We start from the raw sequence: 62,571 nt of genomic DNA on the forward strand, positions 1-62,571 counted from the left end.
CATCCCCTGCACCACGGGCTTGGAGGGGTGGATTAGAGCTACCACCCGAACATTCCCTCCGCTGGCTGGTTAAGTGGGGTTTAGGCAGCTTTGTGCCGCTGGAGTGGTGTACAGCAGCCACAGACTAGACCAGGATCTGGCCCTTTGACCTCAGTGGAATTACACTCATAGAACCATAGTGTTAGAAGGGTTATCTGGTCTAACTCCCAAGTTATCACTGATTTACTCTTGGGAGAGCTCAGAATAGGGCCCTGGAGTTTCCACTTGTCTGTGAAGCACCTGGCCCACTTTCGGTGGTATATAAGGTCTGTGTGTAGCGGGGAGGGAGGTGGGTGTGTGCATTTGAGGGTGTGGGTTTGTGTTGGCTCCATGCTGCCAACAGTAATGCAACATTCCTGTACAAGAGGTCAGTTTGATTTTTGCATCCTCTGTGCTAACGGAAGCAGAACTCCGCTCTGGGACAAATGAGACAGCTGGCAGGGCCAACAGGTTGAAACAACACCCGGTGTGCCTGAGAAGAAGTCAAGACAGTGCAGTTAGACCAAGAGGAGAGCAGCAGAGACCTTCTTGCAATGCCACTGTCATAAAGAGAAGCAACAGCAAGCCATCCCGGTGACCTAGCAGGAAACTGCACCCTCCTCAGAGCATACGCAGGGAGCCTACAATAATAGGTTGGAAAGGGGATGCAGCCGCAGCAGCAATGTTCTTTGACAACAACAGGCACAAACTGTTCCAGGCAAGGGAGACTCCAGTTCCTTTATATTTACCAGTGTGTGAGTAACAGCACGATTTCAGAGCATGCTTGGTGCTGTTCACCAACACACGGCTAATACCACTATAGAATTCACACTGCATCAGTCACCATACACGTGTACCCACGTCATCAGAGAGTTCCTATTGTAACCAATCCCTGGCCAACGAGGAACTTCAAAGCCATCACTATGGTGCTCTCCATGACTCTTTACAACAGCAACAGAGATAGAAATTCAGATCCTCCTGCTACAAAACCCAGGCCCATCCCAAGCCTTACCAAGTGGGGGGTCAGTGCTAATGAAGCCAATTCAATTAAGGTGGAAGTGGCCTATTCTCCACAGTTAACAAGAAGGGGTGAATATCAACAAAGGGAAAATTACTTTTTGTAGTGCTAATGAGGCCAATTCAATCAAGGTGGACGTCGCCCATTCCCAGCAGTTGACAAGAAGGTGTGAGTATCGACAGATGGAAAATTACTTTTTGTAGTGACCCATCCACTCCTAGTCTTTATTCAGGCCTAATTTGATGGTGTCCAGTTTGTAAATTAATTCCAGTTCTGCAGTTTCTCATTGAAATCTGTTTTTGAAGTTTTTAAATTGAATTTTGATTGAATTGGCCTCGTTAGCACTGACCCCCTACTTGATAAGGCAACTCTGTCTTTTCATATGCTGTAATATATACACTGCTTACTGTATTTTTCACTCCATGCATCTGATGAAGTGGGTTTTAGCCCATGAAAGCTTATGCCCAAATACATTTGTTAGTCTCTAAGGTGCCACAAGGACTCCTCGTTGTTTTTGCTGATACAGATTAACATGGCTACCACTCTGAAACCTGTATTTACAGTGTTGCTCAAAGTGATCAACTTTGGCTGGTACTGGGTTAGAAATCACTTTAGTGCTGAATGCAGGGGAGTGAAATGCTGTTATCAGTGTTGTTGTCTTTATTGTATGAATAAAGGAGAGCAGAACTGTGCTTAACCTGTCCCAAATGAGGGGGTCACCCTCAGCTGAAAGGAACTTGCTAAGCCAGGGGCTCGAATGCTAGACGCCTGTAAGAGGGGTGGGGACAGGTTTCTCAGCCAGGAGGTGTGGAGTCTCTCTAAGGGTCCCTGGTCCTATAACCTGTTCCTCCCTACAGTTTAAAGACAGAGCTAAATAGGCTCCATTAGGAACCTGTTGTTATGTTAAGTACTCAGTGAGAGCTGAAATCACTTGCGGTCGGGCAGTGTTCTTGCCCAGCCTGCTGAGAGCTAAAAATCACTAAGAGACTGACCTACAGAGGTCACAGCAGAGAGGCAGGTGGCAGCACGAGGTGACTGATGGGCAGCCAGTGAAAGTGGTGAGCAGGGCGGCCAGGCAGCGAGGAGCAGTGGCTGGCAAGGTGGCCAGGTGATGAGGTCTTCTTCTAGGTGTCTTTTTCCTGAGGTGGGAGGTGAACTCACCCATGTGCACCTCTGAACCCTGGGTCCTCACTGCCCAAGGACAGCCACTGCGAGTGGGGTGTGGTGAGGGAGTAGAGGGGGGCACGTTGGTTCTAGCACTGAAGAACATGAGGCAGAAGACACCGCCGCACACACTCTGGGGTGGGTGTCCTGCTCACAGTTTTATGATTATAAATCCTACTTGTGGCATTTCCCCTAATTAATGTCAGTGGACTTCCTTCCTTTCATTAAGTTTCTTTTCTACACTCAGACTCTGCTTGCGAGTGGGGAAGTATTGCCTCTCAGGCACCCAGGATTGGTGTGTAATTTCCCAGGTTACTGGGTGGGGGCACGAGCCAGTTCGTGTTGAAAAGGACCCCCTAGCCATTGAACCCGGCCCTGGTTGCTGCCAGCTCCACCCGGCAGAAGGATTACACTCTGATTACTCCAGATCTCTCCAGGGCCAAATTCAGCATCAGGGCAGTCCTGCCCTCTTACACCAGAACTGGATTCGGTCCCTTCACCCAGAGTGCCCCCCCTACCCAAACTGCTTCTCTCTCACTTCCACTAGGTGCCTCCCTGCCAGATGCACAGCTGGCCTATAGAACCTGCTGCCATAAGGTGCTGTTAGTGCCAAGGGCTTTGCAATTTCAGAGACAGGATCAGGCATTTATAGGGACAATAACCATATCGGCCTCTATATTAGATGAGACCACTGGCCTGCTGGCTGACCTTGGGCAAGTCACTTCGCCGCTCTGTGCCTCAGTTTCCCCATCTGTCAAATGAGGATAATGATGCTTCTCTCCTTCCTTGCTTTGAGATCCATGGCTGAAAAGTTCTGTAGAAGAGCTAGGTGGTATTATTATTTAGAGTTCAGTTAATGTTGCTCATGATCAGCAGGCAGATATTTCTCTAGCAGGTCATGACAGTAACCCGGCCACCGGGAAGTTGATCACGCTTCCACCTCCCAGCCCTTCTGGTCCCACTGGGTTGGAGAGCAAGAGACCAGAGAGTCCGGGCCTCACAACAGCAGACAGTGATATTTCCCAAGGCATGCTCAGTCTGATCTGTTACAGCAAGATCCTTGTGTGAGGGTGGGCCAGGAACGAAGATACATCCCTCGCTCTGGCCTAGCCTGCTCAGTGTGGATCACATCTGTCTAGTGCTATTGAGCGCCACTGTCTCTGATCCTGTAGGGGAGCCCTCGGAATGTCATTTGTTATCCAGCACAGCAGCTGGGCCAGATTGAGTCTCTCTTTTAATTGTCAATGGCCAGTGCCTGTGTAAGGCTCTGGACTGACAGCCTCAGAGACCCACCTCCCCTCCCCAGTGAACAGGCCCATCGGGGAAGAGGCAGCAGCAGTCCCCCAGTGATCCCACCAGGAGCTGGACCCGCGCTCTAGAAGGGCTGCTTTGTAAGGAAGGCCACTAATAAGGCCTGTTGCAGTTGCCAGCCTGTGACTCCACGAAGATACATCTCCACCACTTCAGCCCAAACGGATTCTTTGTTGGGTGAGCAGGGCTAGAACTCTTATCCTCTCTGAGCTGCCTGCTTGTGGTCTTTAGATGCTGCGTGTGATTATTAGAACTGGGAGCACTGGCTGTTGGGAGTCTGAAAGGACAGGAAACAGGAAGGAGGGGAGAGGAGTTGAGGAGGCTGGGAGAGTTACCGAATGTGCAGCTACAGCTTGGAAAAGGGACTTCCACTGTAAATAAAGTTCTGTTGAAGTTGTTAATACTTTGCTTGATTGATACAACACTGCTACGGAGTAGCACAGCCACATACCCGGGGGAAGGACTGGCTGGAGAGCTGGGGGGGCAGCATTCCAGATCACTGCAGCCTCTGAGGGTAAGAGGGGACTTCAGTCTCCCTGGCCTTCCCAGGCCTTGGTTTCTCTGCTGAGACTGACAATAAAGAGGCCAACGAGTACCAGTTTGGGGTGGTGGAGCTGGCCGGAGACCTTCCAGCCCAATTCACAGTGACCACCAGATAACTATTTCTCCTTACTACACAGCTGGACCAAGCCAGAACAGCACTGAATTCTCTTACCCAGGTCCTGTCCCAGGGCTTGGGTGCCACAACCCAGGGGAGTCTTGAAAGTCTTTGAGCTCAGCCCACTTTGCTCTGGACTCCGTTACAATGGGTCCAACTGGTCTGTCTCACCCCAGAGCCCAGCAAGCCGGCCAGTTCACTCTGGAGCACACAGAGCCACTTTCAGTAGGGAGGGTACCATGCTAGGGCTGGTGACCTCTCAGCAGATCAATGACACCAATTCCAGAGAGCTGGATCTTTTTAACTAGATCGGTTGGCTCCTGTACATAGAAACCCCCGGAAGTTAGCGAAATCCTGGAAACTCAGATCCTCCCTTCAGCGCCTCACCCCCTTATGCTCCACACACCTCCCAGTCTCTACCCATTTCTCTCTTGCATTCCCTTCCTTTTTCTGGCTAGATCTTAGGTTCTCAGAGACTGTGCGCCCTCTAGTGGCTGCCAGGGCCCTGTGCAAGCTCCGGAGGGTTTATATAAAGGCAGAGCAGAGAGAGGCTGGAGATATTGGTGGCGAGATCACTGGAGCTGAGAGAGGAGACAGAGAGCAGCACTGAGGGTTGCCCTGGCAGCTGACCATGGCGGTGAAGCAGCAAACCCCTTACCTGCACTTGGCTGAGCTCACAGCATCCCAGTTCCTGGACATCTGGAAACATTACGATTCTGATGGTCAGTAAGAACCTCACCCCCAAAACTTCTTTTAAATCTCAGATACTTTTAGGAGGATTTTTAAAACAACCCTTAAATATTTGATAAAAATCCATCCCTGTGTGCTAGTGCTAGAGTCAGATCTGTGTGCATTCGGGCTTTGAAATGTATATTTTTCTATTGGGACAGCTGTAAAACAAAACTTTTCCTAACTGCACGTTTTAAGGGGCTTTTTATTGTTATATGGCTCCAGCTAGGAGAGCCGGGCACCGGGTATTGCACCTAGGAGTCTCCCGGCCCATCTGCTCTGTTTGGTGTGACATTGCCACCAGCATCCTAAGTGACACAGGACGAACTCCTACTGTAATGTGCTGGGTCTGGCTTTGCTTGTGACAAGGCTGTGCCCTTGTGGGAACTTTGCAGCTGCCTTTTAAAATATGAGGCTGGCTGGTGTTTTGCTTTGTTACCCCAATAGTTCTTGCATGCTGGACTCCCCCAATCTTAACCCCAATCTCTTGTGGTACTGTTCTGTGTTCTAGGTCAGGCCGCCCAATAATCCTCCTTCTGCTGGTTCTGTTTGATGTTCAGCAAGGTCCAGATCTGATGGGGAATAAAAGTGACACTTGGACTAAAATTAAACCCTGGGGTAACCCAGCATAATTTAGCTGAAGTCAGTGGCGTTGTACCTGTTTGCACCTGGGTTGAATTTGACCCCAGTCTTAAATCTCTGTGTGAAGAGTCCAGATCTTTGGTCAGTTCTGTAGCTTTTGTCCTCTGTGCAGTAGCAGGGGGGATGGAATATGGATGGTTATGCTGGTAACAAGCTACGCTAAGCGGGTAGAGGTATGCTAGGATGGGGTGAGCTGTCTGCAGGCATGACAGCCAGCACCATCTCCTAGGTGAATGTTTAGAGGTGTCTGTTGTGTCCTTTCAGTCAGCTGTTGGCTTCAAAACCAGATGGCAAGTGAAGTTTTCGCAGTTTTGACCCATCTGAGCCCAGAGATGTCAATGCAACCTGAAAATGAAAATTGGCTTTAAATCTGTCCTAATAGTGGAGCAGAAAGAAACCCCTTGTGCACGTCCGATCCCCTAACTTCCTCTCCATGTCCCTCTTGAAGCAGGGAGTGAGCTTGGCTGTGCAGAAGGGTCAAAATGCCCAGCTTCTCCATACGGACAACTGCTATCAAGGGTTAGTTAGCCAGGTAAGCCAGCGCTGAATCATAGCCACTTGCAGACCCTTGTAATCCATCCATTTACCTGGTCCTGAAACCTTGACATCCCACCCATCCTGCACAAAAGGAATGTCCTTCGTGGGAATTCCATTCTATAAGGTATTGAATGGAATTCCCCAGACAGAGCAAGAGGAAGCCAGTCTCCAGGATCTTCATTCACAGGGGAGCGGGAGCGCTGATGTACAGGCTGCCTGAGTGTTTACAATAAATAAACAACTTCTTATTAGTTTCAAGCGCCCCCTTCTTCCCCCAGGCTAAAGGTGCTGAAGGGCTTTCCTGGGACACGGATCTGTAGCTTCCATCAGAAGGAAACGGCAGCCGTGAAGCGGGAGAAAGACTCGGATTCCCGCAGGAATAAGCCAGAACACTAGCAAAAGGCAGGGAGTTCCATGCACAGCATCAGGGTGATGGGTGTGCAGGTCATCAAGATGCAATGACCTGGTGCTCAGCTACTTAAACTCTCCTCGGAAATCTCCTTGTAGAGCTTTCATCTCTAGAAGTATTTGCTAATTGGAACAGACTGGTGGGGAGCCTTGTATTTGTGGAGGGGTTAAAACATCAGTCCTGATACATCTGGAACATCTAATAAACACACACAGTCTGAGTAAACAGGGTGTTGATGTGTAAACTGCAATTTATGGGTGAATCAGTACATCTGGATGGGGCAGGAGAGAAGAGGACTTCCCAGGAGACCGGGGGCCACTTATTTGGCATGGCTGCCAATTGTTATTGTCATGCTAGCTTATCATTAGCCATGTCCTTGCCATTGCATCACACTTTGACAGCAATTAGAGCAGAAGGCGAGAAACAGACGTTCGCCTGAAGCAAAGCTCCAAATTGAAACACCCCTGAATCTGGAGGGACTCCAGATGATCCCAGCTTAGCCCTTCTCTAGCAGAAACTCCGCAGCATGGTAAAGCTGGGGTGAGAAGGTGAAGTTGAGTCTAGGGGGGAAGAGGCACTAGGGAATGATCATGGAGTGGTCTTCGCTTGTAAGTCCAGGGAGCCTCCAGGCACTTGGGGTCATAAACTGGGGAAGGGAAAATACAAAACGATTTAAAATCCTGTAGCAAGAACCAAGGTGAACAGCAAGGCTCAGGAACAAGGGAGAGGAGTCAGTGGCAGCAGTGAAGTAGGAATTAAGTAAGATCCAAGGATAGAATAAAGATTCCACGGGAGTGTCCCATCCACCTTTATCTCCATTTCTTTCCATCTGTGGCTCAAGGTTTGTTCATCCAAATCATCATTTTTTGTTTTCAGCCTTGTCCTTGGGGCCCTTCTCTTCCCCCTCCCTTCTCCACCCTTCATCTCGCCAACACCTGTGAAGGAAACCTCTCCTGATTATCATCTCTCCCTTCAGGGCATTGCAGAGACCAATTAAACAAAGCCACCTGCTTAAGAAAGACTTGCCTCTCACTCCACAACCCAACAAGTCTCAGTAAACAAACAGCAAAAGTGATCCTGGGAAGCATTTACAGAAGGCAGTGGCTTGGGTTCATTTGCTTTCAAAATCTGCCCACATTAGTTTCTATCTCCGTTTGAAAGCACTTGTGATTATTTTAAATCAGACAGTCAGGAAAAATATGCTGGATGTTGAGCGCAAAGCAATTCAAAGAATTATTGCTGGTTGAGCTAAAATAACCCCAGAGCTCTTTGCACGGGCAGAGTCACTGCAGCTAGGGGAGAGCTACCTGGGTTCTCGTTAACATCGAACAGTACCAACTCGATTCTGTTCCAAAACTGTGAGCTGAGTTCTGGCTGCAGAAACTTTATTACCAGCAACGATGGAAGAGGCAGAGAGAACCCAGCTGGAGGTTTCCGTGCTGCCGGGTATGAGAAAAATCATGGCAAATTCTGCTCCTCGTTACATCGGTGTAAATTTGGAGTAACGTCACTGAAATTAGTGGTTTGATTTGGATTTACACCACTGCCAACAAGAACAGGATTTATCCTCCTCTGCCTTCTTTTGACTTATAAACTGAGCAGATGTGATCAGCATTCGCTGAGAGATTCAATGTGGAATGTCACAAAGTCATTTCTGCTCAATCACTTTTCCAACCAGTGCCCTGAATGCTGCAAAAGGCTGGGCTTTAACAACTCCAGTTCCCACTGCAGCAGCATCCCCTCACCCACTTTCTTCCCCAACATTGGAAGCAAGGAGTACAGCTGGGACTGAAACTGTCTTAATTTACATTAGTAAGAATCTTTCCCACTAAAGTCTCAGAGACCTGAAGGGACTGTTGTGCTAGTCTAGCCTGTCCTCCTGCAGCACGCAGGCCAGAGATTTCACCCAGTGATTTCAGGGTGGTCCTGTATGGCAGGGTCTGGGGGTTCTACTGAGGGATTTGGGGAAATGTGATGCCTCTGCCGTCTGCCACACAGTAGGCCCAAGGGAAGCATGCTCAGTGCACCATTGGAGTGCAGAGCTGCGGTATTTGGGTCATTTCTCTCCTTGACAGTGGCTGCACATACAAATGAAAATATTAACCCATCTCTTGGGCCCTGGGAGGGGGCTGTACTTGCAAATGAAAATGGCAGAGGTTACCCGACCGGTCAGCACACAGCACGGGTGTCTGGCGGGTCGATGCGCCTTGTTTACTCTTGCGCCCAGTTAAAATGATTTCTCAGCCCCAGCGGAGTTGAAGATTTTCAGACTAGAGGCAGCCAAGGGATTGAGTCTAATGGCTAGGGAAATGCAATTAAAACAGGAGGCGCATTAGTGCCAAGCAAAATCCAGCTCGCTAGTCTTCTTTGAGTTTTCTTTCTCTTTGTCATTTCATCCTCTGCCCCTCATTCACTCCTTACCTCTTACAGAGGTGTCCATTTCTAGTTGGCTTTTCTCTCTCCCACGCTTTCTTCCTCTGCCTGTGTCTCTTGCCTCTTTTACTCAGTCCCCATCTCTCTCTCTCGTTCTGATTTCCCAGGTCTCAACATCAGCTACGAACTCCTCTGCTCCTAGGGCTCCTGTTCTCTTTTGGAAGAGACAAGTTTTACCCCCACGAAAGCTTAGGCCCAAATACATTTATTAGTCTCTAAGGTGCCACAAGGACTCCTTGTTGGTTTTGCTGATACAGACTAACACGGCTACCCCTGAAACCTGACTTCAGTTCGTTACTCATGCATGGACTGCGCCAAATCCCAGTGAAGTCAATAGGATTCTTTCCAATGGGTCCCGTGGGCTTTGGAACAGGCCCGCACTGCCCTGGGGCCGAACTAGGCTCCCATTCGCCTTTCACAGTGTTGGAAGATTGCTGCAGAAGAGCTATCTGTACATAGCTAGTTAATATGGTAATAGGCCAGGATCCAGCATTGCTCGTAGGTTTTCTTGGACCAATAAAGGTTGAGCACTGCAAATGGCTCCTGCTCGGCAGCTCTTTATTCATGGAGCTCTTGTCTTGCGCAGTTTGTTTGAGCTATGCAATGGAATGCTGCTAAACGGTGTTGTAGTGTTCAGACACTAGGTGGCGCCGTGTGTAACACACCTTGCTTAGGCTCACAACTGTGATTCCGGGCAAGGCGTTAAAGGGGAGACGCATCTCTGGTGTCGCTCTCTGAGGAGCAGCCTTGGTAGCCTGCCCAAATCTGGTACAAGAGCCCAATCTGTTAGGAGCAGCTCTGCAGCCTCCCGGGTACAAAGCTAGTGCCCTGGGTTCTCACCCATCTGAAATACTGGCCTAGTCAGGCAGCACACTGGCATGGAAAGGCCAGGGCACCTCTGGGCAACTGGCAGATTCCTTGCCCCTGGGAGACTGTCCTATTTCCTCTTACCTTGAAAAGCAGCTTGTGTGTGTTTTTACCTAAATCAAGTTCCCTCACACTGGAACCCCCCAGCCTCGTCTGGGGCTGCCTGGACGTGCTAGTGTCAAGAGAGGGCAGAGGGCGGGGTGCTGGCCCCATTGCAGAACAGGAGTCTCACCCAGTACTCAAGAAAGTGCTCGGCGGCCCAGTGCCAGGCAGTTCACCATGGAGGTGTGGCCTGCCGGCTATCGGGTGTAGCCAGTTGCCCTGCTGCTTGTCCCATATGCTGCGGTGTGCACTAGATGGGGCGGGAGGGCGCGATGCTCCGTTACAAAGGGCTACAACCCGTGCCCAGTGCGCCTGCCCTAGAGTCCTACTCTGGCTGCAGACTCCAAGGGCAAAGGACACATCATGTAGCATCCCTGCTTCCTCTCAGTGATAGCCAGCCGCGGCGTTGACAGCACTAGCCAAAATGTCATTTCCTGGGCCTTGGTGAGCAAAGGGTTAAGTTGAGCTCAGCGTGGGCAGGTGCTCGAGGAAGAGTCTGAGCAGTGCCGGGGTATGGTCACGCTCAGGGCTCCCCGGGCTGGGTTGAACCCCACACTGGGGAATTTTAGGTTAGAAGAGCTAAGCCTTGAGATACGACCTTGCTAATGGTGACAGTTTTTTCCCCTGCTGGCTTTCTCCACCAGTTCTAGCCGCCGCACCCTCTGCTTTCCTTTCCCCGTTCGGAGTCAGTGGTGCCTGGGTCCCTTCATGGACTTGAAGGCCAGAATGGACCCTAACTCGCAGCGTAACTGGTGGGAGAACCTTGCCCAGCGAGTCCTGCATCATGCCCAGTAACGTGAAAGCTCCTGTCTGATAAGGCACTGTCCAGTTTGGCGTTACTGCCCCCCTCTCTCGTAAGACAGTCGAGCCAACGATTATTTGGTGACAGACAAAAATTCTGTTTAAAATGTAGATGCCTCAGAGCGTCTAGCAGTGAAAGCTGGATCTGTTGTCTCCATGTTGGAAGACTGGGGCTAACGCTACATGGATTCTACGCGGAACTGGTGGGAGCTACTTTTCCTTCTGGGTGTGAAGCCCTGTGGTGTGTAAAGGAAAACGGATGTGTCCATTGGCATGTTGCTGGACACAGCTGTCCTGTTCGGTTAAACCCCCTCTGCCGGACAGACTGATTCAAAGTCGACAGGAGCTTGCAAGAAAAGGGAGAGAGAGCTAAGTGGGGGCCTTGCCTGGTGTGTTGGACTTCAGCAATGCCCCTTCCCTTTGGGTGCACGCCCTGCTCCTGGTGGAGTGTAGTTGAATTTACAGGAAAGAAAAAACACAAACAAGATTCAAATCTGGGGGAATTTTTAGCCAGGGCACTCCTCACTTGAGCCCTGGCACCGCCAAGATTGGTGATGCTTGTGCTTTGCACGGTGTTGAGCCTGGGTTAAGCTGCTGTCCCACTCAAGCAGTGTCTCCCTGGTGGCCAGAGGAACACAGGAAGAGGGAAAAGTCGTAAGGAGTTGCAACTTGCTCTGATCTGCTGATGAGCTTATTTAGCTTATGTTGGTTTTAGTCTAGGAGCTGAAGCTGCCTTGGGCTCCTAGAGGGAGACATTGGCCACTGTGCCAAAGACCGAGGTACTATCTAAATCCCACATAAGCACGGTTTAAGTGATGTCTACCTGCGGTGCTAGCTGCTTGCTCAGGGATGAATTGCACCCTGGAAGAGCAGTTGTGGGAGGCTGGTAATAGAGGCTGGTTAGGGATCGTGTCTGAGCTAAGCATTCCCTACGGCTTTGGCAGACAACATGAAGAATTTCATGATTTTTTGAAACTGCTCATTCGTTTTCGTTACTCTCCCAGTGCCAGTCGCTAATCTGGCAATATTGAATTTCACTCTCCATTTCAAACCAATATTTGCAGATAATAGCTTGACGCCATTTGCCCAGCTGTACTTGGGACCTTCCTGCTATATTTGGGACCCTACGATACACATCTCTGCAGTGCAGGAGAATAGAAATTCACCCCTACTTAGCAGGTAGTGAATGAGATTCATGGGAGCCACACAGTTGGATTAACCCAGCCAGCTGTAGGATCGCTGACTCCTGCAGCCCTGGAAGGACTGAGGCCACACCCCAAAGTCTGGCTCAGGTTGTCTCCTTCACGGACAAACACAGCTCACAAAGTAATGCAAAGGAGAGTTTTCCCCCAGTCCTCCTAGGCCATATGCTGGGGGGTTCCCTGCTCCATAGGCTTCCCCAGGAGCCAACCTGCTTCTTATACCTGTCCCCCTTAAGCCAGGGGCTTTCTGCCAGAGCCTCCGGAGTCCTGGCAGTTCTCTCCCAGCTGGGCTGTATGCTGGCTTTTATAATCACCCATCGGTCTCAGCTGGGAGGTTGCTGATCAGTCATAGGTAAGGCTGGCCCCAACTCCCTTAAAGGGGCAGTCGCCCTGTGACATACACCTTTGGGCAGCATGGTTCAGTGGATAGAGCATTGAACTAACAGATGGAGCCATGGGTTCTAGCCACTGATTTGGGGTAAATCAAAAACAAACTTTAAAACATGCCTCTGGCTTTGGGTGGAGCCCCCTCCCCCCCGATGTATCGAGCACCCACAACTCCGGCTGACGTCAATGGGAGGCGTGGGCGCTCAGCACCTTTGCAAAGAACATAAGAACGGGTCAGACCAAAGGTCCATCCAGCCCAGTATCCTGTCTTCCGACAGTGGCCAATGCCAGGTGCCCCAGAGGGAGTGAACCTAACAGGTAATGATCAAGTGATCTCTCTCCTGCCATTCATCTCCACCCTCTGACAAACATAGGCTAGGGACACCATTCCTTACCCATCCTGGCTAATAGCCATTAATGGACTTAACCTCCATGAATTTATCTAGTTCTCTTTTAAACCCCGTTATAGTCCTAGCCTTCACAACCTCCTCAGGCAAGGAGTTCCACAAGTTGACTGTGCGCTGTGTGAAGAAGAACTTCCTTTTATTTGTTTTAAACCTGCTGCCCATTAATTTCATTTGGTGACCCCTAGTTCTTGTATTATGGGAATAAGTAAATAACTTTTCCTATCTACTTTCTCCACATCACTCATAATTTTATAGACCTCTATCATATCCCCCCTTAGTCTCCTCTTTTCCAAGCTGAAAAGTCCTAGCCTCTTTAATCTCTCCTCATAGAGGACCCGTTCCAAACCCCTAATCATTTTAGTTGCCCTTCTCTGAACCTTTTCTAGTGCCAGTATATCTTTTTTGAGATGAGGAGACCACATCTGTACGCAGTATTCGAGATGTGGGCGTACCATCAATTAATATAAGGGCAATAATATATTCTCCGTCTTACTCTATATCTCCTTTTTAATGATTCCTAACATCCTGTTTCTTTTTTTGACTGCCTCTGCACACTACGTGGACGTCTTCAGAGAACTATCCACGATGACTCCAAGATCTTTTTCCTGATTTATTGTAGCTAAATTAGCTCCCATCATATTATATGTATAGTTGGGGTTATTTTTTCCAATGTGCATTACTTTACATTTATCCACATTAACTTTCATTTGCCATTTTGTTGCCCAATCACTTAGTTTTGTGAGATCTTTTTGAAGTTCTTCACAGTCTGCTTTGGTCTTAACTATCTTGAGCAGTTTAGTATCATCTGCAAACTTTGCCACCTCACTTTTTACCCCTTTCTCCAGATCACTTATGAATAAGTTCAATAGGATTGGTCCTAGGACTGACCCTTGGGGAACACCACTAGTTACCCTTCTCCATTCTGAGAATTTACCATTAATTCCTACCCTTTGTTCCCTGTCTTTTAACCAGTTCTCAATCCATGAAAGGACCTTCCCTTTTATCCCATAACAGCTTAATTTACGTAAGAGCCTTTGGTGAGGGACCTTGTCAAAGGCTTTCTGGAAATCTAAGTGCACTACGTGTCTGTGTGTACCCAAGATCAGTAGCTGCTTTTGAAAAATTTAGCCTTAAACTTCTCTGCCTCAGTTACCCCAATGTAAAACGGGGATAATACTTAACCACCCTTGTAAAGTGCCTTGATGAGAAGGGCTATGAAAGCCATCAAGCTCAGATATCATGATGATGGGCAGACTACAAGAACATAGATACATTGTGGGGAATCACAGGGCTCAGTGCCCATTGCTGGGGGGGGGGCGGGAGGGAGCGCCCACCAACACCATCAGGGTGTGACGGGTCTAGCTAGCCCTGCGTGGGGCTCTTTGGGCTCAAACTGCCCAGCGCCGCATGCCACAGGGCTCTGCAGAGAACCCCCGCCCCCCCCCAGAGGCATCCCTGGGCCCTTGCCTGGCTAGGTGGCTCTATGGCACAGATGTTGTGGGTGGGATTGTGTGCTCTGGGCCCCACCTGCAGTGCCCTGGTCCAGCATGGAGCCGCTGAGCCAGGCCTGGCTGCTGAGTTTCCTCCACAGCTGAGTCCGCAGCGCAGAGCTGCTGGAGGGACTCAGGCTGCTGATCAAGCACGGGAACCCATAGCTCTGAGGTGGGGACCAGGATCGAGAGAGGTGGGAGCAGCCAATGGGGGCTCAAGGAGATGACGGTCCCTAGAAGGGGAATCCCCCAGACCGCTGTGCAATGCGGGGAGCTTCCATCTGTGCCCCATGTGCCACCGAGTCCATGCCCAGCACAGAGACGACCTGCCACTGCCTCAGAGACACGGGGCACAAGTTCCATTTCTGAATGAGAATTTCAAGTGGATCTGACAACTCCAGGGAAACTCACACACACTCTGCCCCACCAAGTGCTCGGCCTCAGGGCCCACCCACCATGTGCTCCCCCCTGGCCCCCATGCTCTCCACCCTGGTACCACGGCTTCCGTCTCCTGTCCTTCTCTGATTACGTTTCCCCATTCCCCGTCCCTGCACTGGAGGGTGCTGCTGCCTCCAGGAGAACAAGCAGTGCCCCGGCCCCTCTGCCCCCGGCCATCCCTTTCCCTCCAGCGAAGGAAGGAATAGCATCCTGGGGGGCCTGCCCCGGATTTTCACAGGGTGTCCATTGGCTGCAGAGCTCTTGTGAAAATCTGGTCCTCGGTTCCCTGGGCCTGAGGAGCCAGGGAGCAGAGAAAACTGAGCCAGCCATGGTTTGCTCGGAGAGGTTAGGGGAGACTCCTCTGCCTGCCAATAGCTCTGGGATATTAGCCAGGACGTGAAAAGCCGGACACCGTCCACCCAACTCAGTGCTGTTGACAGGTACAAAACACGATTAGGCAGCGCATGAGGTCCGGCCACCCAAACACAGCTCCCCTACAGCTGAGAGGCAGGACAGCAGCAGCACGGAGACGGGTCTGACATGCTGGCCGAAAGTGGGGCAGAGGAGCAGTACAAGCTGCTGCCAGAACCATGGCTGTGGAGACAGACAGTGAAGTCAGAGGTGCTGCACCTGGCCCACTGAGCTGAGGATAAATTGATCCAGCCATTAATTCATGTACAGGCCATGTCTACACTAGAGCCTTCGCATTTCCCACCGCTGCTAACACTGCAAACAGTGAGTCTGTTGCAACAGAGGGCAGCTAGTGTAGATGGCCTCTGGCATTTTACCCACCATGCCCTCTCTACTTGCTCTGCGCAGGATTAGCCAGCACGGTGGTTAACACCCCAGCAGCTTGCCTGTACGAAGGCTCCCATCGTGGCTAGCATGCTGGGCTTCCCCAGTGACTGCAATGGTGGGCCACTGGAAGGGTAAACGTCCCTAGTGCAGACAGCTGCAGCGAGACCCAACAGAAAAGCCGCAGCTAAACCCTTTATCTTTGCAAAGAGGCTGTTTAACAAGAACTGTTCAGACCATTACTATCGCATCAAAGAGCACAGCCAGAGCTGGAAAGAGCCACGTTCGCTTCTTGCCAACAAAGGGAAAAATTGTATAAAAATCATCAGTTTAAAAAGAAGTGAGCCAGGCTTGGCTGGAACTCCCTGCAGCTCAGACACAAAAGGGGAAAGCAAGCCATTGACACAGCCATTTTCCTTTTCACCCCTCGATTCCCAAGCAGCCATCGCTCAAAAACTATTGAAATGATCAACTTAGAAACGGCCATCACTCACTGGCCCATAGGGTTCTGCCACAGCACCGGAAGCGTTAGAGAAAGAAGCTTCAGGTATTTCAGGGACTCACATGGCCCTGTTGCTCTAGTATCTGAGTACCTCACAGTGTATTTCTCCTCACAGCACCCCAGTCCCACAGGGAAGTACTAGTCACCCTATTTTATGGATGGGAAACTGAGGCACAGGAGACTAAGTGACTTGACCAAGGTCACACAAGAAGTCTATGGCAGAGCAAGGCATTGGATCAGGCTCTGTGGAGCCCCAGGCTAGCGCCATGAGCACTGGTCCATCCTACATTTCTCATAAAACTATTGTAATGAACTGGTTTATATATGCATGACTGCCCTCTACTGGCAGCAATCAGAACTGCTCGATTGTGTGCCATCAACCCTATATTACTCATGCTTAGAGGAGATTTTCATTGAGCTCTAATGGCAGGTGCCTGTGCTTTCTGGGCTAGGAGGATCGGAGTTCCATCCTGCTGTAATCGGGAAGTTCCGAGAGGGTGTGCTCAACAGGCTTTGTCCCTGGCTGCTGCTCAGCTGTAGAGATTTTTTTCATGCAGGGAATTTCCTAGCTGGGAAATGTATTTTCCCCCAACTTCCACCCCATTCCCCTTGGTGTGCACAATCACTTACTAAATACATTGCAACATGTTTATTTAGCTCAGCCTGTAGCCCCGGACCTTTGCCTGGTGAGGACATTCACCAATAAACCACTGACCACTGTACTCCCAAGTGCAGCAGGGTTGATTACGGAGGCTGTGTCTATCCTTGTGAATGGCACTGCAGCTCCTATGTCTAGTCATTCATTCACTTTTATTTTGTGCTCACTGGCTTGAAGGCTGCCTCAGCTGATATGGAAAAGAACGGCCGCACTGAAGCACCGGGCTTCTTGGGACCCAGCTGAGAGTCAGTCACTGCAGATAAATCTGCTGCCCCTCTGGCTATGCCCACTCAGACCTCAGAACACTGTGGGACAGTGTCAATAACCATCTACCTCTCCTCTGTCTGGGCTCCTAAGCAGAGGCCAGGGCAGTGGGACAGCAGCAGAGCCCTTCAGGGCAGCAGCTCACTGCTGAAGCTCAAACATCTCATTTACTTTGGTCTCATTTCCAGGGCTGGGTTTAGTGTGCGGGTGTTGAAGGTCTGTGATCTACAGATGGTCAGGCTAGATGAAATGGTGGTTCCTACTGGTCTTAAGCTCTATGACTCATTGAGGCTGCTGGGAGGTTGGGTCTAGAGCACGCTGGAAACGGAGGATCTTGTCTGTTCATGAGCCACTGAGGTAGTGGCGGGGTTCTTGGCTGGGGTGGGGTTGTCATGATCAGACTCCCCTTCTTTATGGCTTGATGGGAGGGGTGATTCTGAAACTTCTTCCGTGGTGGCATGACGTCACTGTAGGGAAAAGGCTCAGACGCTCTGCTGGTGGAGTCAACTCCAGGCTGCTGCCAGTGGCTTTGGGGAATGTTAGTGTGTGAGACTGATTGGACTGGCCTGGTGTGGGCAAGTTCCCCCAGCAGCTCTGCCAAGGCACCTCAGGCCTGACTGGCACCAACCCCTGCGTTTCCAGTGCTTGGCCTCCCCTAAGCAGAGATTAAAAACCCATCTGTATGATAGCACTGAACTCATTGCACCCATGACTTGGGCTAGGCATGGTCCCCTCACGGCCATCGGTGGTGAAAGGATAGTGCATTCTCGGCGTGCTGTGCTCCCACACGAGGACTCGAACCCTAACACCATCAAATTCATCTGATGTCAGAACAGGGTGGACTCAAAGTGATGGCTCTGAAATAAATAGCCACAGCTATCTCCACCAAGCTGTCCGGCCTCTCTTCTCATTGGGCACAGATACCAGGGCAAGGTTCTTCTCACTCCAAATGAATAGACCGCAAAGCTCTCTGCCCGGCCGCCGCCAGCATGAGGTCCACTTGTCAGCCACTCTCACCTCTGACAGTCACTGGGGATAGCTGAATCCTGCAGGAATGTGTACTAGCTGCATACAGAACTCACAGGGCAAAATGTAGTCACTGACCGAAGTGGCTAAAAACCAAACCGACTCCCCAGGCTTGCAGTGCTCTTGGCTCTGTGGTGACACAGACGGAGGGATGCACAGATGGAGGATGGTCCATGGGTTATGGAAGTAGCTAGAGAGCAGAGTTCAATTGTCTGCTCTGCCACAGACTCCTTGTGTGACCGTAGGAAATTCATCTAGCGTCTCTGTGCCTCAGTTTCCTCTCTGTAAAATGCAGATAATAGCAGAGCCCTACCTCACATGAGGGACTGTGAAGGTAAATACATTAACGATTGGGAGGGGCTCAGATGCTGTAATGGGGGCCAAATACGTACCCTAGCAAGGAGACCAAAATTGTGGACTAGGCCACTTAGTTGAGCAGGAGCCATGGTTTAAAAAAAAAAGGTCCGTGAAGAGCAGAATCTGAACTGCCAAGTCTGTCCATGGAACGACTAAATAACCCGATGGGTGAAACTTCTGAAGCGATCTGACACTGGGCACAGTGCAGTAGTGGGAGGGTGAGATCCACCTGCTTTGCTGAGAGCTCTGACGTGGCCCTGGCAAAAGAGAATCCAGCGACTTGGAGCTTTTCTTGTTTTTCTTTTCAATTTGCTGAACGAATTGCTGCTCTTTAACTGAATTGAAAGGTGCTTGGGGCTCCTCTGCATTTTTTATTGATAAAGAGGAGGACGAATGGTGTCCTGGTTAAAGCACTGGCCCGGGGCTCAGGTTATCTTCCTAGTGGTGCCACACATTTCCCGTGTGATCTTTGGGAGGTCACGGCATCGCTCCGTGCCTCAGTTTCCCATCTGTAAAATGGGAACATGGGGCGGGGGGTGTTGTGAGGCTCAATCCAGAAACAGAGATGCTGTGGTCCATAGAAGTACCTAGACAGATTTTACATAATGATGACAAATCCACCAGCTTCCTGTAAGTGGGGGAATGATCCCACTATTGTGGGGAACTTTTCTGGCTTACACACTATCCCGGTGAAATGGGGTGGCGAAAGGATCCAAGTCCTCGCTCCCACTCCCTTTACCCAGAGGCCTGCCTGACCTCGAGGGCTCCCCTTCCACTCTCCTGTGTGGCAGAGTCCTTGTAACCTCAACAAGGCTGGGCCCAGAGTTCCTGGGGGGCTCGACTGCAAGGCCTCTTGGCTGATGGGGTCTCCCTGTGCTTGGCCCTCTGCCCAGGGTCCCCCCTCACTTTCCCCAGCTGCTCACCGAACCTGGCTCCAGACTGCTGCAGCTCCAGCACTGCCTCTGCTCTGCCTCCAGCTCCCTGGGCTGCGTCTCTGGCCCCTCTGGCTCTGGTTGCTGCAGCTCTGCTCCCAGCACAGGTCTGCTCTCCGGGCTGCTTCTGTGGCCCTGCTCCCAGCACTGACCTGCTCCCTGGGCTGCTTCTCTGGTTCTCTCTGGCCGGTGCAGCTCTGCTCCCCAGCTCAGCCTGGTCTCTCCTTAGCTCGGCCCCACTCTGGCCCAGGCAATTCCAGCTCACATGGAGGACGGGACCCCCCTGGCCTCCTGACTCCCTCATTAGCTGCCTGCCCTGTCAATCAGGCTGACCTGCAGCATTGGCCTCTCCCCATCACCCCTGGAGACTGTCAGTCTCAGGTCCTGATTTCCCATTGACCCTTCCCCTTTCTTTTGGTACTGGGAGCCAGCAACCAAAACACCTCCACTGAGTGTTAGCAAGGGGCCAACAGTCCCTTTACATTCTGTTGTCTACCTGCTAAACCCTTCCAGTTCCCTTAGGTGGAATGGAAACCTTATAATTGTTCGCCAGCCTCATGCTCTATGGCCATACTGCTTACCCCAGCGAAGGATCCTGCCAATGAGAGGCAGAATTCCAGTTGCCATAGACACTGGGCACAGTTGGGCGGAGGAGACCATCTGTTTGCCACACATAGCACTTAAGACAGGCCATTGTCAGGTGGGCCTGAATTTGTAAGGTCTTCAGAAACTGGGGATCAGCCTTTGGCAGCAAAGGAGCATTTAAGAGAGGCCTTGGCCATTCAGTTTCTTCTATCTATAATGCTCTGGAGAACATCAATGGAGTTATACCAAGGATATATTTGGACCATTTTGTTCACCTTTAGTAATGATATGTTCTCGCTATCAACTTGGTCACTTTATAATGCAGACCTTTCGTGGGGGCTGATCACCTGGCACCATGTCATGTGTACCCGGCTCCAGGGGTCATGCTGCAATTTGGGAGATGAGCAGGAGGGTGGACAACTCATCTATCTTCCATTAGTGCTGGAGACTCCATGAAGCCCACTAGGGATTTGGCTGTTGATACTGATTTTACTGGGTGGTGATAGATGGTACCATAGAACCCTGCGCTAAGAGGCAGACAGTGCTAATGGGAGTTGTAACTGTTACTCCTTTGGACGTGCAGAGGAGAATACACTGTCTGTGGGCATTTCTCAGTACAGTTCTGCTCTCTGTCAGCCTTACCTGAGCAGACTTGGCAAGAGAGAGATTGAGGGGTGTGTATTAACCATTTACGTTCTAACTGCTAGTATTCCTCTTGGACACTGGCAGAAATGACCTTCTAGGTTCTGAGCATACAGTATTGAAGGAAACGGCCAATGTAGGCTCTCTGGATAAAGTAGTGATTGTCTACAGCCATATCACTTTAGCCTCTGGTCTCCTTATATTTCATAAGGTAGGTAGGGTCAGGCTGGGTGGCTACTTAGCTAGTAGGTTCCTGATGATTTTTGGATGGGTTGGTGTCTGACAATAGAGGGTAGAGAAGATGAAGCTGTAAGTTGACCTTTCCTGTTCCTAGGACGATAAGAATCCAGAGCCCATGGAAGCAGGAGCTCAATGAGTGGAACATTAACTTCCAGTATGAATAGTGGCAAGGACAAATAGGATCTGTTTCCAATTCATTCTCTCTCAGCAGCTTTCAAGACAACTCTTTGAGGAGATGGCCTCACAGTAGCGCCACCAGTCTCGTTATCAATCCTCCCAGGAGGCTTCACCTGATAAACAACTGCTGTTCTGTGAATCCCTTAGCCTGGATAACGTACTGGGCTGCAGCTCTGGTTCCCCAAGAACAGCCAGTAAAGAGAGCCCAAGAGAGCCAGGGAAATGAAGGTGTAGATCAGAAGAAGGCTGACATGGCATGCATGGACCTTCAGAGATAAAGATGGAGATTTGTGAAGCCTTCAACAGTCTTGTAACCAAATACACTGGCTGAGTAGACATGTGGCTAATTGTTAGAACGGACAGTAATTTCCCTCCTCCGAGAGACACTGCGTCTGAACACACCAGCAGCAAAACTAGATAGGGCTCACAGAATCCCTGGTGCTGCTTGGAACTCCTGATATCTTTGTATCTCCCTCATCGCTCTCTGTGGGCATGAGCTGCCCCAGTGCACAGACCAGCTTCATGGGGCAGGATGTACCTCCAGCGCTGCCCTGGTGGAAGGCTGGGGCCCTTTGAGAATGCCACCATGACCCGCAGCAGCAAAGCCATGCTGCCGATCTTCTTGGGAGAACAATCAGTTAAGCTTGTAATATGACCCCTCAGCATGGAGGTGTGGTTGGCGGCTGTCAGTGGGTTGGGTGGACATAGACGCTGTGGACACCAAAACCAAAAAGGCGTCTCACAGTTCCAGAAAGGTGAAGTGCCCTGAACAGATTCCAGTTGGACACAGAAAGCAGCCCCTGCTCGTGGCCACAGGCTGGTGGGCAGGCTGGATTTCTCATGGGGTAGGTGCCAGCTCGGTTGCATTCCCCCAACCAACTAGCATTGCCTCCATCTTATCAGGATTTCACCTCCATCTGGATTGCAGCTCACCCTTCTGCCGGCCCACTGGGAAAGTCCACACACTGTGTCCACTCAACGAGGGAGAGAGCCAGATGTCATCGGCACAGTGATGGTGCCTCGGCCCCAAAAGCTTGCGCTACTTGTCCTAGTGACTGTACAGACCCACCTTCAGTCAAGGGTGGGTGACAATGGAAACCCCACATACAGGAACCAGCAGACTGGGTGAGCAATTGCCTACCCCAGGGCCTGGGGTCTCTGAGAGGCAGAAATGGTACTAAGCTGGTACTTTAGCATGCATGAAAGATGACCTTTCCAGTAATACACGGCACGACCTTCAAGCCCTAATAGTGTTAGGGTCTGTCTACACTGCAACTAGACCCCCGCGGCTGGCCCATGCCAGCTGGCTTGGGCTCGGGATCAGGGGCTGTTTGATTGCCATGTAGGTGCCATTGCAGAGTCCTCGAGCCGGGGCTGCAATCCAGCCTGAACGTCTACATCACCATTAAACAGCCCCTTAACCCGAGCCGGAGCCTGAGTAGAATTGCAGTATAGACATACCCGAAGGAGTTCGTCATTCCCAAACAATTCAGGAAGGGGGGGCGGGGTCGGGGGGAGATAAGCAGGCGTCTCTCTAGCTCCTGCCTCTGGGTGTTTTGTTCTCCAGGGCTTCCCATTGGTGCAGCTGAGAGAAAATATGGTCACAGCTTCCTCTTCTGTCTTCTGGCAGGGCATGGGTAGAGACGCGTTCCTTCCAGGCCCAGCATAGCCCTGTGCAATGCAAACCAGGCCTGGCCCGTGTGTGTCATTCCGGGCACGGCTGCAGGACAAGCCTCATTAGTCACCGTGCTGGGAAAGCGCAGACACAATCCGACTGCTCGCTGTTTCTAGGGGCCCGCTGCACTCACACGCCCAACGGCTGGCTGGGGGAGGGGCGCGGAGGGGGTGTCAGCGGCACAGCTATTTGTGTAGCCGACTTGGATAGGAAGGGGGCAGGCGCTGCAGGCGATAGTGATCGCTGCTCCCTGGATTCCTGGCTGAGTGCCGCAGCCCCACGGTCGCTTTATTAAATCTTTGATGAAGCCTCACCCCGCTTGCTCTGCTCCACACGAGAACAGCCGAGCACAGGAGCCTTTCAGATGGCCATTAGAAAGCGATGGCAGAGAGATGAACTGGAGTTAGAGAGAGAAAGGAAGGGAGACCGATCGGAAACTAATTGGGGATGGATTCATTAAGGGAGAGAGAAGACACTGTTACCATAGGAACCCCAGCTGTAAGTGTACAGCAGCATAGAAGGCCATTAAATGTTTTGCAAGCCAGACGGCAGCTCCTTCCAGGGCCAAAGCATCAGCCATACTTTGGGCACTGACCCTTCCAACCTGGCTGCCCAGCGACCGGCGAAAGGCTGCTACAAAATCTGTGTGAGGTTCGACTGGCAATGGCTTGCCTGCGCCCGTCCTGGGAGGACTACTTTTGGGAGGGCAGCAAAGAGAGGTGGTCCTTTCCAGGAAACCACTCGCGCAGCCCTGTGTCTTGAGGGCCCAGAGCCAAGTGGCCAAAAGATCAGCAAGGGACTGGAATTTTCAGTGCTAGTGAAAGGCTCTGGGCTCTTGGATTTCCAGTGACGGGAGGGCCACCCACTTCGGAGTGGGGAAGAGCCAGAAGAACCCTGAGGTCAACTAATGGGACAAATGAACAGTGCAGAGATGAGTCAAAGGTACAACAGAAGAGCATCAGTGCGAGGCACCAAGCGGAGACCCCCGGACAGCGCCCGCTCTGCTGAGAAGAAGGGAGCTAGTGGAACGCTGCTTGGATGTATGTGTGGGTGCAGGGTACCAGCCTTTCTGATCGGTGTGTGGTGGGGCTCTGCCCACGGAAACGAAGAGGTCACAAGAACACAGGAGCCAGCGAAGAACAAAAGAGGAAGGGGGGGGCAGGTCCTGGAAGCAAGACAAGGGATCTACAAGGAGACAGCAAGCAGAGAATCCTGGGCAACATCCATTGCTCCAAGAGGATACCGAGGGAGTTAGTGGGTGCCGTCCAGTGGAACGCTGCGTGGATGCATGCGTGGATGAAAGGTGCCAGCATGACAGTCATGGAGACTGACGTCTTCTAGCCCCACGAGCTAGTTACTGCAGGGGCCGTGGCAGTGCCAGCCTCCCCCATGCACATCAGCAATGATCCCTGCGACTAAGATACACCCAGGTCCGATTCCTTGCTCTGCTATGGGTCCCTGTGTGACCCTGAAGAAGGGCCTTAGTCTGTCTCTGTGCCTCACTTCCCCATCTGTCAGATGAGGGTAATAGCACTTCCCTACCTCCCAGGGGAGCTTCCAGGACAACTCTGGTTAACATTGTGAGGTGCTCAGATAATAGAGGCCATAGCAGGACCCACCAGTGGACATTTGTTAATGACCAACCCTCAAGGGAAGTTTCTGATTAACTCCTCCATGAGATGTTGCTTTAGCCCCGGAAGCAACGCAGGCTTCTAGCCCTTCCCTATTCTGGAGTTGGTGCATGTATATTCCTAGTTAATCTAAGTGTGGATGTTCTCACTAGCCATATAAATGTCCGAGTCTTTTCTGAATCCTGGTAAGCTCTTGGCTCAGTGATATCTTGTAGCAATGAGTTCCACAGGCTAATTATGCATTATGTAAAAACAGTCTTTTTTTTTTTTGGTAAAAAGTAAGTAAACAAAGAGTTCTAGTGATAGATACTGAATGTCTATATTTACAGAAAATTGGCGCAGCATAAACACCAAGTTGTGCTGTTAGCTAAAGAACATATGGGCTGTTTTTCTATAACTAAGGAAATTCAGCAGTTATCACGAGGAGCTATTTATCTCCTTGGGAATTTTAACAAGTGAGTCTCTGTTACTGTAGCATGTCACAAAGCACATTGGCCCATCAATAACCTTCTTCCAAAAGCAGTCAATGCCAGAGAACTCAGAGGAAGATAAGGACGCCTAACGATGCACAGGAATGCCTGTACAGTTTGTGGGAGACTGAGGGATGAGTACATAACCCCTTCTGACCATAGCAGCAATCAGTGTATGCCCAGCCCAGCCCCTGAGCCATGAGACTGATTTCTCTTTTGCTTGCAATAGCTGCAGATGTTCTTTAGAAAATCATCTTGGTAAGTTCCAGCCATAGCGTCTGACCCAATGGCCTTCCATAGCCGTGAACGCCACCCTATAGGGAGAAGCATTTCCAGTTGCTGACCCCCACCATTCTCATTATGGGAGAAAGAAGGAACTGGTCACTTTTCACTGTGCTGTTTGTAACTGAATCCCTCAGTCACATCCCTTCTCACTCCTTGACCATAGTCTTTGCAGTAGGTAAGTCCCACAAACCCCTTCCTGCCGATCAAACAATGCCAGGTGTTCAGCCAAGAGCTGCCATGTGGCGAAGGAGATAGCGACCAGGCAATGGAAGCCTTGTAGGGCCTGGGCTGTAATCTATGGTAGATTTGTACAGGCCCTAGCACAGTGGGGCCTAGCTTGGCTGTGGCTGTTGGGTGCTACCGCATTATAAACGCTAATGCTGGACACCCTAGGGCAGGGGTGGGCAATTGGCGGCATAGGAGCTGCATCCAGCCTGCCAGGTCATTTTATTTGGCCCGCCACAGTCCAGCTTGGGGCAGGTGATCTGGCAGCGCTAGGGCCAGGGCGAGGCATGAGCCCCCCCCAAAGGTGGACACGTGTGTCATGTGACACTGGCGGGAGCCAACGGGCCGGCGCAGGAGGCTGGGCCCAGTCCTGTGGGGCAGGAGCTGCTGCTGCAGGCTTTGCACAGGGCAGGCTTGGTCGCCAAATCCACTCCCCAGGGGCAAGACCCGACACACCCCACATCACACCACCTGGAGGCAAGACCCAACCATCCCAGCCCACCAGAGGGTGTTAGTGGATTTTTGTAGCCCTCTGCTACCTTAAAGTGGCCCATCCCTGCCCTAGGGAATGGGAATAGACTGGATGAGTCACTACATTTGGCTCCTTCCACCGCTCGCTCCGTGAGCTTGGGCTATAAATCCGAGGGGGACAAGCACACCCTGGAAGTCTCACCTGCAGCCCCAGGGCTGGGCAGCATGCACTGGGTGGGCAGCTGTGCTGACTTGCCTAGGGGGGAACTGCAGCTCCGTCATACCCAGCAAGAGAACATCATGCAGGGAGCGTGGCGTTCTTTGCATTAAAACAATGAGAGCTTGTAGTTAACAGCAGCCGTGGCTGCAGCCGGTCACTGTCTGATCTCCCCGTCCCCTGCCTTCCAAGGTTGAGGGCATCTTTTGTCTCTGCTGTCACCCCCTACATTCTGCCACAAAGGAGGACGAGCTAGTGAAGAGGCAGGTCTAGGTGCGGAAGGAGACCAGCAGGAGGCGCTGCAGACAGCAAGCTCCGAGAATGAAGGCTCCAACCCGAGCTCCTTTTAGCCCTGCTGCAGCACAAGCCAAAGTCCGTTGACCCAGGCTCTGAGACTTGCTGCTGCAGGGTTTTGGTACTCCTCTCTATCAGACAGCAACTCCAAGAACATGGACTCTCTCTGGCTGTCCACAGGCATCTGTTTGCTCTCCACCCCAGAGGCTCTGATTTAGGCATGTGACCTGCCTGTCATCTGACTGCTCATTTTCTGCACTTGGGGCATGAATTAAGTATCACAGGTGGGCACTGCAGCTGTTTCCCCTTAAAGGGCCAGTCACCCTGTTACAGTGGCCATGTAAATACCACTGATAGATATAACAAATGGGCAGGTTCCTGGTATCCTCCCAGTCCTTGCACAGGCAGAATTCCCATCGCCTTCAGGGTGATTTTTAACTTGACTAAGAGCTTATCCCATCATGGGAGGGCAGATGCTTTAATGGCGACTCACAGCAATACTGTCCCCAAGGGGCCCTGCCCGGGTAACCCTGGCATGGAGAGGGAGGCACATGGAAGGAGCTCTCCATAAGAGCTTCATTTCTGGGGCCCTAGCAATGGCGGTACCTGGGCTAGCAGCAGTGGCTCTCCAAGATTCCCCCCACGTCAGCTTCCTCTCTCTGCTGCAGTTTCTCCCAGTGACCCGCTTGCCAGGGCTTTGTCAGGCATTTTCCAGTTCAGTGTTCTGGAGCTAAGCCTCAGCGCCATGAAACTGGGAGCAATTCCTCACACAAGAAGCAGAGAAGAAATAGGCCCCAAGAAGTGACTTCCCAGTGAACAAGAACTGGTGCAAGAGAGAAGAGCGGCTAGTGAGAGTATGTGCGTTTCCATTAGACCATTTCATCTGGCAGCAATAGATCATGTATCTGATCTGCCCTGGGACATTACAGTAAACTGCCCCTGACCCCCCCCCCCCAGCAGCCACATTCATTGCAGTTACAGCACCGAGCACACAGTCAGGAAAGTGCCAGCCCTGGAGGCTTACAGTCTAAAGTAGGGGTGAGGGGTATGCGTGGATGGGGCAATCACTAGCCAGTGCACACCCTCATGACCAGCCATGCTGCATCCGCCTCCTCAGCCTCCACTGGTCTGTCCCATCTCACAGCTCAGCCCTCCAGCCAGGTGGCCCTCACGGCCTTGCTGGCACAACCTGTGGCTCTATTAAGACATGGCCACATTATGCCCCTGGCCATATTAGAGAAATCTCCCCTGGTGTAACTAACCAGGGCGGTTTACTTTCGTAAGTTACCAGGTTAAGCCAACTTTGTACTAAAATTTCTGTAATGCAGACAGGGCCTATCAAAAAGTTTGAGATCCTGTGCTGGGGTTTATAAATCCCATCCTGCCCCAGCCACTAAGGGGCAGAGTGACTCCCTCTTTAGCTGTGGTTAACTGGCCGACCAGCAACAGCTGGGCTGAGAGCCTGCAGCCCAAGCATAAGGAGATGCCAGGGAGCCTAGCTAGAATTCTGCATAAACTGCAAAATGGCAGGAATTCGCTTAAGGAGCTGGACCCTCCAGTGACAAAGCACTGGAAGGCGTCGCCCTTTGAACAGGGCTGGGAGGCAGAGGAAGGTAGGAAGTAGCCCAGGGAAGCAGCAGTGAGTGAGGAAGCAGCCTTTAGCTGTTTAGTACAGGGTCGGTGGCCTAGAACCCAGAGTAGAGGGAGGATCTGGGTTCCCATAGTGACCCCAAGGCAGGGGATATAACACCCCCTCCATCCTCCCTGATGCAAGGCAGGGACAAGGACCATTGAGCCCTGGGTGGGGCTGAAGGCCTGGCACACAGTCATTCTCCTCTCTGTTGAGCTCTTTACTACGTCCTTGGAAGGAATCGCATTCCGGGGCTTCTTGGGCTGAGATCACTGTAATCTGCAGGCGAGGAAAAGAAGTTTGTGGAGGCTAATTAAATAGTTTGCTAAAGCCAGGCGCACTTTGGTGAGAGCAGCACATTAGCCAGTGGGTGTTTTTAGCCACGTGTTCTTTCGCGCTGCTCCTAGTAGGTAGCGCACCCTGTGATGCAGGGCAAGACGGCTAATGAAGTGGGCAGGGCGGGGGAGGCAGGTTAGCCAGTGGGGAGAGTCGCACGGAGGAAGGGGGGATGGGATGAGACAGGGCCATGTGCCCCAATAGGGTGGGGGGCACCGTGACTCCAGGGATGAAGCCCTTACTACAGGATCAAAGGTGGAGCTAGTTTGATTTCGGCTCCCCTTTACTCCTTCCCCGGCTGGCCTGGGGTTAGCTGCCCAGCTGCGGGGGAGGGGTCCAGCTGGCAGATTTTTGTTTTTAAATCTACTTTCTTGGTTCCCTGCAGCACCGAGTGCCCTGGCTCTCCCTTTCACTAACCTGTCGGCTCAGCTCCAGGCTGGCAAGAAAGGCGAGGCTCAGCTGCAATTAACCAACCCCAGCGGACCTGTGAGCGCCCTTCCCAATGCGCAGAGGGCCACTGGCTCACATACAAACCTTAAGCCCTCTGCTGAATGGGCTCGGAGAGTGGGAGACATTTAATCAGGGCCAGGGGAGGTTCTGCCATCCCAGGCAGGCCCCCCTAAATGGGTGGAAATTGGACTCTCAATTAGACAAAGAGCAAAGTCCGTACAGCTGAGGTTTGTAAATCCTCCTCCACTGGACCAAATCATTGTAATTAAAAACACATCAAAACCAAACCAAAACCCCCACCGTTGCAATAAGGTAGTGTTGCTTCTAAACAAAACACACATGATTAAAGGGGGAATATTCAGTAGCCCCAAAGCAGAGGGTTCTTCCTACCCAGGTGCCCAGCACCTCTGGGCAGTGCTTAATCTGTGTCTGGGCTTGCTGGGACTGAGGGCAGCTGAGCCCTGGCACCTCTTTCATCACAAATTAAGCACTGGACGTACCTAAACCTGCAAAGTATTCTCATCCCAGTCCCATTCCCCTTCTTTGGCTGGAGATGGCTCTTGATTACTGGTACACGGCTCAGGTTCCTGACTCCTGCGAGATGGCTGTTTTGCTTTAAAAGAGTAGGCTGAAGTTGTTCCTATTCGTCTTATAACAGCGTCAGGAAAGTTGTAAGGGCAGCGTGATTCTCCAAATCGTTTCAGTCCAGTTCTTACGGTCAGGAGAGCGTTTACTGGGTTTATGCCCAGGCGGCTGTGCAGTTTTGACTCAACAACATTCAGGAGACTAAACAGACGGTCCCCTTCAGGGTTAGGGTGAGGCAGTGGAAGTACCGCTTTCACCAGGGAGCAAAGAGATTTTTGTTTCCTGCATCCTTGCTTGAGTTTCCTTGCACAGGTTGTAGCCAGCCCTTAAATTGCTCCTGAGACTGCCCCTCCCTCGGAGTCGCTGAGTGGATGCTGCTTTGTGTTTTCACATCTCTGTTTCCCATAGACTGCAAAAATTATTACTACTGAAATACTACAGCTTTTTGCACACTGCTTTCTGGAACTGCCACTGTTACTTACAAGCAGAAGCAACTACAACAGTCCACTGTCATCATCAGAAGGGTGCCCTCTGCTCATTGGGAAGGGCGCTCCAGACACTGCAGCCCAGCACGGCTGGGGTTGGTTAATTGCAGCTGAGCCTCGCCTTTCTTGCCAGCCTGGAGCTGAGCCGACAGGTTAGTGAAAGGGAGAGCCAGGGCGCTCGGTGCTGCAGGGAACCAAGAAAGTAGATTTAAAAACAAAAATCTGCCAGCTGGACCCCTCCCCCGCAGCTGGGCAGCTAACCCCAGGCCAGCCGGGGAAGGAGTAAAGGGGAGCCGAAATCAAACTAGCTCCACCTTTGATCCTGTAGAAAGGGCTTCATCCCTGGGGTCACGGTGCCCCCCACCCTATTGGGGCACATGGCCCTGTCTCATCCCATCCCCCCTTCCTCCGTGCGACTCTCCCCACTGGCTAACCTGCCTCCCCCGCCCTGCCCACTTCATTAGCCGTCTTTCCCTGCATCACAGGGTGCGCTACCTACTAGGAGCAGCGCGAAAGAACACGTGGCTAAAAACACCCGCTGGCTAATGTGCTGCTCTCACCAAAGTGCGCCTGGCTTTAGCAAACTATTTAATTAGCCTCCACAAACTTCTTGTCCTCGCCTGCAGATTACAGTGATCTCAGCCCAAGAAGCCCCGGAATGCGATTCCTTCCAAGGATGTGCTCAGTTGAGACATAATGAGATTGACTTGGTATGCAACAGAACGTAGTAAGAATGGCATGCAATGGATTTTATTAACATTACTGAGCTGCTTGTCAATGATTTTGTGCCTATACTCACCTGGGTGCATATATATATATATATATATATATATATATGTATGTTGAATTCTCTCGACATTTTGTTTAGTGACATTTTTTACTCCTTTTGAGTGCTTAAACAGCAACATCTAGCGATTTTTTTCAAGGTTTGTCCGGTGACTTCCTGCTATGTGGAATTGGCAACCCTGCCTGGTTTCTTGGCATGATCCCTGACCTGCTGTGTGACCTTGGGCAAAACCCTTCTCCTCTCCAGGCCTCAGTTCCCCCCCACCCGTGTCTGTTTAGGCTGTGGGCCAGGGACTGTCTCTCACTGCATGTGCTTACAGCACCTGGCACGACTCAGAGATTCCACGGACAGAAGGGAGCATGGTGACCGCCCCGCAGAACACTTAGACCTTCCCTGAACTAACACCTGTTTGAACTGGAGCAGATCGTTTAGAAAAACATCTGGTCTTGATTTTAAAAATTGCCACTGATGGAGAAGCCACCGTAATCCCAATAAATAATAAATGCCGATTTCCTGTATAACACTTTGTGACATGCCTTGAGCTGTCCAATGCAATCTTTAATGTATTTATCTTCACAACACCTGTGTCAGGCAGGGAAGCATTATTATCCCCATTGCACAGAGAGGCTAAGGGCCTTCCCCAAGGTCACACAGGACACCACGGCCCTCAGTACATTGCTCCAATGATTAGTTACTTCACTGGTAAATCGTACACCTTTGTTCCAGTCTGAATTTGTCTAGCTTCAACTTCCAGGCATTGGCTCTCATCGGTACCTCTTGGGGGGGAATAAAGAGCGAGGTTTTGCCTGGGTTGGGATTAAAAACGAGTGAATCCAGAGGATCGGGCATGGTTGCTACCCAAAAACTTAACACCAGCCCAGGGTTGTTGGAATCTTGGCCCAGTTTTAAGAATCTTTTGGCAAACCTGAGCCGAGTTTCTAGTTTGAAACCATAGTAAAGCTTCCTGTAACTCTAGGCTTTAACCCTGGCATCCTACCGTATCTCCCTCCCCACCCTTCCATTCCTAACGAAGAATGATTGTAATGTAGAGCAGCGGGATACATGCTAGTCGATAGCCCAGGTGAGAGGTTGTATTTCATTTTGTTGTGACTCTTTCATGAGGAAGATTCCTGAGCCATTTCTGGAGGTTGGATAAATGTGGATTAAGGCAGCTTTTTACATCCATAGATGTTCTCTCCATCAGTTGCAAAGATTCCAAATGGTGTTTAGGGCCATTTACCCAGGCGGATGTATGGGGCCATTCCAGCCTGTGGCCTGGTAACACCGAGTCAGTATTCAGCATTCAGATGAGGGACAAGGACCTAGCATCATGGCAGGGATGATGGTCTCAGTGTGCTGGACAAATTCCAGTTTGGGGACTTACATTCTGCCTCCCTAAACTGATCCACATCTTTATAGCCTCTAGGGTGGACGCTCTACATGGCCACCTTAACGCCACGTGGAAGCTGACGCAGAACGCAGCCGTCAGCTTGCTAGGTGGAGGACTTGCCATTATAGAGTCATAGAGTTCCAGCCCAGAAGGGAGCACCAGACCCTCCAGTCTGACCCCTGTATAGCACAGGGCACCGGCACACTGACCCAACAAAAGAAATGAGACCAAGGTATTACGGCCCCCAGGAGACTAGACTATGATGTGCCACAGGCAGAGAACTGCTTAAGTGAGATACACCCAGATAATCCTGGCAAGTGACCTGCACCCACATACTGCAGAGGAAGGTGAAAACCCCCATGGTTACCGCCAATCTGACCCGGGGAAAACTCCTTCCTGACCCTACATATGGCGATCAGTTAGACCCTGAGCATGTGAGCAAGACCCAACCATCCATGATCAGCAATGGCTGCTTGTTGGTTTCTGAGTGGAGTGCAAGATGTTGGTGTTGACCTACGAAGTCTGGGATCTCAAAGGCAGGGTGATCTAACGGAGGAGCACTGAACTGGGACTCAGGAGACCTCCGTTCTATCCAACTCTGTCACTGGCCGTAGGCAAGTCATTTCCCCTCTCTGTGCTTCAGTTTCCCCATCGCCTGTGGGATAATGATTCTAACCTCCTTTGTGGAGTGCTTTGGGAGCTACAGCCGGAAAGTGCTAGATAAGAGCTAGGGATTATTATTAGTTGAGAGAGGCCTCTAGCACTTTGCCATGCTGCTGCGGCAGTTGTGAACGTGGGACGTGACCAAGCTGGTTGAAAAGAGGGCACTTCTGACAGTGCATTTTCCATGAGCACCTATTGACTTAGGAATTCCCTCCCTCCTTCCGTGTCTGAAGTAGTCCCAGCCTGACCTTTGGGGCATGCTGCAACCTCCATCTCTCTGAACGATGTTTGGCCGATGTTGTGGTATGGCCTCTTCTTGGGAGTCAGGGTTGTGGAGTTTTTGGTTACGTTTCCTTCTGCCTGGCCAGTTTCCATTGTAGAGGGGCTTATTGCTGGAGGGTTCCTTGTTTTAGTATCTTGGGTTTGTATTTAATGGATTGTAAAATGGCTACAGACTGCCACATTCCACACCTGAAGTGGCCGCATTTTAGTGGTGATCAAAATAATTCCTCTGGTTCTGCAATCTTTCAAGGCATTAGGAAGGAGCAATATCAATGTAAGGTGTCATTATGCACAACCAGAAGGCATATGAAAGAGTTTTAAAGACAAGTTGCTGCATATTCAGTGGCTGATTTTCTTTTACTATTCGTGCATTAACTGATGTCTAATCTCAAAATATAAGCAATGATCTGATCAAGTTGTGGGAGACTCACTTACCACATTTCTTCTTTTTAACAAAAATAACAAAGCCATTTTTGTAGCCTGACTTCTAAGAAGGATCAGAATCGGACCCATCTTTCTTTCCCCCTCTCGCCTGCAATTTCAAAAAGGGCTGTGTTTAACGCTCTTAGGCTATGTCTACACTACAGCCGGATTGACACTCTGGTGTTTGACACTGGGAGTTGATTTAGTGGGTCTAGTGAAGACCCACCAAATCAACCGCATTCCGCAGGCGCTCTCCTGTCGACCCTGGTACTCCACCCCAAACGAGAGGAGCAAGGTAAGTCGATGGGAGAGCATCTCCCGTCAACCCAGCGCAGTGTAGACACTGCAGTAAGTCGACCTAAGCTACGTCGACTCCAGCTGTGTTATTCCTGTGTCTGGAGTGGCGTGACGTAGGTCGACTTACTGCGGTAGTGGAGACATAGTCTCAGATTGGTAAGAAGAGAGAAGTAAGTTGGTGGGCTGACACTTTGTGCAGCAAGTCACAGCCCAGACCGAGCAGTTGGGGCTGAGCTGGACACCCCTGAAATGAGAGTTTATAATGGAAATGCTGCCAGACTATGAACTACAGAGCCAGGGTTGGAACAAAGCTACATAAGCCCCAGATCGACCCAATGTAAGACAGCCCTGGGCTTTCGTTCTGAGCTCTTGGAGACCAGGAGAGAGAGGGGATTCTTTCAAACATGGTGAGGAAGTTCCAAATCCACTGATTCCATCATAACTTGACACTAATCACATCACACACCAGCCCTAGCATGTGCCTCTCTACGCCAGCCAGCCACCAGTTATGCTCAATACGAGGGACGGATAGTTCAGCGGTTAGAGCAGTAGCGTAGTACATAGGAGACCTAGTGCTGTGCCACAGATTTCCCATGTGACCTTGTGCAAGTCACTTAGCTCCATTTGTAAAATGGGATAATAGCACTTCCCTACCTCCCAGGGTGTTATGTGGATAAATATGGTGATAGATCGTGAGGTGCTCAGATACTACGGTATTGGGGGCCATATAAGGACCCTAGGAAGATAGACTAGCCCACAGGCCTGCTTAGGGCTATAGATCTGAGCTTCTGGAAAGGCTTTGAGTCACCGTGCTGCTGTAGCTGGCCCAGACAGGCTAACTTGGGAGGCTGACAGGCTAGGTCCTGTTATGCTGGATGGCACCCAGTGGCGTAGCCAGCTTTTAAGAGGAGGGGGAGCAAACCTAAAAAAGGCGCCCCCCTTGGCTCCTCCTCCGGCCACGCCCCCCTTGGCTCCTCCTCCGGCTGCACCGCTGACCGCCCCCCCCCGCTCCTCCAGCCACCATGCTGCACCCCCCTGCTCCTCCAGCTGCGCACCCGCCGCTCCCCCATGGCTGCCGGCCGCGCTGCGGGCAGCCAGCCTGCGCCCCCCCTCACTCCTCTGGCCGTGCTGCAGGCAGCCAGCCTGTGCCACCCCTCGCTCCTCCGGCTGCGGGGCCGGGCCGCATGCTGCGCCCCCCTGCTCCTTCGGCCGCGTGCCCGCCGTCCCCCCATGGCTGCCGGCCGTGCTGCGGGCGGGCGGCCTGCGCCCCCCCTTGCTCCTCCGGCCGGCGGCCACCTTTGGAAAGGCGCCGCTTTTGGGAAAAGGGGTGAGGGGAAGTGGCTGCTTCCCCTGCACCCCGCTAGCTACGCTACTGATGGCACCTAGTGAATCTCTGTATGAGATCTTGCCAGGTTGTTGCCATGGTGTGGCAGGGTCCCCAAGGTGCATCCTGGACTGTGGACTCACTGAGTCCTCCAAAGCCACCACCCTGGGCTGTCTCTCACACTGTGATACTGACAGGCCCTGCACCCACACAGCCATCCACTGGCAGGGACACACCCAACTGAGTTGCATGAATGATCTCCCAGCCACTCATGACCCATCAATGGGGAGGCTCCAGCCAGTCCCCCCCAGCTCCCCAGTCTTGCACCCCAGAACTGTACCAATTTGCACTGGTCAGGAGCCTGGCAACTTCACCAAAGGAAAGTGGGCCGGCGCCAGCCTTTGTAACATGAGCAGATTCCCCAAGCACTTTGGACTGACTCGCTGGTAAGAACAACATTAAAATAAGTTTGTTAATGACAGAGAAAGAGATTTTAAGTGATTGTTAGTGGTAGGCATAAAGTCAGAGATAGTTACCTTAAGAAAATTAAAGGTAACACGCATTCTAAATGTTTAGTCTAGGCAGGAATTGAATGAAACAGCTTTTCTCACCCTGCCAGAGGGCACAAGCAGGTGACAGTTCCTTAATACACAGGCTGGGAACCCCCAGCCTGGGACCAAACTCCCCCAGTCCAAAGTCTTTGTCCTCCAGACCTTCTTCCAGGGGTTGAGTTGGGTGGGGGCAGGGAAGAGGCCAAGCGATTATGTCACTGTCTCTTTTTATACCTTCTTCCAGCTGCCAGAAAGGTCCTTGCTGTGAGGTGGGGGCCAGGCAGTCTCCATTGTGCACGTGCCCACTCTGAGAAGCCTCTGGGCTAGTGGATTGTGCGTTGATGAGCCATTAACGGCTATTGATGGCTACTCCTTTGTTGTAACTGAAAGGCTGGTTGTGGGTGTTCCCAACCTCACAGCACATTGATAGCAGACATAATCCAACAGGATATTATTGTTCAACAAATCAAGACTTAAAAATGAGACCTCACAAGGCATCCTTTGTACAAACACATCCTATTCAAATCACAGTGGAGAACAGGGAGTTCCAGGGTGCTCCTTTGAGGTACAGAGTGTCTCACTTGACTTTTATTTGTTTTCCTCCAAGTCACAAGGTCACTGAGCTTTAGTCCTCCGGATTGCTATCTTTCCCCCGGGATCAGGAAGGGTTATTCACGAGTTACCGGCTTCCATCTCCTCCCTCTTGCTTGAGAAATCAGACAGACTCCAAGCTGCCGGGCACATTATTCCCGTTCTTCCTGTAAATGTTAAATGGAGATGGCACCTGTGCCTCTCACCTGGACCCCAAATAGACAGGGTGGGATCGAAGGCCCTGATCATTCCAAGTCAGTGATCTGGGGCTTGCAGCCCTAGAAGGCAGCTATGGCACTACATACTCCTATTTGGAAGCTAGTGCAGGAGTCCTGCTTCCTGGCCTAGTGAAGGACAGACATGCCACAGATGGGGGCAGAAAGACAGGGGCCTAAGCAGAGCTGGAGAAGACTCTGTGCTACATTTCACCAGGTGCCATGCTAATCTTTGCTTCCCTTCATGTGGGTTTGCAGCTAAGTAAGGCGACCGGGTTTTGTGAAATGGGCATAGCTGGCTTGGCAGCAGCACTGCTGAGAAGGATCTGGGAGTTGTGGTGGATCCCAACCTCAACATGAGTCAGCAATGTGATGCTGTGGCAAAAAAAAGCAAATGCAATTTTGGTTGCATTAACAGAGGCCTAGCATGGGAGTGATAGTACCGCTCTACTCAGCACTGGTTAGGCCTCAGCTGGAGTACTGTGTCCAGTTTTGGTCACCAATGCATAGAAAGGATCGAGAGGTGAGCGACAAAGATGCTCAAAGGGCTGGAATGCAAGTCATATGAGCAAAGGCTGAAGGAACAGGGTAGGTTTAGTTTGGAAAAGGGGAGATTGGGGGGGGACATGATAGCAGTCTTCAAATACTTGAAAAGCTGCCATAAGAAAGATGGAGAAACATTGTTCCCGCTTGCCCCAGAGAGCAGGGCAAGGCGGAATGGATTCAATCTACAGCGTAGCAGATTTAGATTAAATCTCAGGAAAAACTTTGTAGCTGTAAGAGCAGAAGGACAATGGGACGGACAGATGCCTAGGGGGGTTGTGGGAGCTCCTCCCCTGGCGATTTTCAGAAAGGGACTGGATTGCCATCTGTCTTGGGTGGTTTAGACCCCCAACAAATCCTGCATCTTGGCAGGGGGTTAGACTAGCCCAGGGGTCTCAACCTTTGTGGGCTCAGGACCCATTTGTAAATGTTTACGGCCTGTCATGACCCAGTAAATAGTCTGGGAGTGGAGGCCTTGGGGTGGTTTTGGTCGGATCCCGCCTCCCGGGGGGTTGGGTCCTGCCGGCACTCACCCCACAGCACCACTCCAGTTTGGCCCCGCCCCCCTGACTGGACCACATGTGTGTGAGTGGAGTTGTGACCTGGCTCATGATGGCTGGGCCAAGCCTGAGTGGTGCTGGGAGCCCAGAGGTTGCACTGACTGCGGCAGGGAAGGGAGCCCAGCCGGCCCCCTGGGACAGGAGCTGCCACGCGACCCTCTGAAACATTCCGGTGATGCAGTTTTGGGTCCTTCCCCACGGATTGAGAACCCCTGGACTAGAGGACCCTTGCGGTCCCTTCTAACCCTGCGGTTAGATGACACCCCTCACGCTGTGCGCTGGGCAGGGGGACGGGTGTGGCAGGGCTTGACATGTCAGTGGGGGTATGATGGGCAGGAGGGGATGGGCTGAGGCAGGGTGAGGGTTAGACAGAGGCATGTGTGGGAACAAAGTGTTGCCTGGAGCTGCGCCGATGAGATGCTTTCAGTTAGCAGAGGCTGTGTCTATTGGGCTGGTTTCGGCCCAACCCAGCAGAGCTCTGCCTGTCTTCCAATAATGAGGCAAGAGCCGGGCTGCAACAGCCTCACACTTCAGATCTGGATCGAAAATGCTGTGCCATGGGCCCATATCCAGTTCTCTCCTGATCCTGTGAGCCAGCCCAGGCCCTTTGCCCGAGTTCTGGGCCTAGTCTGGAAGGTTTGAGCCCCAGTTACGCCAGTCTCTGCCTTGCAGGAGCGAACAGTGCCAGAGGGAAATCCAGAGAAGAGACGCTGCCTGAATCTGTGCTGCTCTCTCCTGCGCCCGCTCCCTGCCCCGGCTGAGTTACTGACTCCGGAGCTGAGTTTAGGGGAGAGTAGCTGGAGAACCTCCTTCCTGCCTGTGCTCAGGGGAGTGTGGCAAGGGAACTCCATAGACACACAGAGCTCCTCCGGTTAGATGGACTGGGGCTGGATAAGGCAATCTGGGACCACAGGCACACTATGGCACCAGGCCCCTCATGGCTCTATCCCCAGAACCCTGTGCCCGGGCCCAGCCCCGGCTGGGAGTGGAGGTGGCAGGGGGCCTCCACTCCCAGAGAGGCAAGAGAAGCCGTATGGAGCCCGGTTGTCTCCACCAAGAGCAGCAGGGTAGGCTGTGGGGAAATTCAGGACATACTTCAGCAGCCAGGTGAAACCACTTAGATACATGGGCCAGGCCAGCTGCACTCTACTCCTCCTGTTACACCCAGTCCTCTGACAGGCCGGGTTTGGTGGGTCGCCCTGGAGCAGAAGGTCTTGGAGTTAGCCCCCTATTGAGAAACAAGGGGCAGTTTCCCCTCTCCAAGCAATTGTCGCAGGCTCTCTGCAGACTCAGGCAGACATCACTGCATTGGTTACACTTGGGCAATGTTTTCAAGCTTTTTTTCCCAACCACAAAGGCTAGAAATTCATTTTGGTTTTTTTCTGAATGTTTAAATTCTGGTGTAATCACAAGACTCCAGGAGCTGGGCCTCTCCACACAGGCCTTAATCTGGCACTGCCTTAACCCCCTCACTGGCTCAACCACTATTAACCATGTGTTTGTTTTCCTTGCAGGAAATGGCTACATTGAAGGCAAGGAACTGGAAAACTTCTTCCAGGAGCTAGAAAGTGCTAGAAAGGGCGCTGGAGTGGTAAGAAAAATAAATTTCCTTTCCTCTTCTGCTGTTCTTCCTCCTCTTCTTTGTTCCCTCCTTCCCTGTTCTTCTCCTGACCTGAGTCTCCCGCACAGCCCAGTGTTGCCTCATTCCCTGTGAGGGTTGCAATGAAGAGCCCTTCTCAGGGAGCTGGAATCTGTGCCCATCACCTGCAAGTTTGAGGGGCCATGCCCAGTAGTGAAAAGCAAACTTCAAAAGGATTCAGGGGCTTGGGACTGACTCGAGAGTGGCGGGGTTTTCCAATCCTGGCTCCAAACAGCTCTGGACATTGGAAAAGTCTGGTTCTGAACTCTCTGGCTCAGGCCCACTTCTAGGGTACCTAAAATCCCAGTGCGGGTGCCAAGCTACACCTCTTGACGATGATTGGTCCTGACTCTTCAAAGTCAGCAGGATTTGGCTAGTAATCAATCTGTGCCTTACCAATTTTACTTGGGCAAGTATTTCCATGTACTGAGAAGTTAGGGTATTTCCCCCACATGTTCACATTATTACATGGCTCACAGTTGGGTCTAAAAAACCTATGGCCTCTCTGTAACACTGGAAACATCTGTTGCAAATATGCATTTGTAGGCTGCACTGTCTGCGTTGCCAACTCCTGTGACTTTATTGTGTCTTGCAATATTTGATGTTTTACTCAAAGCCCCAGCTACTGGAGTCAAGTGATTACATGAGACTCTTTTGCAGCCCCAATGCCCCAGCTACAGGAAGGGGGTGTGTGTGAAAGGTTCAGTAGGTGGTGTGCTCCCCTCTATGTCACTTTTGCCCCCACTGGCCCAGCGTAGAGCTGGAGGGGCTGTGCTGCAAGGAGCAGGGTGGTCGCTCACTCTTCTGCATCACGACTGATGTTAAGGCCCCAGCAGCTGGCTGTGCCATATTGCAGTTGACATTGGGAATTTAGGTCACAGCTACTTCTGGTTAGTAAAGAACAGCTTTAAAATGGTCAATACAAATATGTTTCTAGCCCTCAGGCTTTGCGAAGAGCAGCTCGAGAACGTGACCCGAGGACAACCTGAAGGTTCTGATATCAGCAGGCAAATAAAAAGCACCCCAAATGGGTTATTTTTCCCCAAAACTCATGATTTTGGAAGGGGCCGACTTGTGATTTTGAAACATCTGGGATGGGTTCAGTCGCCAGTCCTCGCTGGCTAAGGACCAGGCTGAAATCCATTCAGGCCTCAGTCAGCTGAGAGAGCCACTGCTGAGCAACTCAGGATATTTGCTACTTTCAGAGCCTAGCTACCAACTCTGCAGCCTGAGCCCAGTCCCTGCTAGTCCAGACTGGACCCTGAAGCCACTTGTCCTGCAAGAGCCCTGCCACCGAGCCAGCTCTGATCTCCTTCCTTATGAAACTTTTATTCTAGCCCTAACATCCAGGGGGGGTTCTGGGAGGGGGGGTTGGATCCCCAAAGAGCCTCATTTATTCCTCTCATTTTCTACTCCCCTCCTCCCCAATATCACCCTCATATTCTGGGTCATGGACCCATCTCTCCAGCCAAGGCAAGCCAGAGACGAGCTGTCCCTGCAGCTCAGCTCCCTTCTCACACCATTGTGAGACTGAACTAGGCTCGCCCGCTGCCACGTGATCATCAGGCTGGCACAGGTGGCACGGAGCCTGGCAGCCTGCCGGCGGATTTCTGTGCAATATTCATTGGAGCATATGCAAGGCTGCAGATGGAACTGACAGCATAAATTATGGAATCACTGGAAACACGAGCTCCTCTTCTTCCAAACAGCCTTGGAGAGCAGGGCCTCACTGCCTCGGAGGGGCCGTGGCATAACCAGGCTGCTGCTTTGATTGTTCTGGCCTCCTGGGGCTGTGCTCCCTTTACAGGGGGTTGGATGTGCGCGCTGAGAGGGCAGCGAACTAGCTCCATGCTGTGCCGCTGGCCCCTCCACACACAGTTTGGGGTCCCCATCAGCCAAGGTTTGCTCACTCAGGCCAAGCCATTTGACATGGCGTGAGCCCAGACGCATACTGTGTGTATAAGCCTGTTCCTTAGCAGATCCATTGCCCATCCCCTGCTAACCAAACACTGCTCAGCCCGTCATCACACTGCCCCCTGCTGGCCAGTGAAAACCCCTTGCCTAACCAAGGCCTCCTTGGGGTTAGCCCAGGTGGCCTTTTCTACTGCTTCGGCTGTGCAAGGCCAGAAGGTAAGAAGGCATGGCAAACCCATGCTGCTTTAAAGAGGGACCCACCCATCAGATTACTCACACACGGAAGAACTGGCTCCAAACAAAAGTCAACACAATTGTAATAGCACCTGGCATTTGAGGGTCTCCAGCCACTGTGTGTATGGAAGTTAATTAAGCCGGACAGCAATCCTAGGAGAGAAATATTACTAGCCCCATTTTAACAATAGGGAAACTGAGGCACAAGGAAGGTGAAGAGACTTGCTTAAGGTCATGAAGCAAGTCAGTAGCTGAATCGGGAACAGTATTCAGGAGCACTAGCACCTAGTTCCCCCTCCTCTAACCACTGGACTACACTTCCTCTGCACATCAACTTCTTAACTGCTGCTGAGCAGTTGTCCAGCATCTAATTTGGTCTCTTCTAATGGCTGAGGGCTGGTCTACACTGGGGGGGGTCGATGTAAGATACGCAAACTATTTGCGTAGCTGAAGTCGAAGTATCCTATTCGAGTTACCCCGCTGTGAGGACGGTGGCAAATCGACCGCCGCGGCTCCCCCATCGACGCCGCTTACTCCTCCTGACGAGGTGGAGTACGCGCGTCGACTCGGGGATCGATTTATCGCGTCTAGATGAGACGCGATAAATCGATCCCCGAGAGATCGATTTCTACCCGTCGATCCGGGCGGGTAGTGAAGACGTGCCCTGAGACACTCTAGCAACAAAGCCTCATAACTCGTGATCTTATGTCTTGTTTTCAGTGAGTAAATGACAAGCCAACTAAGGAAGAGGGTGCTGAAAAGAGAGTGACCATTAAACTCCTATCTGCTGCTTGGGGAAAGGCTGGGTTATTGTTTTCCAGCTCCTATGACTTGCAAGCTGAGCAGAGCTGGATGTGGGTAGTTTGATTGTCTTTCTCCCCGGTACACACAATATTCTGCTTGTCCATGTCATAAGTGTCTCCAGTATCTGGCCCTCCAGGCTTGGTCTCAGCCCCAAGGTGATGTTTGTTTAGGAAAGTTTCTGCAAAATCTACTTTGCCATTTTTGAGTCATTAACATTGCCAAACCCCACCCTGCAAAAATCACAGGCCAGTCTCCCCCCCACCCCTCCCAATCACAAAAATAATAGATCTGGGGTCTTTATATTTGTTGTTGGAGCCTTTAGGGGGTCACATTTTCCAGCTTTTCTCCACAGACCCAAGTGCTCAAATCCTACTTTTTTTTAAATGCAAGCTGCAATTCTCCTATAATCACGACTCCGGGAGCTGGGGCTTGAAGAGAAAACACCAAATAGCGTGAGCTTCATGATAAATCACGAGAGTTAGCAACGCTGAGTTAACGTTGGAGCCATGAGGTGTAACAAGTCAATAGAAGCTTTAGACCGAGTCACCTTAGCACAAGTTATATTAATAGATCCTGATCCTGCAATCTCTCCCCACCCAAAGGAGCCCCTGGCATTAACAGGACCACTCTGGTTTGCAGAGTAATCTGTAAAGCCGGCGTTAGCTGGCCAGGGACACATGGGCAGCTCCCTTTCCTGGTTTGATGTGAGGCTGGGTTGTTACTCACCTCAAACTCATTTAGATTAGTGTCCCCTGCCAGCTGCCGGTCTACTCTCTTGGACTAGACGGGAGTTCTCTTGGGGTTAAGGCACTGGCCTCAAGATGCAGAAAATCTGATTCACCTCCTAGCTCTGCCCTTGCCTCCCTCAATCTCACTGTGCCTCAGCTTCTTAGCTGGGAATGAGACTAATTCTTCTTGTCTAGTTAGACTGTAAACTCTTCCGGGCAGGGCCTGTCTCTTTGTGCGTGTGTACAGAGGCTAACGCAACTGGGTGCATAGACACAATTGTAATTTAACCCTACTGCGTTGAGGTAGGATATTCCGCTGGCTCTCCTGCCTTGGGTTAAGAGTGAAAGGGGCTCCTCTCTGATGTACTGGCCTGTTCGACATCCAAGCAGCGTCCTTCCCAACCTTTCATGGCTCGAAGCCAACGCACTGACCAGGCACAGTGCACAGAGCGGGAGGGGCCGGGGGGCACAGAGGCCCTGCTGGAGGCCAAGAGGGACAAACCTTCTCGCTTTGTTCACAGGACTCTAAGAACGGCAACTTTGCAGGGAAGATGAAGGAGTTCATGCAGAAGTATGACAAGAATGCAGATGGCAGAATTGAAATGGCAGAGGTGAGTGGTGCTAGCGCCAGCATCGCTCCCACAAGCTGCTCTCATCGATACTACTATGCTCAGGGGGAATCCTGGCCGCACTGGAGTCAGTAGGAGACTTGTCATTGGCTTCATTGGGACCAGGATGTCCACCTATGCTTGGGGATTAGCTCCTAGCATAGACACATGGATCCTCTTGCACTCCAGAAGTGGGGAGTGTGAATCCTGCCGCATGTTGCATTAGACTGCCTTGTCAAAGCAGCCTCAGGGAGTCAGGTGTCCAGATCCCATTGGATTTCCATGGGATCTGAGCGCCTGATTCCCTTAGGCACCTTTGAAAATGCAAGCCTTGGTTCTCTACCACATGGACAATAGTACAATCCAATAGCCATGGGAGAAACATCTTCTGAACCCCTGGCAGCTAATGTGGTTGCCTTGTGTCCTGAAGCGTGAGCTGATGCTCATTATGGATTGTTATCCCAGCTAGTGTAACTGCTGCTGATGTTCTCACTATTCATATACATGTTTAATTCCTCCTTCTATCCCACTAACATATTGTGGCAGTGAGTTCCACTGGCTAACTATGCTTTGCATAAAACAGAATTTCCCTTTATCAGCTGTAGAAGTTGTTGATTTACATTTCATTGGCTGCCCCTTTGCTCCCATGTTATGGGATTGGGCAAATGGGAACCCTCCTCTCTCCCAGTAATGATTTTATATTCCCCCCCCCCCCATTCATCTCCTCTCTAAAGGAAAGCATCTTAATCTTTTTAATTTATCTTCATATAGTCTCTACAGGCTTCTAATCATTTCGGCTGCCTTTTCCTGGCCCATTTCTATTTCTGCTCTATCGGAGTGACAAGAACTGAACCCAGGAGGCCTGGTTCTCACTGCTGCAGGAAATTATTAAATCCGAGAGCTTAGCGGGATGTAGGAAAGGATTAGACATTGATAGGAACAATAAAAATGACGTAGCTAGAAGGAGATTTGAGAAGGGCTATAAACTCTTACATCAACTGTCAGGTCAAAGATGAAGCTGATTTTTCAGGGACAGTGGTATAAAATCATACCTGGGATGAGGTATCCAAGTTGTATCTATTTTGCATGATTGTTGCAATATGAGCGAGAACTGTGTGGCATATTGTTTTAATGAGGCAATAGTCCCAGATTACGATCTGCAGAGCACTTCATGGTGACCAGTGGGGAGCTGGCTGGTCACAAGGATTTGGCTTCTCCGTGTTTCCATTCAGCACTAATATTGCCTGCCCAGATACGTGTGATCTGCACTCTGGGTAGTGAGGAATCTCAATCTGTTGCCCTCTAATGGCTGATATACATAATAGCAGGCTCTTACGCTGATCATCATAATCCCCATTTGACAGATGGGGATACTGAGGCACGGGGCAGCAAAGTGACTTGCACAATGTCACCCACCAGGCCAATGACAGAGCTGGGAATATAACCAAGGTCTCCTGATTTCCAGTTCAGTGCTCTGCGTCCCATAAGAGGTGTACGAGTCTGCTAATGCTTACTTCTTTAGCTCCAGTGGTGGCAGCTCATTGCAAGTGGGGGAATGGTCCCACTATTGTGGGGAACTTTCCTGGTTTCTGCACTCCCCCAGGGGAATCAGATAGCGAAAGGACCGGAGTCCTCGCTCCCACTTCCTTTACCCAGAAGCCTGCCTGACCTTGAGGACACTTCTTCCATGCTCCTATGTGGCAGAGTGCTTGTTACCCCCAGTAGAGCTGGGCCCCGGATTCCTGGGAGGTTTAACCCCAGTCTTGTTGTGGGCACTTAGGCCAAGGGATAGGGGTACCCTCTGCACCAGCCACATCCCTGGCCCACTGATCATTACTTATAGCTTAAACCAAATACAATTTACTAAACAGCAACTGTAAGAAAAATAAGGGAAAATAGAAAAGGGTAAAGGAACAAGGACCCCCCTGCCCATGGAGCCAGGGACACCCCACACAGCTGGCTCCGGGCCTGGCGATGTCTCCCTGCGCTGGGCCCTCTCCCCAGAGCCCCCTTGCTCTCCCCAGCTGCTCACCACTCTCTTCTCTGGCGTTACTCGTGGCATGAGGGATGCCTGCTAGCCAGCTCAGCCCTGGCTCCCGTCGGCACGGCTGGTCTGCACTGCACCAGCTCCAGCCCAGCTCTGACTTCATGCTGCTCTCCTTAGCTCTGCCCTACTGTGACCCAGGCAGCTCCACCTCACAGGGAGGACAGGACCCCAGGCTCCTGACTCCCTCATTGGCTCACCTGCCCTGTCAATGGGGCTGACTTGGAGTGTTGGTGTCTCCCCATTGGCCCTGGGGACTGACAGTCTCACGATCCTGATTTCTCTTTGGCCCTTCCCCTTTCTTTTGATAGTGGGAGGGGGCCGACCAAAAACCCACTAAGTTTCAGTGGGGGGCCAGCCCCCCTCGGTAGGTCCTAGATTCGAATCCCACGACTGCCCCAAGTACTTTGGCTACATAAGTAGTTACTGTGGTTGGCCCAGGGCAGCTGTTCAGTTGCCAGTAGGGGAGTTGGGTGCACACAGTGATGAATGGGAGAGAGGATGGTGGTAGAGAGATGCTCCCTGGTTATGGTGTGGTCCACACATTGTGACGATGTTGGCAAATCCCTGTGCTGTAGGAGGCTAGGCACCAAGGAAGGGATGTCCCTATAAAATAAGGCAGCATGTCTGGCTGGCTCCTTTCCCAGAGGTGGATTAGCTTTTCTGTACTCTGCCCTCCCTGCCTATGAGTGATGAGGCACTAGCTCCCAGAGCATGTATTTCAGTCTCTGCCTTCTGATCTCTGCCTCTCCGCCCATTCCCTTTCCCCCCTTTGCCATCAGTGATTCTGACTCCCCGTCCTCATCCCTTTCCCCACCCCTGTACGTGTGTACACCCTCATTTTTGCCTTCCTCCCGCTTCCTCCCTGTGACCATCAAGGAGGCATTGTTGTGTCAGGACTGATCCTGCTACCTGACTCACACTGACTAGTCCCATTAACTACTCATCATGGACCAAAATGCTACTCAGCATGAGTCAGGCCCCAGGCCTAGGCCCTGCGTTTGAGCCAGCACATGCAGAGGGACCAGTAATATGTAATTGGCCTGACTCCGTCATATCCCAACACGCTTCGCACTGTGTGTCCTGCTGACCATACCAACGAATTACCAGTATTCATGTAACTGCATCTCATGTGCAGTTGCTCATGGGCACAGCAGAAGCCGAGCAGGGCTGTGGATGGCAGCAATTCAGCTGAAGCCAGTCACATCCATAATGAGTGGGATGTGCATGAATCCACTGTTGGTTTGCAGAACCGGACTTCATTTCTCTTTCCGAGGGGAGGACTCTGACTGGGGAGCAGAGATACTGTATATACAATGGGCAGTGGGGGCTACGATCTTTTGCTCCCCAGTCTACATCCTTCCAGCTTTACAGTATCTGAGAACTCGTCAGGCCAAACTCCTCCCTGTTGAAGTCACTGGAGTGACACCAGGTCTAAATTTGGCCCTACCTGCAGAGGGAATGAAATTGCTCTGGTGAGTTGCTGTCAGTGTCATGACAAAGCCAGCTATCTAGCCAGGATGTTCTCAGTGGCTAGGACATGGTTCCTTTCAGCTGTTACCACTAAATGAAAAAATCAAGGAAGCCAGTCACTCTGTCTCCTGCCGGTCTGCTGCCTGCTCTCTCGATTTACCAGGAAGCTCCACTTTATTATTTTCCTAATAAAAAGGAGGCTCCTGCCAACCTGAGCTTCCGAAGAAATCTTCTGTCCAGCTGCTCGCCCGCACAGGCCTTATTAAAAGTTGTCCAGCCCTTTGATTAAGACACTGACACTATTTTGGGAGAAATGACTCAAAGTTAAGAAGACAGCTGTGAAAAGGGCACCGAAAGGCAGGCAGACAAGGAGAACTGAACTGATTGGAAAAACAGAGGCACCTTACAAAGTTTAGGTCTCCGTTTTATCTATGGCCCTTTCAAATTGTTAATCTTCTTTGGAACAATTCTCTTTGGTCCTAGCTGCCTTGATCTTCAAATGTAAGGTTTCGTTAAAAAGTTCCCAACCCCATTGCTAATGTTTTCATGGGTTTTCCTTTAAAAAGGTCACTAAAGATAGTTTTTTGTCTGGATGTAAACAGTTCCCTTCTGTGCTTGAAACCCAGTTTCTGCCTGAACCTGACTAGGAGCACACATGTGAACTTGTCTAGCTTGTTTTCCCTGTCCAAATGGAAAAAAGCTCAAATTGTAAACAGTGTCGATGGAACTGAATTTTTTAGGATTTTTTGCATTCAGTAGTCCTAGGTGGTGTCAATAGTACATGTAAGAACTTTTTTTGCCCCACTTTTAAATCCTCCTTTTCTTGATCACCAAAAATTAAAGTGTAAAACAGCCACTTTTACAAAAGCTTTAGGTAGAACAAAGTGTTTAGTGTGACTGGCCTCCCCCGGTGAGTTCTGTGGCAGCACTTAACCGCCTAACACAATTCAGAGAGCTGGGCTCAGCATCATCAAGGATGCTGGTGCAACAAACAAGGAAGTAAAACAGAGCCACAATACTTTCAAACTCCCTTATTAACGCATGGAGAAAGTATGTTGAATTACAGTGGAACAAACCTCATTCTTAGCTATCAGCAGAATGTAAGGCCAGGACCTTCACACAAAAGCACAGACCTCAATCACTGGAGCTAACGGTTTCACTCTGTTAGCTGGTAGTGGCAGTAGGCTGTTATTACCTAGTGGCCTAGCCATTAGAGAGGAATGTAACATCCACTCTGCTAACGTGTTTCATCAGGAAGAGGACAAAACAGATAGAAGATCTGAAACATAATTCCTTTTTCTAGGGAATTATTGCAAACCATGCAGATGGGACTTGTTATGTTCTTTCCATGCGCAAAGAGCAACCATTTTAGTCTCAATGACTTATTTTAGGTTAAGCAAAACAATTAAGAGCAAAAGTAAATTTGCAATGAGAGAGAGAGAGCACAATATATGTGTCTCCTCTGCAACGTGCTGCATTGATTCTCCCTCACAAAATGGCAGTGGCCTGTGACAGCAGCAAAAATTACAAAGATGCAGTAAGAAAGGAAACACAATCCTATTCTGTCACCGTCTACACGCACCAGTGGATGGGCCAAGGATTCTCTGTGTGTTGTGTGACTTGCCTTCTACTCATTGATGGCTTTGCTGTCTCCCCCACCCTCCAGCTGGCTCAGATCCTGCCCACAGAGGAGAACTTCCTGTTGTGTTTCAGACAGCATGTTGGATCCAGCTCTGAATTCATGGAGGTGAGTAGAGAGCAGATTTTTATTACTATTATTATAACCAAACCAGTTCCAGAAGCCATTTTTAGGCTAAATTTCTACTGACATCAAGGCTGAATAAGGAATTCGGCCTGTAATTTCTTTAATTCTGACCAGTTAGGTAGGATGTTTCTCCTGCATGTTAGGAGGCTGGGGATTGGGGGGGGGGGGGGGAGCATGGGGGGGGCGGGCAGGCGGGGCAGGGGGAATATACTTGAACTATTACCAGGGAAAATGCATTGACTAACAAGCTATTCCTAATAAATGCAGCCTGGTGAAGTCCTTGGCCACACTCTCTAGGTGAGTGGTTTCTCTGTCCAGCAGCCATGCTGGCGTCCTCTGAATGTTTTTACCTGGAAGAGACATAGCTACATGCCAGCTGCAATTCTATCCTCCCACTGAAGGCAAGCTATCGCTATGGACACAAGCCAAACCATGATACCATTAAAGTCCAGGGACGTTTTGCCATAGACTTCAGTGGGAGCAGCTTTTAGCCCTACACATCCACACAGTAGTTTTGTCCTTTTTATTGCTTGTATTAAGCAGTTCAGGATTGGGGCCATATTGAGCGATGCTGTACAGACAGACAGGGTCTGCCACAGAGCCTACACCATAATTCTGGTGTCATAATACACCTTGTTAAGGGGACAGATACTCTGCAAGTACCTGAGCTACTCAGATAGTTTATGACAAGCACAAAGTGGACTGTGGGAACATCCCTGCTCCCTCTTCCCAGAGTGACAGGTTGGCTGGTTTGTAACCCCCAAGTCCCAGTGACTAAGGCGCACCTTCAATCTAGGAGCTTCACTGATCACACCTGCACAACAATGGCATCCATGACACTCACTAATCTCCAAAGGCCTGGCCCAGCTCACACTGTAAAACCTGGGAGGGAGTTTTTGGGCAGGAGCTCTCAACACCCTGGCGCTGCTCATTAGTGGGATGTGTTTCCTTGTGGAAGGGGAGGAGGACTTCCCTTGTGTTGTGCTGTTGAAATTCACTTTGCAAGAGAATGTTCTAAATTTCCGGGTGCATTAAATCAGTTATTTAGCCTCTTTCAAGAATTTGAAGAGGAAGGGAAGAGCAGGGAGATAGATCTGGGCTGCGGGAGGTGATTAGTGTCTATAGGCATATCTGTCTGTGGGGGCTGTGCTATTGGAGGTGCTGTCTGTGGACCAAGTACGCAAGTGAGGTGCAGAAGCCTTGTCATCATCAAGGATCTTATGGCGCTTCTCAGAACAGTAAGGAAGTTAGCTCCTGTGTCTTGCCCAAATTGCAGGTTAGATATTTATATTCTGCCTCCCTAAATTTCACTCCCAGTATTATTTGGATGGTCTTTTCTTCACTTTCAGTCCTAAACTATGTAGTGTTCCTTTGTGCCATCAAACAGCAGTCGTGTTCCACACAGAAGTGGCAGCATTTTGGAGGAGGGTAAAATGACCTTTATCTCTTTTGTCTACTTCAGAGGGACATTTTTGGGCATCAGTAGTTAATATTTAAACACTCTTTAAGAGGATAGGATAAAAGACCCTCTCAAATTATAAAGTGATGTGGCATCTCAGTCTGACAGATTCCAAAGTTCTTCATCAATATGAGATGTACGTGAGAGGTTTCACCGGCTAGTGCCGTGTAGCAGCTGTTCAGCAATGCACAGCGACGCCGTGCAAGAGTTTATATCAATTACTGGAAAATGAGAACAACATGCAAATGTGATGCCGTTCTACGTGCTGCCATTTTACAGACAAGGGGCGTTATTGCTTCATCAGCACATGCCATTAACTATTAAATTCAGCCCACGCCCCCAATAGCGAGTCTAATAATGAGCATGAACTCTTGACATTGTTTTTCCCTGAGTGCAACCAGCTCTGCTAAACCAATTCCCCTCAGGACCAAAACCCGTCCCCTGAGAGATGAAGCTTCAGAAAACTCAAGACCAATGGGGAGCTGTGTTCTCCCCATGCCAGATGGGGATGGAAATCTGCGTAGGCAGAAGAATAGCACTTAGGGAGACCTCTTCTGACACACCGTGTGGGGGAGACAATTTAGTGTCTTCACAGGAAGCAGGAAAATACTTTGATCAACCAGCTCTGAACAGATAAATGTCTTTTTGATTTGTTAGGTCCACATGAATATCTGAGACAGAGAGAGACTGTAAACAGGCTCCTGATCTATAGGGGACTCAGCTGTCATGGTAAAGGATGCTGTATTAGACCCGAGATAGAGAGAAACTTACAATAAATGCTAACCAAGTGTGGGGGAAAATGCACATTTCTACTGCCCTTCCCTCCCCCTTTGTCACCTCTGTTGTTTATGGGTAACAAGCTGTCTCCTCCACAGCTACAGAACAGGTTCATGCTCACTGAGCCAAACGCCTGAACAGGTTGGGTTTCATTTGCGTTTGGTGCAGGTAGTTGTGGGGTAGTTCTTATTGTATTTGAGATGGATGCACCAATGTTGAGACAACACACAAATCACTAGGAGAATGGACCTCATGTGTTGTAGGTCTGTTGTCATGGTAGCTTTAGTTATTCCCAGTCCCAATGCCACGAGAGGGGCTACCTAAAAAGGAAAAGCTGAGAGGGGTAGTCCCAGTCCATTCACTGCTGTGTACATATGTACCTTGGGCCAGATCCAGCCCCAATGTTAAGTGGATGCAGTTCCCAGTAAAATCAGTGGATTCCCAACGAGTATGTCATAAAGCTGCTATGGCCAGAAGGAACCATTATGACTATCTAGTCTGACCTGTATAACACAGGCCCTAGAACTCACCAAGTAATTTCTGCATCCAGCCCATAACTTCTGTTTGACCTATAGATGATCTTCTAGAAAGACATCCAATCTAGATTTAAAGACTTCAAGTGATGGAGAATCCTATGTAAGTTGTTCCAATGGTTAATTACCCTAAGCATTAAATTTTCTCCCGATTTCTAGCCTGAACTGGTCTAGCTTTAGCTTCTAGCCATTAGATCACATTCATACCTTTGTCTTCTAGATCAAAGAGCGATCACTATCTCACTATCCAAAATCTATTACTTTTTTCAGTGGGGGAATCACTTGTACTAACGTGTGGCATTTCCCTTGCAGGCCTGGCGGAAATATGACACAGACCGCAGTGGGTATATAGAAGCCAATGAACTCAAGGTGGGGGATGACTGAAGAGTGTCTTGGAGACCTGACTTTAAAGGGCTGTGCTGTTGGTGGGGGCTATTCTAGGGTGGCATTCTGTACCATACCATACCTCTCTTGCGAGTCATTCTCTAAGAAAAGCAGCGTGTGCATGGCCGCAGCGCGTGTCTATCTTATGATCACTCAGTCTATAAGAAGCTAGGCTTGAGAGCTTACACTGTCCCTTTGCAGCTCCTGATCACTTCAGCCGGCATTGTACTTCACTGTATAGCACCTCCTCCTGCTGCCATGGAAGTCAAATGGGAAAACTGTCATTGACTCTGGCAGCAGCAGAGCTGGGCTCTGGATACGCAGCACTAGGGGCTGTGCAGCATTCAGGCAGATGGGAGGCTCTTACTGAAGCTGTCCTACATTAGAGTAGCTTGGGGAGATGAGCTGATAAAGCTCAGAGGTCTGCAACTGTCCAGAAACAACTAGAAATAAAGCTCACCCAGGGTCAAATCCTGCCCAGTTACTTCGCTGCAACTGCACTGAATGCCAATGGGGTGGCACAAATGCAAGCAGTAGAATCTGCACCAAGGACCCGCTCCATGACGGCATTGCATTGTCTTAAGTCACCTCTGTAAAGGAACCCCAAAGTTCCCATGGCAGTTTGGTGTAGTCTTTAGAGAGCCACTGCTGCTAGGTACGCAACTGGTTTCTGCTTTGCCCTGTGGATAGTGGCTGAAGGCAGGTTTCACTGTGTATTGTTTATATTGCCCCACATTATAAGACTGTTTGCAGACTGCCTGTGTTAACATATTGATCTTAAAATTCCACTTACTGTGATCTACTGGCTTCTCAGAGCCAGTGGCCTCATTTCAAGAAAGCTTCATTCCCTTCGTAACTATGGGCTGTTCCTGTAAAGTGCTGAGCAACTTCAGTTGCCATCAGCGTCCAGGAGTGTTGAGGGCTCTCTGCACCGTACAGAACTGAGCCTACTAACACCACCTGTTCCGGTGAAATGGCAGGTCACTCTCAGTGCATCTTAGGATATTAGACGTGTACAATGCTGGAAGCTGCCCCTTCCTCCTAGGTTTGCCTTACTCGATGGGTTGCTCAAGTGCTCCTGATCTCAAAAACCTCCTGAGAGACTGGGCACATAATTTGGGCCAGTCCCCTTGGCTGGGTGCCATGTACCTTTCAGAGGGTGAAAAGCCAGCAGAACGTTTGGAGCCAGCTCCTCCGCTGGTGCATATCAGCATGGCTGCACTGGAGTCAGTCAGAGCTGTGGTGCACTTTGCCTTTGGGTCGGGGTATTTCTCAAGGCACATAGAGTGAAGCAGGGACCAAGCAATTCCCATTCTGGAAGGGAATTTAGAGCTCTTTTAAGAAGGTTCCGTGGGGGTGATTCAGAGTGAGAAATGCCTAATCTCCTGAGCGATGCTGTGAGAGAAATGCTCACTGCGGATTACACCAACAAACCTAAAGACAAATTCAACCCCAGTGGAAGTGGGTCCAGCCCCATTGATGTCGCTGTACACTGGGGCTAAATCTGGCTGCAAGAGGAGACGCTACTTCCTATGGCGTATGTAAGGAGCAGGCACTCCACTCTAAGCGCTCATTCCCCAGGTTTAGTCCTGGAGGAATCTGTGCCAAGCACTGTGCTGCTTTGAGACTGGCACAGCGATGGGGGTGCCAAGGTACTAGCCACTGACCCCTTGAAGTTCCCACACTAACATTTTCAGACATGCTCTTGCACTGTGGCTATAGCCCTTGACTGGACAGGTGTGACGCATCTCAGCACCATTCCTAGACTGCCCAGCAGTGGACGTGCCTTTTTCCCCAGTGAAGAAAAACAAGGGGCATGGTTTTACTACAGCAACGCAGATGGAGTTCTGCCTTGGTAAGCCAGGGTTTGTAACCAACACGAATCTTACGTGGTCCTCTCCTGTCGCAGGGGTTCCTGTCAGACCTGTTAAAGAAAGCGAACAAGCCCTACGATGAGCCAAAGCTGCAAGAATATACACAGACCATAGTAAGTGAGACCAATCCCGGGGGGGGCACGGCTGCTGCTGACCCAGCTCCCTCCATTCAGAGCCCATTCTGCGTCCTGAGGAAGCAGCGGCAGCGGAGGCGCAGCCAGCTCAAAGAAGTTGTGGGGACGAGGAGTCAGTCTGCATGAGTCCAGCTGCCTGAAGAAGGGTGAAAAGCATCGGGGTTAGAGTAGAGGGAACACCGCTCCTCCCTCCACTGCTCCCCCATCCTCCCTCTGGTTTGGGTAAAGAGCTCCCCCCACACCCCTCCTCCTCGTCAGCTGGTGCAGTGAGAGCTCCCCCAGCCTGCGTCCGCTCCTTTAGCCAACGTGGGGAACGTGTCCCTCGCACTCTCCTCCTCCACACCAGTGACTGAGCCCATGTGCTGCAGGGCAACTCCTGGCCTTACTAGGTATTCTCTGTTACAGGTGTTGTGGTAGCATTGAGAGGCCTGCTCAGGCCCCCGCGGGTTGTGCTATGCACTGGACACACACCTGCCCCAAAGAGCTGATGGCGACCGTAGCAGAGAAGGCCAGCTCCTGTAGCACTGTGATGAATGCTATCTTCTGCTTGGGCTGGGGCAATTCTATCTCTGTCTCAGGACCCTGAGACTCCCCAAGGTCACCGCTACCATCTTCCAGCCAAAAGAGTGGAGGGGACTCCCAGAGCCTGTCAGAAGTGCTGCTCTATCGAACAGCAATGATGGGCCCTCAGAGGATGGGTGCACTTGTTCTGCAGCACGCCCTGCCCTGACTCCCCAGGCAGTAAGAAATCTGGGTCAGAAACTCGAGCCCGTTCTGTGGTAGGAGCGTGAGCAGCACGCCCCTGGGCTGGGACCTTCAGTCACAGAAAAGGGCAGGCTGGGGCCAGTGCAAAGTTCTCCGGTGCTAGCCCTGGAGAACGGAGGCCTGTGTCTAACCACAGAATGGTTGGCAGCGGGGCAGGCTTCCCCCACTGCCCCAACAGGTCCACTCTTAGCACGAAAGGGGAGTTTGGTGTCTAGGCCCCCAGCAATTCCTTGGCCTCTCTGCTGAGATTCCCAACAGAATCTGGCTAGTGGCATGTGATGTGGAAAGTGCACTTGTTTCACCTGTCTCAGTTTGTCCTAATGAAGAGTGCACTAGACTGGAAGTGTGGGGACCTGGGTCCTTGTCCCAGCTCTGACATTGATCTGCTAGGTGACCTTGGGCAAGTCCCTTCCCCTCTTGTGCCTCAGTTTCACTGTCTGTATAATGGGGACAATGATAGTGGCCTCCTGTTTAAATTGCTTTGAGCTCTACTGATTAAAAGTGCTATGTAAGAGCTTGGTATTGTTAAACCTGTCCCAGGCTTTACTAAGTGTAAAATGCAGACACACATAACAGGCCCAATCTATCCCTGGGGGTTGCCCATTGCAGTTACACTAGGGAACAGTTTGGCTCAAACTTTTCTCCCTACAGTTCACTTAGCTATAAACTCAAGCTTATCTGGCTGACAAGAGTTTTCCCCATAACACACCCTGGACCAGGCCTGCCCTCCTCCTGTGGTTGTCAACTTTCTAACTGCTGAAAACCGGGCACCCAGCCCCACCCCTGCCCCTTCCCCCAAGACCTCACCCCTAGGCCCTGCCTCCCGCTTGCTCATTCCCCCGTCCTGGGACTCACCTGCCACCTGCAGAGCTGGGCTGGGAGGAGCTGACGCAGTGCCTGCCTGCCCATGTGGGGCAGGGAGGGGGTGGGGGTCAGTCCCTGGAGCAAGAGGCCAGGTGGGAAAATCAGGGCAGAGCAGGGCGGGCAGGGGCTGACAGGATTCCCACACACACACACCAATCTGTCTGCTGGAGATGGCTGAGAGGCAGCCAGCCACTTCTCTCCATGAGCAGCTGAGCAGAGAGCAGCTCCTCCAGGCTGCAGCCGCAGCTGCTGCGCTTCCTGTCCGGCATTGGCGGAGTCATGTTACTGCAGGTGACCAGACACTGCCAGGTTCCCTTTTTGACTGAACTTTCCAGTCGAAAACCGGACACCTGGCAACCCTCCCTCCTCCATGACTCTGAATTTAACAGGCCCCATTTCCCTACCCCCTGTAGAAAGCTGGCATTGTCAGCTGACCCTCTACTTTGCCAAAGGCTTGGCTGCAATCCCAACTGGGGACGCTGGTGGAGGGAAGAGCCGGTCACTAACAGACTGCTGGTTTGTGTCCCCTCAGCTGCGCATGTTCGATATGAATGGGGACGGGAAGCTGGGCCTGTCGGAGATGTCCCGGTAAGGGTCCTCTTGCACTGCTTGCTACTTGGGCTTCTTAGTCTTCCCCCTGCAAGAGCCAAAGAAAACTATGGACCCTCCCCCCAGTCAAATCCATCTCCCCCCTTGCTGAATTACAGCTCCATCTGCATGCCAGGTATCCCCTGAACTTGTTCTACAAGCCACTCCAGTCCTGCCTCAAAGCCATTCTAAACGAAGGGCTTCAGACCCTACTGCTGTTAAAGTCCAGGAGCCTGATTCCCTTCCCATTTGCACCAATGGAGCTCCATGGAGTGACTTCTCATCCACACTAGTGCCAGAGGAATCCGCACCAGGAGTGGAAGAGAATACTATGGCTTGCCCAGCTGCAGAAAAAGCATTCCGGGGGCGCTAATACCGTTGGCCTTATGGCCTCTGTAAAAGAACAACATTGCCCCCCACTGCCCATGACTGGAGATTAATGACCAATAGCTGCAGCCTGGCAGACTGTAGTACAAACAAACTGCTTCCTGGCCAATTCTGCCAATACACCTCGATGCCAACCTGTAGCACCCGTTGCTATTCCACATCTGGCCTGACTCCTAATCATGCCAAATCAGGTTGCAGACAAACATCCACTGGAGTCTGGTCTGTGACCATCCTATCAATCTCAACAGCTTTTAACCCTCGGTCTCCCTGAGTGGAGGACCATGCCCTTCCTGAGAGGGCTGAGTGGCAAAACAGGGAGGCCTCCATTCAGAAGCCGGTTGGTGCAGACTGTAGGCCCATCTTTACAGGGCTCCACTAACTAGCTTGAGTGAGGTACATCCACAGAAGAGCAGGCAAAGCCGATCTCTCCAGGGCAGCATCTGTGCAGAGCTCTGAGGACCAAACCCTCCCCTCGCCGTGGCCACATGTGCCGGGTGAGTGTCTCCACTCAGCTCCCGATTTACCCTTTCACAATCTCTCTGCAGACTCTTACCTGTGCAGGAGAACTTCCTACTTAAATTTCAGGTAAAAAAAGATTGCTCTCTTTTTTCCCCTTTGATTGTTTTCCCCCTCCTCCCTCCCTGTGTGCGTGGCTCATTTCTTTATTCTTCCTGTCATTGTCCAGGGAATGAAACTAGCCACCGAGGAATTCAATGCTATCTTTGCATTTTATGACAAGGTAAGAGGCTTGCGTGGATGGGGTGGGGGAGAAGGGGAAGCACAAGGGGATCTGAAATCCCATGAGCTTGGTCCAGGAAGAACTCTTCCTAGCACTTTATTTCCCCTAGTCTCTCTAGCCTGCTGCGACTGGGAAAGGCATTTTGGCCTTTTCTCCCATTCACCGTCCTAGGCAGAGCCTCTGCTGGTGTAAATCCGCAGGGCTCACTTGAGTTGCACATAATTATGCTAATGGATGCTAGCTGGGGCTCTGGCCCCCAGCACGTAGCCAACCGCTCTGCTCATGGAAGGGGTGTGGAGAAGACTCTTGTTTCAATGTGAGCAGGGGAGTTCTGCCCACAGAGGACAGAAGAGCACATTTTAAAGAGTCTGTGAATCCAGGTATCTGCCACCCACCTGAACACAGGGGATATGTGGATTTAGAGACAGAATAATAATGAAATCCTGCTTTTCTGGACCACTGTTGCTGCAGACTTTTATAGCAAGTAGAGCTGGCTATAGAGATTCTCCTGTCACTTATACTAGTGTAACCCCCTTGATTTCAATGGAGTCATGCCAGCGGGCTCTGGACCAGGCCATATACTCAAAGCCTTTCTGGTGCCTGCACTGGGCTTTGACTCAGGGCCTTACCCCAGTGAGAGTGGCAATGTCTGCGCTGGTGGCATCATCACATTATGAACACAGTCAAAAGTGAAACCAGTTCCCCACTGCTGCCCTCTGGACTAAAGAGAGGGCAGCTGTGTTGGGTTTCCTGTAGCTTACAGGCCCCCAAACCTGAGAGCGATCCAGGGGAATAGCAGGTCTGAGCCGTTCAGTGGTGATTGACAGCAAGCCCACTGCAGCCCTAGGGAACAGAGGCAGGGAGATGATTGCAGGGCCCCTTGGGTTGGATGAAGTGTCCCCTAATGTGTGTATTCTCCTGCTCTTGCTAACCAGGATGGGAGCGGCTTCATTGATGAGAACGAGCTGGATGCCCTTTTGAAAGACCTCTATGAGAAGAACAAGAAGGTGAGCTGACAAGGAACAAATGGAGACAAACCTAAGGTCTGCTCCTGTTCAAGTCAATGGGCAAATCCACTAGAGCAGCTTTGCTCCCTAGGTCTGCCCTAGCAGCTGTTGCATCCTCCGCGACTAGTCTGTGTCTTGTGTGGATGAAGTGCAGGGCAGTGCCTTAGGCACGGATCAGAGCATCACAGGGTCATCCTTTACACCTGCAGCAAGCCTGGGGAAATCCTCTTGGGGCCTGCTGGCTGCAGACCCATGTGGTGCCCAGAAGCTGCACTGGAGGATCTGGCCCAAAGGTTAACATGCGGGAGTCCTAGCTGGTCGTGTCAGTTAGGGTTCAATCCTGCAGGGTGCAGAAGGTGGGCCAGAGTGCTAGTGCTGGGCATCTGGGTTTGCTCAGCACCCGATCGGGTGGCTGTGAAGAAGCCTGCACAGTGCTCAGCAATGTCTGCCCTGAGGAATGTAGGAACAGCGGAGGCCAGGCGCTTGAATCACTGTTGCCCTGCACTTGCTTGACCCTCTGCAGCAGTGCAAGGTGCTGCTCGATCAGAGTGGCACAAAGGAAGCTGCTACTGCCAGTAAGCAGGTTTATTAGTATTAAGCTTAGACAGCAGAGGCTCGTGTTTTTAGATCCACAGGTTCCAGGTCCAATCCCTGCAGATGACCCAGCCAAGAAGCCATTGCACTGTGCAGTGGTGAATATGGCCCATTGCCAAGTCAGGACATGGGTGCTTACCTGCAAGCCACTCAGTGCACAAAGTTTGCTTCTGTGCAGAGGCCTGTGCTCCACTGAAGTCCCACATCTGCTCCGCTCTAAGAGTTCGGTGCTTCTGACTCTCTGTGCAGGGGTGAGGGTCATTCTAGCCAGAGTATGGCCAGCTGCTCCAGCTGTTTTGCAGCGTCCCAGAGGTACTTAGGGAAAGAGTACAAAGTGAACTACAGCAAGTTTGTAGGCCAAATGCAGAGACTGGGCCTGATTTACCCATCTTGCTCCCGCCTTACGCTGGGGAAACTGCACTGCTCTCAGTGGTGTTGCAGTGGCATACCACGGCGGAGTTAGAGTCTCTGGGCCTGGCCCCCACTCAGGAATAAAGCCGCTGTCCATTTCCCCTTGCTGGCTGAGTCGCGTTAGCCCTCCACCCAAGGGTCTCCTATGAGGGGTTCGGCTCCCTCCTTCTCAAGGTCTCCCCACATCCAAGCTTCCTCCCATGGAGAGATACAACTCTCCTCTTTTTTCCTCACTAGGGGGAACTGCCACAAGCAACCTTTATACTGCCTCTCTTCCCAGCATGCTTTGCTACCAGCCTAGAGTGCCCATGCTCCCTGCGACTTACAATCCCCCAAATCCTTCTGCTCTGGGAGTAGGGTAGCCAGGTGCCTGGTTTTCAACCAGAAAGTCCAGTCGAAAAGGGGACCAGACAGTGTCCAGTCAGATCTACTGACTGGACACCCAAAGTCTGGCTGCTGCAGATGGGGGAGGTGCCAGGTCTTCACCCGCTCCAACCCCTACTCAGCTGTGGCTGCCTCCTGCCTGTGTCGGGCGGCTGCAGCTCCCACCCCCAGCTCTGCGGGCGAGTCCCTCCTGACCCAGGCGGGAGGGGGTGGGAGAGGAAAAGCAGCAAGTGATGGGGGAGGGGCAGGGCCTTGGGATGGGTGGGGTGGGGCGGGGCGGGGGAGGTTCTGGCATTGCTGGTGGTAATATTTAAAAACCAGACACTCCCAGTCGGCAACCCTATCTGGGAGGTCCTTGAACCCCACTTCAAAGGCCAGCTCATCCCATGACACACCACTGAAATCTAGTCCTGTGTATGCAGCCATTCTATATCATGTTCCTTTCTGTTACTGTCTGCCAGGAAATGAACATCCAGCAGCTCACCAACTACAGAAAGAGCATCATGAACCTCTCCGATGGGGGGAAGCTATACCGCAAGGAACTGGAAATTGTACTCTGCAATGAGCCGCCCCTGTAAAGAGGCAACACCCCCACTCCTCCAAAACCTCCCCCACCCTGCCACCTTCCACAAAGATGACTAGAGAGGGCAAGCGTGAGCAGGTGAGGAGGGAGAGCAACTGGGTGGGTCCCTGACCAATCAACTCCAAACCCCCCAGGCTAGACCTGCTGATCTGCTTGTGACCCAGGTCACAGAATCTTTGCCAACAGTAGTGAGAGGGGCAGTGATGCATGACCTCATCCACCAGTGGCTCTGTGATTTAGGCTAAGTATTCACTAGGGTGATAGTCCAGTTCTCTTCCTGGGTACAGCCTGTGTCTCTTGCGTTGGCATAGTTTGTTTCCTGTGCATTCCTGAATCTGGAGTGAATCATTTTGCTTTGTCTCTTTTTTTTTTTTTTTAATTCTTTTCAAGTTCTGTCTTATTGTTTACCAAAGAACAGTTTACAAATAAACTTAAGTACTACTACCGGGGCTGACAGGCTGCGCTTGGATCTCTTTTTCTCTAGGACGATGAAGGCCACATCTGCAAGCAAATAAGCACTAGGTTTTCAAAAGAGCTCAGCTCCCAATTTGGAAAAATCAAGCTGGTGCCTAAGTGCTCAGCACACTGGGTGCTGCGCTCAGTTGAAAATCTCTCCTGAAGAGTCACAGGAATAGAAGGTGCTGGGTACTGAGTAGAACTGTTCGGAAAGTGGTGGTGGTTGGGGAGGGGTTCCACAGAAAATTAAGGGGGTTTTGGAGGGGGGTGGGTGAGAAAGAGGTGGGGTGTTTGCAAAAAAACAAGTGATGTTGTGGTGCATAGTGGGAGTTGTAGTTCAGATGCCTTGTGATCCCATTCTCATTTATAGGCTGGGCTCCCTGGTCAGACTACCTCTCCCATGACGCATCACCATCTCCTCCCTTGGTGAGGATAGGTAGTACATCATGGCAGTTGCTGGATTTGCTGCATCATGGGAAATGTAGTCTGACCAGAGAGACCAGCCCATAGAAGAGAATGGAAGCATGAGGCTCTCAAACGAGGCACCACAGCAGCAATTCTGAATTGACGTATTTCAGTATTTGGGTATTCAGTTTTTCAATAGGGGTGGAGAGGGTGCGAATTAGAATTTCCCTGTGGAAAGCAGATACTTTTAATTAAAAAAAAAAATAATTTAGTCAAAACCCTAATCTTCCCTCAAAAGAGTTTCAGTGCAAAATATCTCACTGGCTGTAATGCTGAGCCCTTGAAATTCCAGCCTGAGCTCTTCTGAAAATCTGACTCCATAGGGGGATATTTTGTTACTTTTTGCCACCCGAAATTCAGATTCATGATTAGGGTTGAAGGCTGGTCAGTGTTTCTGTGGTCCTGCAGCAGCCATGGGGCTGGCTTGTCCCACTGCCAGTGTCTTAAAACTCTGGCTCTAGTTTGAAAAGAAACTACGCAAGAATGATTTCTTACTCATCAGATTTTCTCCTCACATGTTTATCATCACTTATACCTGTCTGAGGGGGGCATAACACCAGGGGGCAAATTATCTGCTGCTAACTCCACTAAGGCCAGTGGTAATATGCCTGCAGAGAATTTAGCCCTACAACTGTGATTTGGTAGCATCTGACACTCACTTAGCACAGGTATATAAGAGACTACAAAGGGCAAGGCAAGGCAGAACAGGGGCCTGAGTGGTTTTCTCTCCAGCATATCCGCTTGAGTTAGCGGATAAAAATAAGCTCTCATCTTGTTCCTGGTGCTAGGTCGGCACTGTGTTGACATGGCAGGGAGTGAGCTGCGTCGTCTGTTCTCCCATGTGCACCATCAATAGAACTGTTCTAAGTTCTAATCATGGACACCTGTGCAAACCCAGGGATGGCAGGGTGATTGCACAAATGTAACTGAGGACCTGATCTGAAGACAGCAGGGTTGCACAGGTATTAGGGGGGTTAATTTGGCCTTAGGAACATTTTTACAGGTGATGATGCATGAGAAAGATCCCACCTTGATTCTCTTTGCCCTTAGTGAGCTGACAGCAAGGCTGTGTCCACACTAGCCCTTACTGCAGTATAACTTAAGTCACTCAGGGGTGTGAAACAGCAACGTAAGTTACACCAACCTAAGCACTATGCTGGCGGGAGAGCTTCTCCTGCTGACATAAGTAGCACAGCTCACAGGGCGGGAGTCATGAAGCTGACGGGAGAGCTCTCTCCCATCAGCTTAGAGCGGTTACATTAGCTTACAGCAGTGCAACTCCACCACCGTAAACTCTCTAGTGTAGCCGTAGCCTAGAAATAACATCCTTTAATTTGTAACACAAGCATACGTGCCACGATGTCATCGAGAAACTACAGGAAGGTCTACACTAGAGGGCTCCGTGTGTTGCCCTTGCCGCCAGGCACCGCCCCCTGCAGCTCCCATTGGCCAGGAACGGGGAACTGCAGCCAATGGGAGCTTCCAGGGAGGTACCTGGAGGCGCAGCAAGGGCAGTGCACAGGGAGCCCTCCACCTCCCTCTCCCCCAGGGGCTGCAGCGCTTCCTGGAGTAGCGCGGGGCCGGGGCCGGGGCCGGGGCCAGGGCCGGGCCGGGGCCAGGGCAGGCGTGCAGGGAGCCTGCCCTGGCCCCGGTGCACGCCACTGCCACTCCAGAGCCCAAACCCTTCCTGCACCCCGTCCCCCAACTCCCTGCCCTAAGCCTGCTGCCTGCACCGCACACCCCTCCTGCACCCCAACTCCCTGCCCTAAGCCCCCTCATAAACCCCA

At 51.1% G+C, this 62,571-nt stretch overlaps 1 protein-coding gene across 1 annotated transcript; it reads left to right on the forward strand.

The window, feature by feature from the left end:
• Positions 1-4,742: 4,742 nt before the first annotated feature.
• On the forward strand, positions 4,743-60,179 carry LOC113406948 (calretinin-like). Its single transcript, XM_026653866.2, has 11 exons — positions 4,743-4,891; positions 38,686-38,762; positions 43,012-43,101; positions 48,282-48,362; positions 51,462-51,518; positions 53,443-53,520; positions 55,703-55,758; positions 56,691-56,730; positions 56,831-56,884; positions 57,820-57,891; positions 59,742-60,179. Exons 1-11 carry the CDS (start codon positions 4,801-4,803, stop codon positions 59,856-59,858), a joined length of 813 nt encoding a protein of 270 aa, XP_026509651.1. The 5' UTR covers positions 4,743-4,800; the 3' UTR covers positions 59,859-60,179.
• The last annotated feature ends 2,392 nt before the right edge of the window (positions 60,180-62,571 follow it).

This window comes from Terrapene carolina, unplaced genomic scaffold (assembly GCF_002925995.2).
Source record: "Terrapene carolina triunguis isolate 2854851 unplaced genomic scaffold, T_m_triunguis-2.0 Scaffold166, whole genome shotgun sequence".
NCBI lineage: Eukaryota > Metazoa > Chordata > Testudines > Emydidae > Terrapene > Terrapene triunguis.

Coding starts and splice junctions, on each gene's coding strand:
- LOC113406948 (XM_026653866.2), top strand. CDS start 4,801: ATGGCGGTGAAGCAGCAAACCCCTTACCTGCACTTGGCTGAGCTCACA. Junction 55,759..56,690: donor GGCCTGTCGGAGATGTCCCG/GTAAGGGTCCTC, acceptor ATCTCTCTGCAG/ACTCTTACCTGTGCAGGAGA. Junction 57,892..59,741: donor TCTATGAGAAGAACAAGAAG/GTGAGCTGACAA, acceptor ACTGTCTGCCAG/GAAATGAACATCCAGCAGCT.